At 36.7% G+C, this 55,815-nt stretch overlaps 2 protein-coding genes and 1 long non-coding RNA gene across 3 annotated transcripts; all 3 read right to left on the minus strand.

Moving 5' to 3' along the window:
* Nucleotides 1-12,438: 12,438 nt before the first annotated feature.
* LOC107009008 lies at nt 12,439-15,280 on the minus strand. Its single transcript, XR_001455344.2, has 2 exons — nt 14,975-15,280; nt 12,439-12,739 (listed from the first exon to the last, which is right to left on the minus strand). It is a non-coding gene; the product is annotated as an uncharacterized LOC107009008 (long non-coding RNA).
* Nucleotides 15,281-19,012: 3,732 nt separating this feature from the next.
* LOC107009751 lies at nt 19,013-19,534 on the minus strand. Its single transcript, XM_015209094.1, has one exon. It carries the CDS (start codon nt 19,532-19,534, stop codon nt 19,013-19,015), a length of 522 nt encoding a protein of 173 aa, XP_015064580.1.
* Nucleotides 19,535-42,080: 22,546 nt separating this feature from the next.
* LOC107009272 (putative receptor-like protein kinase At5g39000) lies at nt 42,081-45,948 on the minus strand. The gene is made up of 2 exons (XM_015208580.2): nt 42,527-45,948; nt 42,081-42,417 (listed from the first exon to the last, which is right to left on the minus strand). Exons 1-2 carry the CDS (start codon nt 45,734-45,736, stop codon nt 42,367-42,369), a joined length of 3,261 nt encoding a protein of 1,086 aa, XP_015064066.2. The 5' UTR covers nt 45,737-45,948; the 3' UTR covers nt 42,081-42,366.
* Between the last annotated feature and the right edge of the window lie 9,867 nt (nt 45,949-55,815).

A 55,815-nucleotide genomic window follows, 5' to 3' on the forward strand; every position in this document is an offset into this window, starting at 1 on the left:
TATATATATATATATATATATATATGAAGAGATGTTTCTAGCATACTATGTGCTATGAGAATTTTTAAATATTCTGTTAATTTACCTATACATTGTGATGAATGATAACTATGGGCTTGTATAAGACCTCAGAGAGGTCAAGTACGCCATGTTACTTCTGGGGAGGGGGGGCTCCCTGGTCGTGACACCATTCAGGTGCATTGTTCAAGAAGCTTCGCAGCTTCGGCGACACCAACGCATCTAAGAAGACCTAAATCTAGAGTCCTCCTATAAAGGATTTCTCCACTAAGAAAGAAATTAAGGGCCATACATCGTATCGACTTCTTCTGGTTGAACATTGCATTCTATAATTAAGTCCTGATCTATAAATACTTCTTAATATCAAAATACCACGGTAGACCATCTGGTTCCACTTCAACATGTGAACAATGGACTGGACACTCCTTTACTTCTATATCTCGGGGATCAATATAATCCGTATCTTGATGTTTAATCATTGAGGCGATGGTTGAAAGAGCATCAGCCAACTCATTCTATATTATGGAAGTGTGTCTGAACTCTGTTTTGCAAAATCTCTTGCACAACTTTTGTATATACTGCACGTACGATGTGATCTTTGGGTTCTTCACGGCCCATTCTCCTTGAACTTGATGAATCATCAATTCTGAATCTCCAATAACCAGAAGCAGGGAACATTCATGTCGATAGCCATTTTCCAACCAAAGGATACAAGCTTCGTATTCTGCCATATTATTTGTGCAATCAAATTGGACTTTAACTGCCATAGGGTAGTGTTGACGGGACTCTGATACTACATTTTTTTCGATAAGTCTCCCTTGGTGATTCACTGCTCCATCAAAGAATACTGTCCAACCCGGGTGTGCTTCAACAATATCTTCACCTACAAATGATACCTCTTTATAGGGGAAATAAGTCTTGAGCGGTTCGTACTCTTCATCGACTGAATTTTCCACAAGATTATCATCTAAGGCCTGTGATTTTATTTCCTTCTTGGTTACATACACAATATCAAATTCACTCAAAAGCATTTGCTATTTAACCAACTTTCCGATCGGCATGGCCTTTTGGAAAATATACTTCAACGGGTCCATTCTAGAAATGAGGTATGTGGTATAATAAGACAAATAATGTCTCAACTTGTGTGATACAAGTCAAAGCACAACATGTTCTCTCCAAAAGGGTATAACGAGCCTCGTATGGAGTGAATTTCTTGCTCAAGTAATAAATGACTTGCTTTTTCTTCCATGTCTCGTCATGTTGACCAATCATGCACCCAAATGAGCTATTCGAGACCGATAAATATAGAAACAATGGACTCCCTTCTTGTGGAAAAATCAACACTATGGATTGGACAAATAATTCTTGATGGCATCAAAAGAAGTCTGACACTCCTCGGTCCACTTTGTCAAAGCATCTTTCTTCAACAACTTGAAGATAGGTTTTCAATCCATGGTGGATTGAGCTATGAATCGACTAATGTAGTTCATTCTTCCCAAGAAGCTCATCATTTCTTTCTTCATTTTCGGAGGAGGTAATTCTTGAATTGCCTTGATCCTAGAAGGGTCAAGTTCAATTCCCCTTCTGCTGGCTATAAACCCCAACATCTTGCCAGCTGGCACCCCAAAAACACATTTGACGGGATTTAACTTCAGGTTTTATCGATGCAGACAAACAAAAAACTTTCATAAATGATATAAGTTGTCCAAAATCTCACAGTACTTAATTATGACGTCATGTACATACATCTCAATCGCTTTGTGAATCATGTCATGAAAGATGGTTGTCATAAACCTTGTATAAGTAGCACTGACTTTTTTGAGTCCAAATAGGATCACTCTGTAATGATATACACCCTAAGGCATAATGAAGGTTGTCTTCTCTACATCTTCTTCGTCCATCAGGATCTGATGATAACCCGCATAACAATCCACAAATGACACCATTTCATGCTTAGCACAATTATCAATTAGAATGTGAATGTTTGGCAACAAAAAATTATCTTTTGGTCTTGCTTTGTTGAGATATCTGTAGTAAACACAGATTTTGATCTTTCCATCATTCTTGGCAACAGGGAAAGCATTGGCTTATTAAGTCAGATCTTGCATTTCTTCCACTATTTGAGACTCGATCTGTTTGGTAATATCTTCTTTAATCTTTAAAATTAAATTTGGTTTGAACTTCCGACTCTTTTATTTTACTAGAACGAACCACGGATTATTCAACAACTTGTGGGACACCACATTTGTACTCAGCCCTTGAATATCGTTGTGTATCAAAAAAATACATCAATGTATTCTCTAAGCAAACGAATCAGGTCCCTTGTTTGAGCTTCAGTTAGATGTACACTAATTATGACTTCTTTGATGCACTCCTCGTATACAAGATTCATAGTCTCAATTCTTCCGAATTCGGCTGGTGTTGATTCTCAAACTATCGGAACTCTTCAGCAACATGTTTCGGTACCTCATTTTCTTCTTCATATTCTTCACCTTCGTCATCACCTGGCTCATTTTGTTCCTTTGGATCGTGACATGACATGACATTGAAAGTTTTTAATTTAATATTACTGAAATCATAAACAAATAAAGTTAGAATAATATATACAACAAATAAGCAAATGCAAAAATTTTCAACAAAAGAGGCTTTCTTTCAATTTGAAAAGCAAGTGAAAACTTTGGCCATGGCAGAGGGCCATTTTTCCTTTTAAACTTGAAGAGGGAATTTCAAAACTCAAACAACTAAAAACTGCAAAAATTATGGGTCTCGAGCCTCTTCCTGATTACCACTGATTTCCAAAATAAGCGCATATATATATATATATATATATATATATATATATATATGTCCTTTCTAACAAGATATTCGGTTCGGGGAATCTAAATTGTCATGGAGGTCCAATATTTCAATTTCTCCTATGGCTCAGCATCGCGAATACTGAATATATAAAACTCGTCCTCCATGAAAACATCAATTTCTTCAAAAGGCCCCAGAATCCTTCCCTAGGGATATCATTATCAACATACTCTAGAATTGGAAATGATTGGTATAGATGCAGAATTGGCCTAGCCAATGCTTTATCAACATTCTTGCTCTTCGTCTCTGGTTCCTCATTTGCGGGGATGTACCCCAAACAAAACTTTATTCCTTGGGTGTGAATTTTGATAGGCTCGACAATTTATTCAAAATTATTTCCCAATCCAAAACCTGCTTCTAAACCGCTTTGAAGCATCACAGTTGCAATCAATTTGTATACGGAAGGCATAGGGGGTGTTGAGCAAAATCATCCCCGGTTGCATTTACCAGCTCTACCGTGTAGAAATCATAGCCTCGAGAAACTTCATCAACAATCGGCGCATATTCATTTGAATGGCTTCCCTCACTGTGAATACACAACTCCTGTTCCTTCCAGACAAATTTCATTAGTAGGTTAAGGGTAGAAAGCACAACCCCAACCTGTGGATGAACGACCTTCCCAATAGTAGGTTGTAACTAGTTTCGATGTCCAATACCTGAAAATCCATACTGAACTCTGAAGGACCCATCTGAATATTCAAGTTTACTGCCCCCAATGTGTGTCTTTTCACCCCATTGAAAGCCCTCGACTCGGTTCTGGTGAAGCTTCCCCAAGTCCATTATTAGTTGCCACAAATTTGATAGTGTTAAATATTGAGACCGAATCCATCATCGACCAATACACGATTGATAATCTTTTCTTGACACGCAATGGTGACATGCAGAGCTTTGTTATGCATCTTCCCTTCAAAGGGCAACTCTTCGTCACAAAAATTGATTCGGTGTCCCCGGATGACCTGGTTATCATGAAGGCTACATTGTCACTACTAATGCCCACAGACATATATATGTCATCGAAAGCCTTCATCAGGGCTTGCCTGTGCGAACTCATAAACATAGCCCATACTGAGATCTAAGCCGGAGTCTTCTCTAGAAGCTTCACAATTAAATAATCTTTTGGCTGCATGTTCCTCCAAAAATTTTCAGCCTCGGCCTCACTTATTGGTCTCTTCATTTGATCCTCCTTTTTCCCCCTTGAGGCAACGTTTCTGGTGTGTAAAATTTACCGGACCTAGTTATACCTGGAGCAGCAGCAGTTTCAATCACAAACTTTGGTCGGACAGGAATTTCTCTTCGCACCAAGGCAACAACCTTCTCAGCTATCAGAATCACAAATCCTTCTTCTCTCTGATTCTTAATAAAGCTACAAACATTTCCAGTTCATCATGAGCGATCAGAACTATTGCCTTTGTCATGCACCAATCGTCATCTATCTTGGTCATATTGATAGTGACGCCCTTAATCCTCTGTATGATGTCCAATACTAATGGAGTGATACGCACATTTCTGATCAGGTCTGTAAAACTTTGAGTTAGTGTCAACCGGTTTGGTCCCCACTTGATGTATATATCGTGCCGCAGTTAATCGCTCGAACAGCTTTGTTCGGCTTTTGATGAACGGAGTGAAAATTTAGGCGGGTTTCTTCTCCAACCTTGGACGGGAGGAATCGTAGTTTCCTTGTTGAGAAGGAGGTATTTGAGGATAATTTGGAGCATTAGGACGAGGGGCTTGATATCTAAGATACGAGTTAATTTGGTAACTTGGCGATGGAGCTTTGTAGTTCGGGGGGTATTTTGGTAAAGTAGAGCTCGCATTTTATACATCACAAAGTTGCTTGAAAATTCATCTGAATGTTGGCACAGTTAGGGGGGCATTTCGATAGTGATGGGATGGATCTTGGTAAACTTGAGGGAAGTTTGGTGGAAGGGAGAGGGGGCCTAATAATTAGGAGAGGGAGTATTTTTGTACGTGGGGGAAGGGGCATTTTGATAACTGGGGGAGGGGTATTTTGGTAATAATCTTGTGCATAACAGGCTAGGTATGAACTCTGTGAAGGTCGAGAACAACTTTTGTATGACGAGGATCTTCTTGGGGTCTTCTTTCCCTCAAGAGATAGTGGACGACATCTTTTCTTTTCTTCTTCAACAAGCTCGAGGACCCGGGTGAGACAATAACCAGGGCAATTTTTCAGGTTCAAATCATCCACTTTGGTATCTTATTGAACAAAAATGGTGATATTGTTCCTCCATTGATCAAGAATTTCGATTTTTGGGAAGTATCATGATCGTCCAATAAGAAGGGTTTCAATTTTTTCAAATGAACAATTTGAAGACCTATTGATTCTAACAACTGATTGCAGAGTTGATCATTCGGACCTTTCAATTCTTCATAGATGTAGATCTCGGACCTATGAATGGGGATATTTTCGAAACACACACAGAAAAAAGGAAGTGAGTTAGACAAAAATAAAAGCAACTTGGACAAAAAAATAAGTGACTTGGACAAACGTCTTCGATAGTCTCACACACTTTAACTATCTTAGTAAACTTTGCTCCAACGAGCAACATGATTTGATCATAATCTTTGGGTTTCTGAACCCGTACAAATACTTAGATGATTTTTTTCTCTATTATAGGAGGTCGAACTGAGGCTGCCTCATTTCACCATCTATATGCAAACTCTTTGTAGCTTTCATTTGATTTATACTTCACCTTTTCCTGGGAATAATGATCAAGAACAATCTCCACATTATAAGAGAATCATTCTATGAAATACTTATCTAGGGAGTTCCAGCTAGGTCATTGTCTTGTTTCATGAGATGTAAACCACTCTAGAACCTCTTCACTCAGACTTCGGCTAAAGAGGTGCATCAATAAAGCTCATCTCTACGACTCCCACGAGCTTGTCACAGTAGGACCTTAGGTGCGCTAAGGGTTCCCTATTCCTAAAAAATGTCATATTTCGGCACTTTGAACCCTTCCAGGAGGTCCAAATTTGGGTGAATGCATAAATTATTGTAGCTCAGGTTGATGACCTTAGAAATACATTGCAAATCTTTCATTCACTTTCAAGTCTCTTCCTTTATATCTACCTTTACGGCCTCTTTCCTTAACCTCCACTCTCTTTCTTACTCTTCATAGTGATCAAGCTTAGAACCATTAGCGTATGCTCATTGGTGACCGGAATTTGGAAAGTGGTTTTTCGAGGTAGAGGTGGAGCAACGTGGGGACTTTTGGCATTTTGGGTGGTTTTGTAGTTTTCAGGGAATGTTTGGGGGTTGGTGTGTTGATTTTGGTGATGAAGGGAAGTTTGGAGATTGTATGAGTTTTTGTTTTGAGGGAGTGGACCAGCTTGGTGGTTGACATTTTGAAGGGGAGGTGGCATTTAAGGATCGCTATTTTGAGGAGGGGATGGGATTCGATGGGAGCGGAGGCATATTGAGGATTTTGGGTGGTTAGGTCGATAATTGAGGGATTATGAGCAGGAGAAGAAGGAGGGTTCCTAGCTTGTTCCATGTTTGAAGAAGGAAAGTGCAGCGAAGGCCTTCCCTCTGTTGAAGCATTGACATTAATAATCGAAGGAGACAAATCTTGCCTTCTCTGCATTTCAACCCTCATTTTGGTTATTTGTTGCATCAGCTGCATGATTAGTTCATTCTGGTCGGCGATGGCAGGTTGAGCCACCACAACGTCAGTAAGGTTGATTTCTTCGCTGTTATAACCCATTGCTGCCTTTTCCCTATGTGAACCTTGACTAGGAAAGGAATCTGTAGAGCCTTTAGATCTTGTGAAATATGGACTATCGACACAAACCTGTTTTCAGTACTTGGAAACATTTCAAAGCTTCGCTTCCAAGGGGAAATAATGCCTCCACGTCCAGAGAGGGACAAAGACCCCCTTTTGTACCAGCAACATGCATACCTCCAACATTGTTTTCTTGAAAGGTGTGAAGGAGCAGCGGTAAAGCACAGTCTTATCAGTGGTTGGTATGTCGATCTTTGGTTCATCACATACAAGGATAACAGTGTCACCATACATATACGTGATTTCGTCAGTCTTGAGAAGGTAGCGGACTGTGGTCTTAAACTCCACACACTCTTATATTGTGTTACCTTTCTAGTTGGGATGATACATACAGGCCTTATGGAGGTCCCCCTATCCAACTTGGGAAGTTGTTCTCCTGCTTGGTTTTATAATACGCTCAGCCTGAAGGCGCTCATAAATGAGAGCACATGGAATGACTTCCACTCCTATACAATGCTCTTGAATATATGCCTCGAGGGTGATTTTCTTGTTCCCTATACTACACGTCCTTGGAAAGGAGGTTTATAGACAATATCTTCCTCAGAATCCTCCTCAACACCTTCTAATTCAATGCCTTCAGGAGCGGGGATTGTGCTATCTAGAAGAGGGTCTTTTCCGCGCAACCTCCGTATGATATTCATCTCTTCATCCACGATAGCGCATCTCAACATCCTAGCTGCCAACTCCTCCTATAGTGTCGTGCTTGTGGCCTCAACGACTACAATTACGATCTCTACTTCAAACCTCTTTTCTATAGTTTCTTGGATCCCCTGTTCAAGCAACTGCAGTTTCCTATGTAAATTCTCTCTTGTTGATTCTATCTTGGTGTTCTTGCCTTTTTCCATAGCTGCGATTTTACCTTTCCTGAGACGATTGAGTAATGTTTTAGGATTTGATGTGGTACAGATTTTCAGGAAATTTTGAAATAGGATTGGAACAACATATCCTTATTCGAAGCAACAATATCACATAAGCATTTAAACACACAAGCGGCTAACGCGCATCCTAAACAAGTAGGGCGACCCTTTTGTGCCAAGGGTAGGCCTAGCACATTTGAAAGATGTACCTGTGGAATTAAATAATTTTCTCACCCCAAGAAAATTTTGCATATAAGATATAGTGGTCAAAAGGGGAAAATAAGCAGGGAAATAGGGAATAAACGAAAAAATACAAAAAGGGAAGGCCCACACAGGGGTCATTTGGAAAACGTACCAAAATACAAGAAAGGCAGGCCCATGCAGAGGCTAATAATGAAAGAAATACATATAAAAAACACATACAGGGGTGAAATCCACTACGCCATCCTTGATGGCCCTGCTTCTGTGTTGCTTCACTTTATCTTGTGTTGCTGAAATGTGTACCGTAGCATTAGTAGGTAAACCTCGCTCTGGCGTCCTTTTTCTTCCCAATCTTCGAATTGCATCCCATTTAACTTATCTTTCACCCATAAATCAAGTTCTTCAACATTGTTCCTCAATCTTTCCAATTCTCGAGTTGCATTCTCAAGAGAACATTGATATTGGAGAAATTTGTTGTGCGTTTCTTGCACTTCCCGCTATACCTCTATTAGCCCGATCACAAATTTGGATTCTTTGTCTTTCACGTTGCGGTAACTATTTGGGATTTAAAAGGAGAGACCTCGTATATTGCTTCTTAACCAATCCTTATAAGTTTCATCATATGCAGTGTTAAACCAATTTGAAACAATGGTGTCTTTGTTCATCCGCAGGGTCCTTTTCCACTCTCTTAGCATTTTGAAGTGTCGTCTACTCTATCATCCCCGACATAAAACATGTAGATATGATAGTATGCATCTTGAGGCGTGACTTATTTCTCCCAAACTATCTTAGGACTCGGAAGGGTGTGTAAGGATGGATTCCCTGAATACCTTGTAATAGAAGCACAAGTTGTCTACGGCCTTCCATAAAGACATCCTTTGAGATGAAGCAATCGAACATCTATTGGATATCTTCTTCCCTTAGCTCAAAAAAAATCTGAACCCATCTTCCTCTAGTCCTCCTGCTCCCCAAATTTTCCCAAAACAACATATCATTCAAATGCATAAGAGTTTTTTATTATTATTGAGGGTGTGCAGTTGTTAAGTCTCATGTCTTTTTGCAAAATGGCGTAGTATCCACCATTGGAGGATCATGTTACAACCTTGAAAGTAGTGATGCCCTTCTTTGCATTTCCCAAAAGCTCGATACATGTCTCACAGAATGACAGGAGCAATGGTATTATACTTTACTTTCCCTTGATTCAGGTGCCTATGGAACAGAGTGTGTGCAAGCATTATCACTCGAGTGTTGATACTGAGGCTCGAGCAGTGTGGAAAAATCATAGTACCCAATAGTGCGATGGTGAATGCCAAAGGTCTCACAACGTCCCATTCTCTGTAAGTAACTTGGAACTCTTGGTTATAGTTCACATAAAAGCTTGCATTCCCGAATCTAACATAGAGGTCCGTAAATAAATAATTAGACCCTTCGGCTCAATAGGCGGAATCCTTCCCAATCCAAGCCAATTTGTAATATCTTTGATAGAAGGCTTGTTAGGGATTAAAATGGCTTCTTATTTCCTCAGTCTTGTTTCAAATCCTGTACTTACAGTGTTAATATCGTCCCGAATTTCCTCAATCGTCGGGGTAATTTCCATGGTTCCAAATTGAATACCATTCTTTCGTTATCCCAATGGTATTTGAGGACTTCAATCAGCTCATCCCACCCAACCATATTGATGAGTTCAGTTAGGGCCCCTACATATTTGTTGAGAGTTCTATGTGATCCCCGTTGAGGTCGTTATATCATAACTTGAGCAAAACTGGAGCTTCTATTACCATGTCGAATTTGGGTAAATGATCTATACCTACAAAATAAAAGTCGGTTAAGATTCCCCACCCTAAATCAGGTTTCGACACATACATCTTTCAAATGTCAAATAACATGACATGTCGTTAGGCCGGGGACCTTGGACATGATTTTGGTTGTTTTACTAATGGACTTAATATATCTTTGATATTTAGCCGTTTTAGGCTAATACTTAGATTTAAATTTGATTTCGCTCTACTCTAAGTTGACTAGAATTAATTTATAGATGATGGTTACCCGAGTTGGACAAATAACAGGGTGAAGATTAATAAACGACGTTGGATGACCACAAGCCAATTATTCGTTTATTACTTTCAAAAATTAGACTTGTGTATTTTCTGAAGGACAGTCGTGGTAAGTCACATAACCGCCTTTGTCCTAACGCAATCTGTTTGCCGTTTGACAGAGTTGATGTCATGAGATGCAACAGTTTGTACAAAAAACAAGTAAGCAATTAAACACATATATCCAAACCAGTTAATTGTAAGGTTAGAACCATTCAAATCTCCCCAGCAGAGTCACCATTCTTTTTTATTTAAAAATATTTAGTTATACTGATTTTAGAGTTGCCATTGAAAAAATTTGAGAAAACTTATTCTCAAAAGATCAACATAGTAAACTGATTGAAATTATGTAAAGGGGTTCGTGGATTCTTGTTAGTATTTTAGGAAGGTATAAAAGGAACGTAAAATACCCACTAATGTGATTATCTGATAACTAATTTGTTTGGCTAAAATATGAATTTACTTGACTTGAAAAAAACCTGGTTGAATCATTTTTTATAGTTATAATCATTTTAAGAGAAAAAATGGAAATATTGACCTACTAAGAGAAATATTTGTTTAAAAAATTATTTTTAAGTTTATTTGGAGTTGACCGATTTTAGTTAAATTATTTAACGAAATAGACGACCTCCGGGATTTTGAACTTTTCAGCCTTAAGACTAACGACAAAATATCAACAAATAGATAAACGCAGTAAATAAAGAGGGAAAGAGTGTTGGGTTCAAATTTTGTTTCTGTCCGCCTAAACCAGTATTTGTATCAGGTTTTGTGGGTCTTTGGCCCATTACGAGTTGTACATGTCCTAAACTTCTAGCAAAATAATAAAAGTATAATGACAAGGGCTTAGACCCAAAAATAACAAAATACAAATTTTTGTAGAATAAATTTGGGCTTTTGGGCCCAATCTCTTCATATTCCGATCTTTTTTGAATTCTTTCAACTTTGGGACCTTTATGTTGGTTTTTATGGGCTTGATTCGAATAAAATAGAATTGGGCCTTCATGGCCAAAGGAAGATGCAAGGGTAAAGTCCGTGAGGATTCGGAGAGATTTCACATGCATAAAAAACATGTGAGAACCAATTGGATTCATTATAGATCACGATAATTCTATCACTGATAATTCAAACATGCGGGGCATAAAATTTGGCAGCCCCACAAAGAAATAAATGAACTCATAAAATTAGGGAACAACAAGGGGAAATAGCTCTGCGTTGTTAAAGGAATTACAGCCGTGTCATGCCAAGGAACAACTATATCAATGATCAAGTTATCACACAATCTACTCATATTAATTAAATACGATATTTTTAACAATTTAGACCCTTTAACAGTGTACAAATGAATACTAAGCCAACAATAATGTCAATTAAGATTTGAAACAGAATAATACCAATCAATGCAAAATTTCAAGAACCAAAACCATAACAACATGTGACTCAACTACTAAAATTAATCTTATATAGGAGAAAAAATAAATCGGCATGCTACACACACAATAGTCAATGCCGATAACCTCATATTTCAGATAATCTTAGGGAGGGGTGGGTGGGATTTCAAACATTTGCAAAAAAAGAATGAGACATGGGAAATAAGAAAAACTAGTTTCACTTTAAACGATCTTTAATACAAAATCTAGCAAATCTTAGAATATGACTGATGAGACAAGAAAGAACATATGTTTATTTGACTCTATGCACAAATTCAAGCATTTTTCGACTGAAAATTGAATGGCATAAAGATGAAACTTAATCCAAACGAGTCAAACGTAGTAAGACAAACAAGGACATTCAAGAAATAGTCAAAACTAAATAACTAGAACAAACACATGACCACACCATACATGCTTGAACATATGAATCGATTTTAAAAATTAACCTGTAAAAGAGCAAACTCAGATAGTGACGATCCTAAATATATCATAACTGATGCTTCAAGCAAGAACTAGTCTCAAGAAAAAGAAATATCAAACGCGTTTAAGCAAAGAAATACACAAAGAACCATACTAGATAAGATTTCCAGAAACTTAAAATAGAGTTACGACTAACCCATGGCAAAAAGAAAAGAAGACATATGCTTCATGTTGACACTATTAATAACCCAATGACGACTATTCAGCGTGCAACCAACAGAGTGTTTTAATTCGGAAAATATTGTTTTACAAGTTTTCGACGTTTTGAGAGTTGCCACTTAATTTTTGAGAAAAATCAAGAAAAACTTAATTTTCAAAGACTTAAACAGAAAATCAATTTGAAAACTTTAAAGGAGGTTCAGAAATTTTTACTTATCGAAGGTGTTTAAAGCACCTAAAAATATCTGTTAATACGGTTATCCAACAACTAACTTGTTTGGCCTAAAATAATCTAACTTGAGCTAAATTTGAATTTTGATTTGAAAACCTTTAGAAATATCATCCTGCTATCTAAGTGAGTTTTTGAACTTGCAAAATTATTTATTTATTGTTTTTTAAGTCTATTTTAAAGTCAATTAAATTAGTTTGATCGTTAAAATAAAATAGCAGCGTCTTGCTGGGGTTCGAAGTTTCGACCCTGAAACAAATGATAAATAATAACAATAACACATAAGCGATAAAGTAAAAGAGAGAGAGAGAGTTGAGTCCAAAGTCGATTTTTGCCCGCCTGAACCGGTATTTGAACCCATTTTCATTTTGTTTTGAGCCTTAGGCCCATTCTTCACCTGTCCTAAAATTTTAATTATACAATGATAAAAGAAAACAAGGGCTTAGGCCCAAAGATGATAACATACAAAAATTTAGGAAATAAATTTAGGCCTTTTAGCCCAAAATCTTCAACTTCTTGATCCGGTTTGTATTTTCTTTCAACCTCGGGATCTGTGCATCAGTTTAAAGTTGGTCAACTGACTCGAAAGGAGGAATCGAGCATTCATGGGTCTCTGGAGATGCAAAGAGGAAATCTCTAAGGAACTCAGGTAGGCAGCCCCGCAAACGATAAAAATAAAATAACAAAAAGGAAAAATGAATTAGGAATACTGCTAAAATCAAATGCAAGATTTAAATATATTTAATGAGCACTTTTTGGATGAATTAAAACATGAAAATAAAAGGAATCCCAATCAGTGAATGTTTATTACAACTAATGGAAATCACGGTCCTTGGGAGACACTAAAAAATGATGCCAAACCCATAAAAATAGCCCACCATAATAAGAAAATTTTCATTGTCAGCAACTTGCACGAGAACATACATGGCATCACTATTTCATGTAAACAGTAAGCTCGAACACCCTGATTCCCTAAACATCTACAACTCGTCAAAGAAAAGTAGTTTTCCCCCAATTTTATCAATCTAATTAATACTAACTAAGTTATAAAATAAGAATGTTCAAAACAATATCTATTTCAACACGATAAACTAAAAATCGTTTTAGAGTCTTTTCGGCAATAAGAAAATTGAAATAGATAGGTCAAGACTTATTCATTATACACAAAATCAAACATCTATTTTAAGTACAAATTATATATTGTATATTCTAGAAACAAAAGACATATCTTAATATTAAATACAACTCTAATTTTTTTAAAAAAAAAGTAATAATCATGATTTCAAGACATGAGTTAGTCTAGCTAAAAAAAACTGCTCAACATAAACAAAACAAGAATATTTTTTACTTGAGAGGTGAAGGGGTATGAGGCAAAACACATTTTCGCTCTCAAACAAAGCAATGACAAATGATGAGAGAAAAGAACATTGCATCACAAGATTAGCTGCTACATTCTCCTAAGTAAAACATTTCAGCACTAAGGGAGTTTGAACGGAAAGGAAACAAATGTAGATATACAACTACTTCATCAAACAGAGAACAGAATAACAAAAAATAATTTTAAAAAAATAAGATGAGAGAAGAAGGGTGGTTATGATGCAACTAAATGAAGATAAAAGGTCCAACTCAATAAGCGACATTATAATAGAACGAAACCTATCTCAAGTAGGCAGATGACTAAAGAGACCATGGCAAGTCCCAGTTTATACTAAGCCAAATATGCAACATCATTACATCCCACCAGGAAACACCAAGTTCTCCTACACTAGAATGCACATTGTTTCAAAAATGAAAGCATGCTTGATTTAGGGATAACAATTTGCAGATTGAGAGAAAATCAGTTTGCAAGACGAGTCATGAGAAGGGTTGAACTCAAAAGAAATTCCAGAAAAAAGCTCATTATTACTGCCTCAGATTAACCTGCAAGCACAACGCTTGGGTTTCTAGATGACGGGGAAGGATTTAAGGCAAGTCGATAACAATTTTCAGATTTTTATATCAAGCAAAGCTGGAAATTTAAGCCAAACAAATAACAAAATAAGCCAACATACCAACAGAAACTAAAATGACTTAATTTGATTAGGAACAATTTTATCAAGACGGTGGTAACATATGAACACCAACACAACACATTTTTTTTTGGAAAATGAAGAGTAGAGATCAATAGCAAGTCGTATGCCTCATTTTTTATTTTCTATTTTTATAACAGTGAACCTCCTCTCGATAGATCTAACAGCAACATGAATAAAGGTGGATTCAATGGACAACAAAACCAAAAATATTAAAGAAAGTTGAACCCAAATTCAAAGTATAATCAGACAAGCAACTCATTAATAGAAGGTAATAAGATTGGAGAGAGATTTTATCTCCGTTGCAGTAGTGACTGGACAGAACGAGTAGAGCAGCCGACTTTAACACTAGAAGACGACTCCAAAAGTTTTGACGAAGATAGATTGAAGCCGAACAAGAGCAAAAATAGGATTTTTACATCTCTACTTCCTCCAAGAGTTATATCTATATTTGTGTGTGGCTGTCCACAACTAATTCATTTCACTGTATTTATGTATTTGCTTCCTTCCTCTCTATATTTTCTAACAATTTTTCTCAACCAAAATCACAAAACGAAAAGAAGGCCCCTCTGTTTCGTTGAATCGAAGAGAACAAAAATAGGGTCGAGATTAGGGTTTCAAAAAAAAGGGGAGGGGGGCAAGGGTAAAGTCGAGATTTCAAAACCAAAATCAATTTCAAAATCTCAAGGACCAAAACCAGCTGGTTCTTTGTATGAATATTCAAACAAATCCCCGTAAAATCAGATGAGAATAAGAGACGGATGGATTGGATTGATTACCAATGTCCTTGTGCTCGACGTGGCGCCCATCGATGCAAGCCAAGGAAGGTTTCCGCGGCTGTATGGACTGAGCAGTAGCTGGAATCGCGGAAAAACCCTGCAGGAGACGAAAAAGGAAGAAGGCGACAAGGTTTGCAGCATACTGCCTGTCCTGGGCTGTTCTTCCGTGTATTTCGATGGAAAAGGGGCGCCATTTGGAACGTTATTGGAGAGAATTGCTGGTGCCGTCTTCACGCGGTCTGGGATTACTATTGATGTAGCTTGGCGCTTCTGCGCTTCTTTTAGTTGATGAAGAAATGGGCGGATCGGGTTTGGATAAAGAGGTGGGCTGGGGAGGCTGAATAGATATAGGGAGTTGATTTTGGGTTAGCTGAAAGGGGCTACTTGGAATAGAAGAAAGTTTTGGGCCTGGGGTTAGGGAGAAGGGAGTTGGGCCACTTAAAGGATTGGGAAAAGGCTCAAACTGTGGTCTTTTACAATTAGTTAAATTAGCCGAATTGAGCTACTTAATGAACTCTGCTAAAATAAATAATCAAAATTAATTAATTAATAAGCTTCTTAATTTCAAATGAACTAAAATAATCGACTTAATTATAAAGATAAAATAAGCTAATAAAAAATGTAAACTATCATATAACTAAATTAATTAGCCAAATATTTAAACGAAATAAAAATCTTCTTAAGATGGTCTCTGAGTAATCATAAAAAATACTAAATATGTATATAGATAATTGTGCATAACATATATATCATTTTAAAAAATGTCGGGAATAATCTTAAAATAACTTTAAAACATTTTGAATTTTCATAAATCTACTTATTTTAAGTCGTTTTGAATTGAAAAGCTCATCAATTGATTCATATCGAGGAGGTGAAGATTGGGTGTCAAAAATTGTCCCTCATTTTACTTGATGCAACAAATTTGAGGAAAATGAAGTAGGCTAATTCATTTTTGGCCGACCACACATTCATCTTTGGAAAATGGATTTGGTACGGACTTTAGGGGTTATGGCCGAACCCTGGAAATGGGTTTCCTACATATCTCAGGCTATATGAGAATTCAGGTAATTTGTAGTTCGATATGCTTGACTTAAAGCACTATTATGAAACAATTCAAGAGTCAACGCGACACCGAATTATGAAGGGACAAGGACGCTAATAAATTAGATTTAAGAATGAAATGTTGGAATATAGCTGAGTTATCAACATTGAGCCCGCCTACATATCCTTAAACCTTAGAATCATGTTGTTTGTAGTTCGACCCAATCAATTGAAAAGAAATCTATTTTATGCTAGATAACCTCCGATTTCGGAAGAGTGACAAATAAATTGAGTATGAAAAAGAGGCTTGCAACCTCTTAGCCACGAATGTGGTGCACTTCACACCCATAATAAAGTACTTACACAAACATAATTTCCAAAGCTCTTGGTGCACTATCACTCAGAATGGAAACTTGCTTCCGGCAGATACCAAAATCCGAATGCAAAATCGAAACTGTCAAAAGCCAAAGAAAAACCCACATGCCTTTGATAGGGGTGTGGTTTGATTGTGGTGGAAGTCATTCTTATGCTCGCATCCTAAGAGTTTGACACTCCTCTTTGGACTATGTTCCAATTTGCTGCTAAGAAAAAGTTTCACATTATGTTGCATCCTTTTTCATGTCTTTCGTACCTGTGGTTTGCTTTTGGAGAATTCATCCTTTCGGATGCTCTCGACAAAGGCTGAAATAAAACTCGTCATCATAAAAAATCAATTCAAATGGGAGGCAGTGTCTTTTATCGTGTTGACACTTAATTTCTCTCCTTCAAAATTTGATGTCAACTCAATTGGGTTTGAAGTAAAGCAAATAAAGCTTATGTCTTATGTTTGCAACGTAAACTTCTATTTACTCTTCATTTGATGTCAAAATAAATAAAAGTTAATGCACTGTGATGATATTTCTCCTGATGTTGTATTCGATGATTCTCTTGGTGTTTACTCTTTCCAAATAAAAGATGCAATTGTTGTTGATACATAAATATTTCTCTTGGAATGCACAATTTCCTTCTCTTGAAGTGCATGATTTCTCTTCCGCGATGCATGACATTTCTGCGATGCGTGAATTTCTTCTCTTGCAAAGCATGACTTTCCCGCGATGCATGAATTTTTGCTTGCAACACATGACTTCTCCGCAATGCATGAATTTTCCGCGATGCATGACATTTTCTCGTAATGCATGAATATCTTCTCGCGATGCATGATTTTCTGCGATGCACGCGTTGCATTTTTTTTTGGCGATGCATGAATATTAACTCGCGATGCATGATTTTCCACGATGCACGAATATTAACTCATGATGCATGATTTTCCGCGAGGCATGAATATCTTCCCGTGATGCATAATTTTTTATGAGACATGAATATCTTCTCGCGATGCATGAATATCAACTCGTGATGTATGATATTCCGTGATGCATGAATTTCTACGATTCATGAATATCTTCTTGCAGTGCATTAAATTTTCCGGGAGGCATGAATCTTCCCACATTGCATGAATATCAATTCGCGATGCATGAATATCTTCTCACGATGCATGAATTTCTGCGATACATGATTTTCTGCAAGGCATGAATATCTTCTCGCAGTGCATGATTTTCTGCGAGGTATGAATATCTTCTCGCGATACATGATTTTTCGTGATGCATGGTTTCTATGAGGCATGAATATCTTCTCGCGGTGCATGATTTTCTACGAGGCATGAATATCAATTCGCAATGCATGATTTTTTCGCGATGCATGCTTTTCTGCGTGTCATGAATATCTTCTCGTGGTGCATGATTTTCTGTGATGTATGAGTATTGACTTGCGATGAATGATTTTCTACGAGGCATGAATATCTTCTCGCGGTGCATGAATATTTACTCTTGATGCCATTCTTGGGTATCAAACAAAGACATTGCTTCAATCGAGCAACATAGTGTCTTTTGGGTGCATTCTGGATAGTGATATCGTCTCAATTGACACTACGGTAAAATGACTCTCCATGTAGCGTATCATTTTCGTCGATAACATGAATGAGACGACCCTCCGGGTAGCAATACTATCACGTCCGATAATATGATGCAGATGACATCCTTGATGGAAATCGCGTGTTTTTCTAGGGGTTTTCATTTGATTCATCTTTGAACATAGTTGTATTCTTTCTTATAGACTTCATATTGTTTAAAATTGGATGAAATAAAACCATTCATATTCCCAAGTTTTCGATACAAGTGGTATAAAATATTTCCTTAAACCTACGTCCATAGAAAAATCGTTAGTTTTAAAATGAACTGATCTGTGTCGATTTCTTCAATTGTCTTCTCCTTGTCCTGCTACCTCCGATTGATTTTCTGATCTTCCAACTCTTGATAGATAAGACAAAAAGATTTATTTTAAGAAAAATAAAAATTTTCGGAAAATCGTATTCTGAAAAAAGGTTACTGCCAAGTATCATGTCACATCAGACGTAGTGAGGTTCTTTGAGTCTAATGCTTGGAGATCTATCAGATTATTCACTAGGGAGTATTCATAGTCACTCTTGACTGTCGATAAATCCTAATTGAAATTTTGAGGTCGTCCTCTAAATTTCTGTCAAAGTTAACTGTCTCGACTCATCTTTAACTGCCGATGAGTAAATCACGAAAATTTTGAGATCCTTTAAAAAATTATGTCCAAGTTGCAAAATTCAAAGCAATTTCAGTCTTGACTTGTTGGGAAAAATCTTCTTCTCGAGAATTCTTGAGTCCTCTAAAAAATTCTGTCCGAGTTTCAATTGTAAAGAGGAAAAGAAATCTTATGGGAGATATGATCGAACCCTTGTGGTGCCTACATATCCCGTTGAGGCAGGAATCAGGTCAAACGTAGTTCCCCCCAAAGGTTAATAAGAATAATAAGTTTTACAAAGAAACTTATCGTGGCCGACATGGGCTGCCTACGTATCTCATTATTAAGAATTCAGGTCAAACTGAAGCTTCACATGTAATATGTTTTGACAACGTCTGAGTTGATTAATTTCGGTCATACAGTTCTATCCATCTCTGATAGGACCAAAGCACCTCCTAATAATATTTTGCGAACCATGTAGGGTTCTTGCCAATTTGGTGCAAATTTTCCTTTGTACTCATCTTGATGAGGAAAAATGCGATTAAGTACTAACTTACCAATTTCAAAAATTATGGCTCTAACTCTCTTGTGGAAAGCGCGAATCATTCTCTGTCGATATAGTTGACCATGACAAACGGCAACCATTCTATTCTCATCAATCAATGTTAATTGGTCAATCCGCTTGCCAACCCATTTGACATTACCTAAATCAGCTTCTTGAATGATTCTCAAAGACAGTATCTCGACTTCAGCAGGTATGACTGCTTCTGTTCCATATACTAGCAGATATGGAGTAACCCCAACCGATGTTCTGACATTTGTTTGGTAATCCAACAGAGCATATGGCAACAACTCATGCCAACCTCGGTGATTGTCGATCATTTTCCTCAGAATCTTCTTGATATTCTTGTTGGCAGCCTCTACAGCTCCATTCATTTGAGGACGATAAGCGGTTGAATTTCAGTGAGTAATCTTAAACTGCTCACATATATCTCTCATTTAAGTGACTGTTGAGATTTTCACCATTACCAGTAATGATGGATTCTGGTGCTGCAAACCTGCATATCAGATTATTGCGAACAAAATCAGCTATAATTTTCTTGGTCAGGGACTTGTAAGAAGCTGCTTCCACCCACTTGGTGAAATAATCAATGGCAACCAAAATGAATCTGTGTCCATTAGAAGCGGCTGGCTATATCAGACCCATGACATCCACGCCCTAAGCTAAAAACGTCCAAGGTTAATTCATAGCATTGAGTTCGCGAGGAGGCACTCAGATTATATCACCATGTGCTTGACATTTATGACATTTCTGCACAAATTTGCAACAATCATGCTCGATAGTCATCCAAAAATAATTGGCTCGAATGATCTTCCTTGCCAAAATAAGTCCGTTCATGTGCATGCCACAAATTCCAGCAAGTATCTGTTTATAACAGTGAACCTCCTCCCGATAGATCAAACAACAACATGAATAAAGGTGTCTTCAATGGACAACGCACCCAATATTAAAGAAAGTTGAACCCAAATTCGAAGTATAATCAAACAAGCAACTCATTAGCAGAAGGTAATAAGAGTGGAGAGAGATTTTACCTCCTTTGGAGCAGCGACTGGACAAAACGAGTAGAAGATGCCGACTTTAACACTAGAAGGAGACTCCGAAAGTTTAGACAAAGATAGAACGAAGTCGTTTTGAATTTTCAAAAAATAATTTTATAAATCCTACTTATTTCAAATCGTTTAGAATCAAGAAGCTCGTCAATTGATTCCTATCGGGGAGGTCAAAATTGGGTGTCAACACAGAGTAATGGTTTTTATCTTCAACATTAACTAATAAAATGGAGTGAAAGACAGAGAGGAAATCTAACGGAGAAAACATTATCTTTTTTTAGCAACGAATAGGGAAAAGGAAACTCGGGCAGAGCTTCTACCACCACAAAATCGGATATGGACAGCAACAGTGAGACCTTGGCGGCAACTCGAATTCAAATTAACTTGGGAATAAAGATAAACATGTAGGGACAATGGAACTTTGAAAACTAAATGTTCTCTTCCTTTTAGAATGTATCTTTTACGTATTTTTGTAACCACTTGCTTAAGCTATTTTCTACGCTAAAATATTTCCAACCCAAACGCAAACTAAAAAAATCCACCAGTGAATAGAGAGAAAGAGATGTTTTTAAAGAGGGAAAATTCTAAGATTTACGAATCTAAAGGGCGGGTGAATTTTGGAGAAGTTTTGGGGAAAATAAGGATTCCCCTTCATCCCAAATTTAGAAGTTTTTCCCCCAAAGGATGGGAGAGGTTGTGGTTTGTATGAAATTTTGTCCAAATCCCAGAAAATCTTAATGAGGCAGGGGCTTGGATGGCTTAGATTCATTGCTCATCCTCGAATGCTACGTGGATCTCATCCACGCCAGCCCAGGACGTTGGACGTAACTAGCAGGATTGAAAACCAATGCCTACTCTTTAGCTGAACATACTACCGAGGAAGATGAAGCGAATAAATCATTTGTTTTCTGTCTATCTCAGTCTGTTTGTGAACATTGGAGGAGAGCAAATCAATACCATTTCTCACGCCGTGTACCTTCTTTGTAAACTCGCTATTGCGTGAGGAAAATGGGGCGCGTATAGATCCATTTTGAGTTGCTCACGCGCTACTGCTTCTATATCACTATGAAAAGGAGAACATAACATTGCCAGGTTTCTTTTGAGAACAAGATTGGGTCGGGTTAGGGGCAAAAAGGTTGGATGTTGAAGAGAGGATGGAGATTGGGCCTGCTAAAAACTGGAATAGGATGGGGTGGGCTCAACCGAAAAGGTTGGAAAAGGGCCCAAAATTTGTTCTATTGATAGGTTGGAGGGTAAAATAGGAGTGGTTAGATTTTGAATTGATAAATTAGCCATTAGATTGCATTATAGTCAAATGGATTTAAAATGTAACCAAATTGAGTTTAATTAGCAAATTCGGCTAAAAAGGTTTTCTAAAAAAAATAAAAAATGAATTATCATTAATTAATTAACGAGCTTCTTAGTTTTAACAAGATAAAATAATTAACTTAATTATGAATTAAGGACTCAAAATATAGACTACTAATTTTAGACAAAATTAATTTAATAAAGCGTTAAGTAATACTAAAATCCTTTTGAGATGATTTTTGAATATTTTATAAAATAAGCTAATTATATAAAACATATATAAATATACATCACTTAAAAATTATAAAAATCGACGAAAACTACTTTAAAATGACTTTAAAAAAATATTTTGAATTTTATAAAGTCAGCTATTTCAACTCGTTTGGAATTTAAGAAGCTTGATGATTAATTTATATTATAGAGGTCCAAAATTGGGTGTCAACAAGTACTGTCACTTTAGGCGAGATCCTGCCAGTTGGACAATCCACCCTTTTGGTTTGGTGATCAACTGTGTGGAGTTTACGGTTCTTTTCATGTTTTTGGCCTTTCTTTTAAGTATTCATTTTTTCCTTGTCCCTTAGCCTTCATAGCAGAAATCATGAAAATATCATTAGAATAGAACATAATTAGGCATCGATGACACTAATTGTTGAACTAAGTAGGTCACAAATAAGTGTAAATCTACTACTAATTAATGACATCCTCCATGGTGGAAACCTTTTAAAAATATTCCAGCCAAGATATTAAGTATTCTAATTCCACTATATTATAGGCTATTTAGTTGTGTTGTATATCATATGAAGTGGCATGATTCAATCCTTGACTTATGAGATGATGAACATCGTTATATGAGAACCAATCCAAAAATGCATAATTAATAAAAAATAATATAAAATACAATCTTCTGCAATTTTTCCATTTCAGCATATATTCATTCTTGTCAATGACTCTCACTTCAGCTAGGACATAATTGTTTATGCAAAATGGAAAATTTAGTTTCCTCATGTTGAATGAAGGGTAAACCTTCCATATTCTCTTCCTCACTCACTATAACGTTAAAAGCTCTTCTTACTATCATAGTTTTTTTATTGATTTTCTACAATTTGTTCCATCTCATCCTAGAGCTCAAATTTCTCTATTGCATAGCATCTTTATGTATGGATGATATTATGACATATATTATTTTTGAAAATTGTTATTGACTCATGTTGGGTAAAGTAATACATAAACATGACCCTTAACTTGACTTCAGCGGACAACTATGCCCTCCAACTTTGTGTGTGCACAAGTAGACATTTGAATTTGTATAAAATTGAACAAGTAAACACAAGTATACTACATGGCATAATACACGTTGGACGTCACGTAGGACACAAAAATTGCAATGTAGGATTCCATGTAGGATGAATGTGTCCTTTTGTTTAGTTTTTATATAAGTTTAAGTACCTACTTGTGCACACACAAAGTTAAAGGTCATAGTTACCAACTAACTCCAAGTTAAGGTCATTTTTATGTATTATGCCTTTAATATAACCTGACTAACTCATTCCTTTGTCTAGAAAATATAAATCTTGGCAAAATAGTTTATCAGAGCGCATTTGTCTCCCCATTTCCTTCTATATCATTCTAGCTCCTGTGGATCCTGGAAAGATTTTATGACTGCTATAAATCAGTAATGTCTTCTATGTAACGAGAAAATTATTTTGCAGAAAGCTGTGTTTTTGTATATTACATTAACCATCTTCAAATACATAAATGGAAGTAGATATTGATATAATACAAAGGAAAATAAATAAAAAGAATAAGAAGATTACTTGACATAAGGGATACAAACAAGATATGGAAGATCTAAAAGATTGCAAAATCAAAAAGAGTAAAGAGAACATATGTTGAGCATATATTTCATTATTATTCCCCTACAAGATAGGTGGTGGTTCAACAACACCTATCTTGGACCGATGAGAGAGGAAACTGACAACAAGTACAATCTTCTTAAGAGAATGAACTAGTTGCAAAGAGGATGAAACATGACAAACAGTAAAAGACTTATCTTGAACTAGCTTCTGAACAAAGCGATAATCCAAGTCAAGATGCTTCATACGTGTGTAGAAAGCTGGATTTTTGTAGAGGAAAGTGGAACCAAGATTATCACAACAAATGGTTTGAGTGTTTGGAATGGAGAAGCAAAGATCTTTGAAAAGATTGACAATCCAAATTGTTTCAACATAAGCATTGGCAATGGCTTTGTATTCAGCTTCAGAAGGAGCGAGCTACTATTCATTGCTTTTTAGACGACCAGCTGATAGGAAAGCTGCCAACTAAGACAACATATGCACCATTAAAGCATCAGTCATCAGGATTCCCACCCCAATCAAAATCTGAATAAGTTTTTAGGTTTAAAGACGCAATTGGTCAATGAGTAAACATAGGTGATTGGTACCTTTTAGATACCGCATTACCCCTTTTGTAGCTTGCAAATGTTGATAGGAGGGTTTGTGCATGAATTTTTATAAGTGATTGATAGCAAAGGAAATGTCAGACCTTGTGATAGATAGATATTCAAAAGAGTGTCAATGAGATTCCTATAGATTTTACAATAAGTAGGCGGATATCCATCATCTAGTTCCAAAATGGTTGAGGAAGCAAGAGGAATACGAACCCTTGGCCTCCATCATGTTTAGGCGCTGGAGAAGATCAGTAATATACTTCTTTTGAGAGAGATACAAACTAGTGGATTGGTGACAAACATCAAAACCGAGGAAATATATCAAGGGAGATAAGTCCATGAGAGAAAAATGACAAGACAATGCATCATTAACATGGTAAAGCTTGGACATTTAAGATCCTGTGAGTATGATATCAGCCACATATAAGAGAAGAAATACAACATAGTCTATGCCATAGATAATGATTAGAGAAGGATCTGATTGTGAGCTTACAAAACCAATAGAATCAATAAAGTTCTTAAACACTGTATATTATGCACAAAGATCTTGACGGAGTCGATAAATTGCTTTGTCAATTTGCACACATGATCAGGATAGGTTTTATTAGTGAACCCATAAGGTTGATCCGTATAAACTTCTTCAGCTAGAAATCCTTGAAGGAAAGCATTATTTACATCGAGATAATAGAGAGGCCAAATAAAGTATACAACAAATGTCAATAGGAGACAAATTGTAGTTGGCTTGACCACTGGCCTGAAAATAGAAATAAAGTCAACACCTGGTCGTTGATGAAAACCTTTCGCTACCAATCTTTCTTTGTATCTGTCAATTGAGCCATCTTGTTCCAATTTAATTTGTAAAATCCACTTGCATCCAATTACATTTTGTGGTTTAGATTTAGGAATTAAACTCGAAGTATTGTCTTTAACAGTAGCGGCAATCTCCTCACACATTGCATCACGCCAAGGAGCATGTTAAACTTCCTGTTTGTAAGTTTGGAGAACCATGTTATATCAGTAGAAACAACCAAAGCAGAGTAGTCTATAGGCTTTTTAGGATTAAATATATTATGGTGAGAGTGGGTGGAAACACGAGTAGGTGGTTGAGGGGGAGTAGAAGTTACTTGTTGCAAAAGAGAGGTAGGAGCATATTCAGTCATGGCAGTAATAGTCGCAGAGGATAAGGGACTAGTCTCTTCATTCTGGGTACCAAAAGGAGATGTGGGAGGAGAATGTGTTTTCAATAGGGATGAAGAAGAATATGGTGGTGTGTTCTCTGTCGGTAAAACACGAGCTGACGTAGGCACTAATGGAACATCTATTGAAGACACGGGAGGAGATATGGTTTCAGGACCACATGGGTGGTTAGTGGTTTAGTTATCAAGCCATGAATGTATTCCTTGTGGTGTAACCTGAGGTAGACCATGAGCAATAGATTCAAAAGAAAAACTCTTTCCAAAATATTACATGACGAGAGAGAAATATTTTGAAAGTAGATGGATAAAAGCATTGGTAACAATGGTGGTTACAGAATAACTTAAAGACCCAAGGGCGAGATTTTGGTTTCAGTTTATGGTTATTATAGGGTTTTAACCACGGATAACATAAGCAACCAAAGGTACGAAGAGAGGAAAAATTGGGGTTGACATGAAAACGGGCTTCAATGGGAGACTTTCCTTGTAGGATAGGTGTGGTCATACGGTTGATGAGATACATGACAGTTTGACAAGAATAAGACCAGTATTAAAGAGGCATAAAGGCTTGATGTAGTAAAGTTAAAGTTGTCCCCATTATATGTCGATGGCGACGTTTAGCAGTACCAACTTTTTGGGGTGTATAAGGGGGTGAAATCAGATGTTGGATGCCCATGTTAGCCAGCGTCTTTGTTAAGCCTTCATACTCACCACAACCATATGAATATATTGAGAATGTTGAGTTAAAATACCTTACGACCAAGAGGTTAAAATTAAGGATTATGAAAGTTACATAAGAGTTGTGCTTGAGTGGGAAAAGTCATATATATTTTGTAAAATGGTCAACAAATATGAGATAAAAGCGAGTACCATTTTGAAAAGGAATGGAAGATGGTCCCCAGACATCAGTATATAAAAGTTCTAATGGATGAGAGCTGGTTAAGGTGGATATAGAAAAAAGTAAACGATGACTTTTATTACAAAGACAAGAATTATATCTCTTTTGAGAAAAGGAAGAAACAACCAACTTATATCTAGAAAAAATAAAATTAAGAACTTTATGATGTGGGTGATCAAGACGAAGATGCCAAAGTGTACGAGATGAGAGATGTGCAGCAATGGTGAATCAGGTAGCTGGAGTTGGTGAAGAGACAATCCACTCATAAATTTGCGTCTTATTTGGGCCTTGATTTAGAGGTGCTCGCGCTCTCAAATCCTTCACAACAAAAAAGTAGGGAATTATTCAATAGAAGTTTTATTTTGCTCACAAAATAGACAAACAAAAATAAGATTGCATGAATAGCTAGAGCGCATAAAACATCTTTTAGAGAAAATTTACGAGAGAAAGTGGAAAGAGTAGTATGGCTTGTATGGGTTATTTTAATACCGTTACCATCACCAACTATAACATCATCCATCCCTGTGTACTCAGAGTAAGGCTGCAGATTCTGAGTATTTGAGGTAATGTGATATAATGCACCAATATTCATGATCTAATCAGGATTGGTTGATCCAATAGTCGATGAAAAAATAGCTTGTGTCTCATTCATATTGAGATTGCGAGAGCGGCAAACACGAGCAAAATGTCCATATTTTTCATACATTTGGCACTGAACTCGATCTCTATTGTTGGAGTTCTAAGAGCGCCAATTATTATTATTGGAATTTCGCTAATTGTTGTTTCTATCTGAATTGGGGTTGTTTTGATGGCCGGACCAGGTACTTCTAGATTGGTTGGTACGATTTTTGTTCTGGTGTTGTCGACCACTTTGTGTCAAAAACTGATTAAACTGGGCAGTACGAGTACCAGTTAGAGGTGGCATATCAGGCTTGGGTGTGTGAAGAAGGAACAATTTACAGGTGCTGAGTTTTTCAAAAGCTCCTCATAAGTGATGGGGTTTTCACGAGCACAAATGGAAGAGCTAATGGCATCATATTCTGGTCCAAGGCCCCTAAGCACTTTGATGACAAGTTCTTCTGAGATGGCTCGAATCTTATTAAGATATTAAGCAGTGGACTTGGTTCACTTCATAAGGAGACTGTGAGAATCACGAAGATAGTAAATACGAGTTTGACTTTTGTTGGCATGTTTTTGTACTAATTTCGTCTAAGCGATGTGCGCAGAAGCTGTAGAGGCAAGCAGAGGGGCTATGGTACGATAAAAAAACTTCATAAGAGCATGAAAAAGAAGGTTTACTTATCGTCTCCATGGTTGATAGTTTGGATCAGTTTGAGATGGACAAGGAAAGGACCCCCAATGTAGGAAGTCAAATCATAGCCAAGGCAAAAAACATCGAATTGATCCTTCAAGGTGACATAGTTGGTGCTGCCAGCAAGCCATATAGGCAGTTGGGTGGGCTGATTCATGGAAACAAGTTGAATTCCTTGATTTAATGGATTCATGACTGTTTGAGAGGGGGAGATACCTGAGTTTTGGTTGTTGGTGGTGGGACTAGCTGGATTATGCACAACCGAAGTATAGTTGTTCAAGTTGTTAGGCATGGTGGGAAAAGATAAAAAATACAGGATCGGAAACTCGTTAGAACATGAACTGCTCTGATACCATAAAGAGAGAAGTATGTTGCAGAAAGTTGTGTTTTTTATAATTACATGAACCATATTTAAATACATAAGGGGGAGCAGTGATTAGTACAATACAAAGGAAACTAAATAAAAAAAATCATAAGATTACATGAAATAAGGAATACAAACAAGATATGGAAGATCTAAAAGATTGCACAATCTTAAAGAATAAAAAGAAAATATCATAAGATTATGTTTCCATATTACTATGTATTTCTATTAGTCTCTCAAAATAATCATGAGAGTTAACAAACATAATATTCTAGAGTGTGATTTTTTTCAATCATTGATCAATTGATAGGCACTTATCTTAATTGCGCCTTGCTCTAACCTAAAGAGGGGTCATGGATTTGCCTTTTATGATCCCACTCTTCAGGTTATGTATGTATTATAAGTCTTACTACTTGAGAGAAGTATATAATTTTATTAATATGTATGTGTATTCATACAAGAGAGAAAACTACAAATTAGGGAAAAAACAACTACTAAAGGATTATGAGATCAGCCACCTAATTGGGATGAAACATGAGAAACATGTAGCAGGCCTTGTTGGTAGAGATTGCTAACAAAATGACAATCAATCTTGATGTGCTTCATTTTGGAGTGGAAACTAGTTTAGCATAAACATAGGTAATACAAAGATTATCACAATAGATAATTGGCAGTTCCTTGAGAAAAATAGATAACTTCTGAAGCAAATTACGGACCCATTCATCTTATGTTGAAGCAATAGAACGATATTCAACATATGTGGACGAGTGAGCAATAACTCTTTGCTTCTTAGAGATCAAAGAGATCGGATTGGAGTCTAAAAACACAATGTATGTTGTAGTAGAAGAGCGATCATCACGATTACCTGCCCATTCTGAGTTTGAGAAGGTGTGCATATTTACTGACTTGCCTTTGCAAGGAAACAGGCTATTGTAAGATGTGCCAGCAAGATAGCGAAGAACTCGTTTGACCATAGCCCAATGTGTAGTTGTTGGAGCATTTGTAAATTGAGACAATTTTCTTACAACAAAGGTAATATCCAATCTGGTAAGGTGAAGATATTGTAAACTTCCAACTATACTCTGATATTGATTAGGATCATCAAGTAAATATCCATCACTACTCATTAGACAAGATCCACTTGCCATTGGTGTGGGCATAGAATTTACGTCAACCATGTTAGCTCGGTCTAATATCTCATAGATATACTTTTGTTGGCTTAAGAAAATTCCGGAAGGTGAGTGAATAATTTGAACACCCAAGAATAAATTCAAATCACCAAGATCTTTACTAGAAAAGAGATTAGCAAGACACCAAATAAAATCTTACATTGAACTTGATGATTACCCATGATAATTAGATCATCAACATAGACAATGCGATAGAGCATAACTCCAGATTTAGCATGTATAAACAAGAAGTGATATGACTGAGAGTGGCAAAATGCATGTAAAATAAGATAAGATTTGAGTTCCTCATACCATGCTCGCGGATCTTGTTTAAGTCCATAATTTATTGTGAAGCCGACAAACATGAGTGGGATATGTCTCATTGACAAACCTAGGAGGTTGAGACATATAAACTTCTTCAGCTAGAGTACTGTCAAGAAGGTGTCGTTAACATCCAATTGAGGAAGTGGCCAGTCAAATGTGGCAGCCAGAATAAAACTCATTATGGTATGCTTTGCTAATTGAGAATATGTTTCACCATAATCAACACCTGCACGTTGTAAGAAACTTTTAGCAACAATTCGGGCTTTATAGCGACTAATACTTCCATCTGAGTTGTATTTATCTCGGAAAACCCACTTAGACCCTACAGGTTTAGCTCGAGGATTTTCAGGTAGAAGAGACCATGTGCCTTGACTCTTAAGAGTTGTTAACTCTTCATTCATGGCAACACGCCACTTAGGATCTTTTAATGCTTGGCTAACACTCCCAGGTTCAATAGGTTTTGGGTATTAAAGTGAAAGAAATCAAGGATCTTGTAGGCTTAAATTTATAATGGGAATTTGAGGAAGTGTCTTGGAATTTAGAAGGTTGTGCAGTAAGGGATGATTAATCTTTAGAAGATAAAGTAGCATTAAGACAGTCTTTGAATTGGCTTACTAATATTGTTTTTAGAACGGGTAACCATGGAGTGATTTGGTATAGGGGCAGAAGAAGGAATGGATGAAGTGTAATGGATTGGTACTGATAATGAAGATGAGGAAGCAGAGGTAAATTATAATGTGGAAGAAGACATACCTTGGAAAGATGTGATGGAATTCTCAGGCTCATCGTATGAAGACCGATTGCTGGTGGCAACCTTATGAGAGGTACTTCCCAAATTTATTATTGTAGATATAGCTTGGGATGAGTTACCACATGGGCTTGAAGTAAAAGGAATAATGTGATGAGAGGGAATCCATACATCAACAGTGTTAGACTCAGGTTGATTGGATTTAATTTTAATAGATGAGTATGGAAAATGATGCTCCACAAAGTCCACGTGTCTGGATACATATAACCTAGACTTCACAGGATCAAAACAAAGATATGAACTTTGATTTTGTGAGAATCCAAGAAATACATGGGCTAGAACGAGGTTGCAATTTATTTGGTTGTAAGGCCTTAATCAGGGGTAACACAAACAACCAAGGACCCGAAGCTTGAAATAGTTTGGTAGTTTTCCATACAATCGAAAATAGGGGGACTGGTTCTCTAAAATTTTGATAGGTAAAGGATTGATCAAGTAGGATGCATTAGTAAAGGCATATGACCAAAATATTAAAGGGAGACTCACTGATGCCTGTTTCAACAATATGGCGATGACGACATTCGGCTGTTGTATTATGTTTAGAGGTATGTGGAGGAGTGAGAAGGTGAGAAATCCCATTGTCTTAAAAGAAGGACCAAAGATGGATAAATTCGCCACCATTGTCAGAATAAAACGAGATGATGGTCGTTTGAAAGAGTTTTTCTAGAACTTTCTTAGATTTAGGAAATATAATGGATACATCATATTGTCATTTTATGGGAAAGAATCAGATGTATTTCGTGTAATTATCAACAAATATTAAATAATATTGAAAGTCATCTATTGAAATTTTTGGTGAAGAGTCCCAAACATCCAAAAAAATGTATTCAAAAGAAGCATTGCTCTTTATTGTAGAGGTGCAGAAAGGAAACTTGTGCATTTTACTGAATTTACACGAACTGCAAAACAAAGATTTTTCTAAAGAAGATTAAATATCTAAAAGCTTGAAAACATGACGAAGAGTGGGAGAAGAAGGGTGGCGGAGACGTCGATGCCAATTGGAAGCACTTGCAGTTGTGGGGGTGGTGAGCGCTTGAGGAGAGGTTGGCGATTGAATAGATGAAGTCCTTGGATAAATACCATTTTCAGGCTTCCTGCTAGTAGAGGCGCCCTCATGCAAAAGTACTTCATAACAAATGAATAAGGTGATATTGCGATAGAGACATCATTATCATTACAAAGTTGATGAACAAAAATAAGCTTTTTTTCCATCTTAGGCACACATGAAACATTGGATAAAGTTAAAGGTCGAGAATAAGGTAAAGAAGCAGATCTTGTATGGGTGATTTTGTGTTTTTTACCATCATTGCGTATAATGTCTTCAGTGTCATCATAATCTGAGTGAAGGAATAGATTGTGGAGATCCTGTGTGACGTGGTACATGGCACCAGAATCAACAAGCCAATTTCCAGCACTGCTAGTGTTGTGAGTTGCATAGTAATCACTTGGTTGTTGTGTTTGAGACGGAGCATATCTCTTGTATGTCCATCTGATCTAGATCCATTTATTACAGAGAGAATTGCCAATAATTTTTGGCACTACTTCACGTGATGACCAGGCTTGTCACAAAGTTGGCAAGTAACACGAGAACGGTTACTATTGGTGTTTTGACCAGCAAATTGAGCACCAAAATTGTTATAAGTGGGTCTATTCGTCGGATTCAAGATGTTTCCAGGACGCGAAGCATGATTGGGACAAAAGCGGTTATTTGGTTTACTAGCAAATTTTGTTGTGATCGGAACTGTGGTAAAGGAGGATGAGTGAATGAGATTCTGCTCAAAATCAAGAAGCATCTCATGAAGTTCTTCACTGGAGCTTCTCGAGCACGTGGAGCAATAGTGATAATGTCATCTTCGGCCATGAAGAGCATGAAGAAACAACTATCTATTGAAATCTAAATTCCAGCACAAGCTAAGTACTGCAGATTTTTATAATCTTCTGCAGATATGAATTTATAGAGAGGTTACTCTTTTTCATGTTTCTTAGTGACTCTCTAAGGCTCATTATACGAGCACATGATGACTTTGCATATGTTGCTGCCAGATTTTTCCATAGAGCATAGGAAGATTTGTCATCAATGACAAAGGGAAAAATATCAGAAGATAAAGAGGCAACAATGTCACTCCGAATAAGATGGTCTTTTTTCTGATGAAAATGAATGGCTGTTGAACTTGGTGGTTGTTCAATAAAATCGAGAAAATCATCTGCAGTGACTAGTGAGTATGGTTTCCCACATGTATCTCCATGAGTGGTTCTAATACCTCAAAAATAACTTAGGTGAATCTAAAGCCTAACATGGTTGTCATAATGGCCTAAGGTCCTAAAATGGTCTATAATATGGTTTTGACGCGGTGTCTAGAGTTTTAGGTGATTTAGAAGTGAAATGTCAAGGGATGACCAAGACGTTCGACGACTAAGTTACCTATGTGCCTCATATGTGGTGATGTTCCTAATTTGTGTTTCATGAGTTAATGAGGTAATCATATGAGTTATTATAGTGTTTATAGGCAGTGTGTCAAGTTTCGCGAAGTTTGGGGGTAAAACATCAAAGAACGTCCAAGACGTTCGAAAACTTTGCCTTGAAACAACCTTGTGTGTCTTGACATGTTACGTCGAGTTTTACGTGTTTGTTTTAGATGAAATTCATGTGAAAGGTCCTTAACTCATTACGAACATATTTGGGTTGTAAACGTCCGGGTGAAAGTCCCCAAGGACCAGCCAAGGGTCCTTGAGAAAGGACCCTTCTCAAGAGTCAAGGTTGTCTAGACTAGGCCCAAACAACTGAGGCAAACGACGGATCGTGGGCCATTCGATAGGTGTCGTGGGTTAATACTTAGCCTAGGGATATCAATCTCCCAAATTCAAGTCTCTGAACCAAACGACGGGAGGATAGGACGGTCCGTTTATGGACAAATGGTCCGTCGACTGCCAACCGTAGATGGTACTAGTTTTCCTACGTAAGCCACTGTTAAGTTAGGGGGTAATTGGTAAATTCACCCCAAATCCAAATAAGATAAAGAGAGGTTTTATAAGGGTCTTTTAGGTATTTTAAATGTATTTATAAGTCTTTAACACTTAGAAGATTTCATTCTTTAAAATAAAAACCCAAATTCTCTTAGAAATTCCCTAGAACTCCATTGGAGCCAAAACTCAAGGAAGGGCTTGGATTGGAGAATTGAGTGTAGATTCTTCATCAAATTTGAGGATTAACTTTATTGAGGTATGTTTTTTGATGCTTGAAACTCCCTTCATCAAGGATCCCAACTTTCAAAAAAGTTTTCTAAAGTTTTCAAAGATGAACTTGTCCAATTTCATGATTTATACATGGGTTCTTGCAATAAAGGTTTTCAAACATTGAATATTGATTGAATTTTCATTAATTAGATGATTTAAGTCAATTAACCTATGAACCCATGTAACTGATAAACCCTAGTTTTTTACTACTTTATGTGTTAAGTGATTTGGACTTAATGCTTATGAATTCTTGTATAGTTTTCTATAGGCTATTGAATGATGTAATAAATATATTAAATTGATATCTAGGTTGTCTTATATTGTTAAATCTATATTGAATTGACCTAGTTTCATTGAATATCATAGTTTATGTATTGAATTATTGATTATGGCCACGGGTAAGGGCCTTATGGTATTGAATTGGATGATTTGACATTGGATTCAAGTGTTGAGAATGTATTGATGGTACGCTGCCCTAATTATCTTTAATTTATGTTAATTAGACTTTAATTATGTTGTGATTGGTATGGTCCACTTATAGTGGCGGTGTTATGTGCTTCACTTCCAATTGATGTGGCCTTGTCGGCGTTATTTTATGTATTATGATGACCGTGGCCTTGTCGGCACTACTTGAAGTATTATGATGATTTGTGTAGTTTAGTTATGTGAAGTATGAGTGTATCGATCTACATATGATTAAGTGAAAGCATGTGTTCTTTCTATGTTTATTAGGAGATCATGTTAGACTATGACTATGTGCTTATATGTGTAGTCTTAGAGTTGATGCATGATTTTTCCTATATGACTATATGAGTTGTGATGGTTGTATTTATGATTATATAGTAATATATAGGATGACATAAAAATGATAAGGGTCATTCCTAAGTGCTTCAAATGATATGCTATATGTGATAAAGTAGAGAATGTTGTGTCTTGTTTTGGTAGACTTGTGTCCCTTACTTGATACGTGTATGAATGATATGTGAATATGAGATGTCTTGACTAGGTATGCTTAGTGGACCCTTGTCATGTATGAATATATGAAATATGAGTCCTTAGATGATGTTAAGAAGGTCATGTACGTGGAACCTTAAACCTAGTGGTAAGGTTATGAATGTTGAAGTTGAAGAGCCATAATGATATACTTCATGTAACGAAATGGTGGACTTAGGGTTGATTGGCTGGAATAACGTCATATCATCCTTAGGAAAGTCATAATTAGCTATCTATGTTGCCATTATAAGGTAGCCCTAGTGGACCTCTTTGGTAGGGTGAATGTGATTGGGTTATGAACTTGATATGGAACCCCTTTGTATGAACCTTTAATGTCAATTACTCTATGAGAACGAAGGCTAAAACCTAGTGATTATGTTACGGGAAGTAGCTCTACTTAAGAAGGAGACTAGAGTACAATGTAGCTCTACTTGAGAATGAGACTAGAGTGCATAAAAGCCCGTCATATTTCTTAACCATGTGCCTACATTGGATGTGTCTTAGTTCTGCCCTTGGCAAGTACAACACCCTCATCGGATTAAGTTAGAACTCCGGATTTCATGTCTAGCTATCATGATCTATGTCGGTTATTTCCTATTCTTATCATGTGGGATACCTACCAACATTAGAGAAATTCTATGAAGTTTAGGTGGTGGTATGGGACACTATCTAAACATTGCACAATAGGCTTTGAAAGTGTTAGTTAGAGTCTCTAGGTCTTGTCCAAGACCATTATTTGAATGTCTTTATGTGATAAATGAGTCTTAAATGAACTAATGAATGTAATGACTTATGTAAGAAAGTATGTTAAATGAATAAGTACTTATCTAGAGTAGTTAAGGGTTGTCTAGTTAAGGTGTGAAGGGTGCATAGGAATAGTCACTTCGTATCTTACCAAGATAAGTCTTAAGAATGACTCTAGTTAAGGAATATGGTCTATTATGTGGACATGATCTAAGCCTTAGGTAGTCTTAAGGATTACTTAGGTAATCTTGAAGAGGTCAATCATGACCTTATCTTCTTGATTTACTTAAGTAAGTCTTTTGATAGCCTTTGGAAGGAGTATGTCATATCATTTATATGATGTTGTGTTAACTGAGAATCATTATATCTTAGGTATTCTAAAATATCTCTTAAGTATGTGTTTAAGGGATTTTATGGGTGGTCGCTTCACAACTCATTCAAGTGAGACTTAAAATTACCTGTGTAGAAGAATCTCACATCCATATGTTTGATGTCTTGTAAGTGTGTGTTGATCTCATTATATGTGGTCTTAATGATCATTTAGGTGTGCCTAGAAAGGTATGGGTGGTCTCTCTTTGTCTTGCTTAAGTGAGTCTTAGGATAGCTTTTAGTTAGAAGATTACATGCTAGAAGGTCTCTAAAGTGAAGCTAAGAGAACTTCATTGTAACAGCGAAGAAGTTCACTGTACAGTGAAGTGAGTTACTGTAATGTTGCTTCTAAAAATATGATAAATGGTCTAAGTCATTTCTTATGTGTTTTAAGGTGTTAAATGTTATTATTATGATTATATTATGATGTTTAAATAAAAAATATGCATATTTCAAATGAATGTCCGTTTTCGTGATTTTATGCATCATGGCATACTTAGTACATGTGGTTGTACTAATTCCATGCTTTTATCTATCTCTATAGTGGTTGGTAGGTGAGGAGCATTTGGGAAGCAAGACTTGGATCGTAAAATCATTCAAGTGAAGTTGGAGTATGTCCTCATTTGACTCGAGGGCATAGATGTCTTTTATGTCTCTTATCGAAGTATTATAATAGACTTAGTAGTACTATATTTCTATTTGGTATGGGTCGTGTTCCAAAGTTTTGTCGCGTCCAAGAATTGATAAAATGAGACTTAGTATTTCCTATGATTTTATATGAAAGAGTTTTTAAAGACTTATAGAATGTTTATGAAAAGTTTTAATTCCGCACTACTTTTCATATGTTTTATATGTGATGAATGATACAAAAGGGTTTGTACAAGATCTCCGAGATGTCAAGTACGCCGGTTGCACTCCGAGAGTGTAAAATCTTCTAGGGTGTGGTCTTGGGATGTGACATTGTTAGTTTGTAGAGTCGAGCTTTAGAGGTGCCTAAGCAACAACAGTGATGTTGATCAACTGCCCATCGCTATTCATGGTGAGAATTGTCGGAGAATTTGGTACATATACAGGAGATGTGGTTGAGGTGTTCTCAGTGGAGGCATTGGTTGAAACCACTCTCAGAAAGATGCAAATTCTCATGAAAAAATTGTTGTTAAGCTTTTAAGCTCTGGATACCATATAAGTTCTACTGCTTGAGAGAAGTATATAATTATTTAATCTGCATGTGTATTTGTACAAGAGATCAAACTACAAATAAGGAAAGAATCAACTACTAAAGGATTGTGATCTTAACCCAATTATATTAGAAAATAAATCACTAATAAGATACTAAGATATGGTATATCAATAAACAAATATCCTAATGTTAATCGGGAGATATCACAAATATGTGTCTAGGTTACAAGTCCCAAGACTTCTTCTACCCATTGCTTTGATGATTGTACTTGTTGTGTGCATGGATTTTCAGTACTCCCTTCAATTTTTCACTTTCTTTCTCATCATCATGTAAGGCTGCAAACTGATTTGTTATAAACATTCCAACTTTGTTACACACTTGGTGTTTCCTTGTTTTTCCTGCATATCTTTTGTTCCTTTGTTTCCTAAATTCCTCTTTTTCCTTTTGTACCTCCTTGTTTATTTATTCTCCTGCTTCCTATTGTGTTCTGTAGGTATCTTGTTTATTCTCTCTCCTTCTTTTAGTTTGGTCTGCCTCTCTATTGCTTATTACTTTTGTGGTATCGATCTCCTCTTGAAGTTTAGTTCTTCCGTGTCCTTCAGATATAGTTGTGGGTGTTCAACATAACATTCCTCCTAGTTATGTTTCTAAATAATACATGTTTCACAATATTTGGGACATAGTCAACATGATTCAGATACACTAGTCAACTATCTCTCTGTTTTGTTTTTTCATATTATGTTGATGTGCATAGGAATCTCGCCCACTAGATCTACTTCAACTTTCATCCTTACATAGCTTGGTGTCACGGACTTAGAGTATTTTCTAAGACTCTGTGCGACACTTGACAACTTACTCACGAATCTTTCACGTTCTTGTAAGCTCAAGTAAGCCCTTTTATACTAAGACCGCTAAGAGAATGAAAGGAAGACTTAGAGAATTTTGGAAGAAGGCTTGTATTGCTTTGGAAGATTGCTTACAACTTTGCTTGGTTGGATTACAAATGAGAGCCCCCCTATTTATACTACTACCTAGGGGCTAATGTGTAAATAAAAATTACTTTATAAGTCCTTCTAATAATTACACTTTGGTTTGTATTGTAGAAAAGTCTACACTTTCTAGGATCATCCAAAGCCTTTCTTGAAATGTCTAAGTTATTCTAGAGAATTCTAAGGAATTCTCTAGCCTTCTTGATTAATCTAGAAGGTTCTATAGTTTTCCGCAAATCTCTCCACAACTCTAGACCCTTCCACCTCTATTCGGCCGTAAAATTTAACTAGGATGTGGCAAGACATGACACTCTCCCCCACCTATTGATGCGACGACCGCGTCACATCATCACTTCATGGGCGACCGAGTCTTGTCTTCTCATACGCGCGACCAATAGTTCATTGACTCGATCAATGCCCTCGCATAACTCCTTCAATTGCTTCTTCATCTCTACTATCTCGGCATCACAATCTACCTCCTTCTTGGAGGCAAGCGCCTCGACAACTTCCATGGCATCACTGTATTATTATCCTTCTTCGTGCGTGGTGGCCAGGCCCCTTTGGTACCATTGTCTTATTTAGAACTTGCAATATAGGTTGGGAATGTCATCCACTTTTTCTTATTGCTTCTCTTGAGCTTCATGGTCGTTAGTCGCATTTGTCCTTCCGTCTTCGGCACCTTGACTAAAGGTACCATCATGACCCTTCCCGCTCCATGACCATGAGTCTTTGGAGGTAGGGATCGATCACAACGTGACATTCCTGGAAGAAATCCTGCCCAAGAATTATATCAAAGATATCTAAAGGAGAGACAGTGAAGTTGGTTTTACCTTGCCACTCGCCTAGTGTGATGCTTACTCAATGCGCGACTCCACTCATGGGAGTCGGTGGTGCATTGACCGTCCTAAGTTGGGTGTTACTTGGACTGTAACGCAGCCCCAACCTTGTCATTGTCGTCTTGGTCATGATATTGACCTCTGTACCTGTGTCGGCCATAGCACGAGCGGGTCTTCCATTGATCGTGATGTCGACATACTACGCGCTGCATACTCTCGGCTTCTCTAGTTTCTTTGTTATAGCTCCGCATAGTCCTATCAAGCCTAACTGCGTCATCTTCTCACCTTGTTCTTGCTCATGTGCTTCCTTCTCTTTCCGCTCTCAAAGGATAGCACCAAAGCTCTTCAGTTCAGGGCACCTCGCATAGTCATGTGGCCCACCACATATGTAGCAACCATCTCTTTTGGCAACCTCTGTCTTTCTCTTTGCGTTTCCATGACATCCAGACTTATTGCCATCGGACTTATAGGTATCATGCTTCTTAGGATATGGCCGTTGCTCCTTGCCTTTGCCACGATCTCCCCCACCGTTGTCATGACTACCTCTCGTCTCATATCATTTGTCTCTGTTGGGCTTATCGTGCCTGAAGTCTGTCAAAGCTTCGGCCTGCGTGATGGCTTCATCAATCGTCATAACCTGTCGGCGTTCCAACTCCGTCCTAGCCCAACTTTGCAGCCCATCCATAAAGTGGAACAACATATCTTCATTCGTGAGGTTGGAAATATGAAGCATAAGGGTGGTGAACTCCTTCACATATGCGCGTATGCTGCCCGTTTGCTTCAGTTCCCTAAACTTGCGCTTCACCTTATAGATGACGTTGTTAGGGAAGAATTCCTTCTTGAACTCCTCTTGGAATCACTCCCAAGTTTTGATGGTGCAACGCCCCTTCCTATTTCCAACTCTTTACGCATCAACCATAGCATGGCCATCTCCGAAATATACAACACAGTTGTGTTGATCTTATTTTCGTCGTTCTTTACTCGATTATACTTGAAGTAATTCTCCAAGTGCCACAAGAAGTTCTCTACCTCCTACGCATCACGGATGCCTTTGAATATAGGTGGCTTGGGAGCCTCAACCCTGGCCTCCCTATCACGGTCAGGTGATGCAGATCCTCCAACCTCTATGCCTTACTTGAGTGCTTTCACTTCGGCCTTTAGGGTCTCGATCATGCTAAGCGCTTTCGTAAGCTGACGCTCCAAGGAAGTGATTGTCTCCTTCGCGTTAAACACACCCACAAGCCGACACTCCAAGGAAGTGATGACCTCCTTCATCTTGAACTCGGTCCACTGGCGACCCTCCAACTCCTTTTGGATGCGCTCAGTCTCCTCAAGGGTGAAGTCCTCAAGGGTCTTGAACTTGTCGTCGGCCACATTCATGCGTCGGCCTAATATCTCTACGGCCTGCCTTGCCACTTCCATCCTTTCGACCCATTCTTCTCAAGTGGTGACGTCTATGGCGTCTTCGCCCATTTCTTCGTCACTTGCTTCGGTAGTCGACGGTGGATGAGATGTTAGCGCCTCGTTAGGTGTGAAATTGGGAAGCACTTCCTCATTGGCCTTTTGATGTTTCTTCCCCTTGCGATTCTTCTTTCCACCCTCCATACGGACGTTGGTGGTGCTAGCACCATTTACGTCTCCTTCGGTAGCCATTCCCTTAGTATCAAACCTCGCTCTGGTACCACTTTGTCACGGACTTAGAGTATTTGCTAAGACTCTGTGCGGTACTTGACAACTTACTCACGAATCTTTAACGATCTTGTAAGCTCAAGTAAACCCTTTTGTACTAAGATCGCTAAGAGAATGGAAGGAAGACTTAGAGAATTTTGGAAGAAGGCTTGTATATCTTTGGAAGATTGCTTACAACTTTGCTTGGTTGGATTACAAATGAGAGTCCCCCTATTTATACTACTACCTAGAGGCTAAAGTGTAAATAAAAATTACTTTACAAGTCCTTCTAATAATTATACTTTGGTCCCTATTCTAGAAAAGTCTACACTTTCTAGGATCATCCAAAGCCTTTCTTGAAATGTCTAAGTTATTCTAGAGAATTTAAGGAATTCTCTAGCCTTCTTGATTAATCTAGAAGGTTCTAGAGTTTTTCGCAAATCTCTCCACAATTCTAGACCATTTCGCCTCTATCTAGATGCAAAATTTAACTAGGATGTGGTGGGACATGACATTGGTTTGTTTTGATTCTTGAAGGTCATATTGACTTTTTTTTCTTCTTAATTAAAGTCATAGGCTTGACCCTTACCATGTCTACAACATCCAAAAAGTCACAATGTCTATAACATCCATAAAGTCACAAAAGCAAAGGCGGACATGGACCTAACCTCTAGAGGATAAACTAAACAATCTATAGAAATCGTTTACATATATGTAACGAATTATGAATCGTTGTTGCTAGAGAAAACATTGTTTCCCTCCCAAAAAAATTTGGTGGAAAATAAATTGAGGCTATTGTTGTTGAGGTATCGTCCACGGATTGAATAGTGGATCCCACTTAAAAGTTCTCATTAGGTATGAACAATTTCATTGTGTGATGTAGAATGCAAGTTTGTATAAAAAGTTGACATAGTCCTTTAATAACGTGGACCTAATTAAAACATATCTATCTATTATTGGTTAGCAAAATAATGTTGTGCTCCTCCAATTTCACATTAAATAGTATCAATTTTCAAAGAGATTGAAAATTGAAAATTTCTCAATTACAGTACATTGTAGATTTTCATTCGATATAATTTGTACTTTTGTTCACATAGTACTCAAGGTTCCCCATGTAGATATTAGATTGGGTTTAATTGAATAGGTTTAAAGATAGTGGGTGTTGGTTTCAATGTGGATGCATACGAGGGTTGTGATGGCTGACTTACCTCTGTAGCAGACTGGCCAGCGGCCATGGCAGCTGAAAACTCTATTAGGGTTTGACTAGGTGTGTCGTGTTTACTATTTACAGATCAAAAAAGGAGGAGTATTATTTTAAATATAAATATTTGACCCATATATTTATATATTACCAAAAAAATAAGACCTATAATTTTATATTAACACAAAAGAGACTCTTGCTCAATGTGAAAAGATTGTTGTACCATGTGGGAGAATTTTATCAAAAAGTTATTACTTACTACTATATTGATTTATTGGATTATTGATTTTTTTGTAAAATTATGTGTATTTGAAAATTCATAGTAACACGTAACTGCGAATATTTATTTATAATAGCAATAATAAACTATGTGATATGTTAATCATGTCTCCTTAATATATTTAGATAACTTATATATAAACTATAATTTCCTAAACTTGTACAACAAAATGCCAAACTTTTGATGATTTAAGAAGGGGAAAAGGGTTGAAAAATTCCCTTAACGTATTTCAAATGGTTCAAAAATGTCCTCCTTACACCTTTTGATTTAAAAATATTCTCAACGTTTTTTAAGGTTTAAAACTGCCCTTTTTTAAAAGTTGGCTGACATGACAAATGTGATGTGAATTTTCTTTACTCATTTTAAAATATATGACCCACTTAGGTCTAAAAACTCATTTCAAAAAAATTGACTAGATAAGCTGATTGCTTTTCGGGTCTTTTTTCCCATTAGCTCTAGTTCTCTTCTTTCTTCTCCTTCAATTCACCTGTGCAAGTGATGTATAAACCTGCTTCTCTGGGAAGAATCTACCTCACGTGAATGAAAAAGGCTGCATAATTAGCTGTAAATCATCATAACAATAACTAATTGGTTCTACCTAGCTAAACTTTTCCTTTAGCTAATTGGATGCACTTGTTGTTATGCACCTTTCCGTCTTTGTTATATGCATTTTCTAATACATCCTCCGCCCCTGACCTCAAGAGTGAAATAAGAAAAACATGCATTATTTCCAATTGGTACAACACAAAATCTGAAAGACATTAGTACTAAAACAACAGTGCCTAAGTAATTTTAGCCGCCTCTTGCAGCTTGAGTGCTTCCTTGAGATTTGTGATTATATCATTCATTGATGGACGTTTGTTACCCTCATCGTGCAGGCAGTTGATTGCAGTATCTACAAACAGCTCAAAGCAGTCAGGTGATATTCTTCCAACCAAGCATGGGTGAATCGAACGGGAAGTCACAGTCATAAAACATGTTTTAATCCATTGGGCTAGACTAACCTGTCCCTGATTTAGCCAATGCTCCAATGCTTCATTGGTGCATAGCATCTCAAATAACACCAAGCCAAATGAGTATACATATGATTTTTCTGTGAATTTTGCATCTCGTAAGTAGTCTGAATCCAAATATCCCCCTTCATGAATTACCCCCGCTGTACTGATCCCTTTTGTTTTTGACCAGCTAACTTCTGAAACTTTGGCAACCAAATTCTCATCCAAAAAAATATAGGAGGAGTTGAAAATGCAATGGAGAACTGTTATCTTCAGTATGGACCGAAGATAGTTCAAACCCTCTGCAGCACCAATGCAGATCTCAAGTCTCTTTTTCCATGAGAGAGGATTCCTATCAGGGTTACGGAGAAAATCATGTAGAGTCCCTCCAGCTGCATAATCATACACAAGGATCATCTCTTTAATATTTCTGCAAAACCCAATCGATGACACCATATTAATGTGGCTAGGCAAGGTACTCATTTCGCTTTTAGCTTGCAACTCACTCAACATGTGAAGTCTTGACTCTGCAGTATGTGATCGTCTGATGGAAACACGTCGACCATTTATGAAGCCAACATATGCATTGTCAGATCCTAGAAAACCTATTTTCAGGCTCTCATGGAAATCTTTTGTAGCCTTTAGCATATCATTGAGGGTGAAGCGGTAAAGTACTTGTGGTGGTGTTGGTAAAGCTATTGGCTTTGGTGGTGTTTTTGGAAAAAGACCCAAAAAATTCCACCATCTCCGTGAAATGACACTCCTTTTTGCTATATCATTGCCATTACAACCCTCTTTGATGGATGACCTTTCTGCTTCAGCCTTTGACTGAGATGTTGATATGTCATCAAATGGTATGATGCCTGCATCTGCACTCTGCTGAAATACTAATGCTGATTCCAGACTTTTCACCACTTTAGACATCGGATGCCGTTCACGTGGATTATCATCCAAGCATTTTCCTGCAGTTCCTACAAACACCTTTAAACAAGTTGATGAGATAGGCCCTGTCAGATTCAGGTCTATAAGCTTATTAACTTCTCCTTCCCTGATGCATTGCTTGGCCCATGCTACAAGTCCATGTTTCTCCTCAGGCAGGCTCATATCGACTGCAGGTCTTCCTGAGAGCAATTCAAATAGTACTACTCCAAAAGCATACACATCAGTTTTCCATGTCAATCTATTAGTCTGAAAGTACTCAGGATCGAGGTAACCAAATGTGCCTTTGACTTGTGTACTAACATGAGTAGCTGATTCATTTCCAGGCCCCATTTTGGACAACCCAAAATCTGAAATCTTACTTTCCCAGTTTTCATCCAACAAAATGTTTGAGGTTTTGATATCACGATGTATCACCCTATTTTGAGATGTATGAAGGAAATCCAGTCCACGTGCAGCACCTATAGCAATCTTAAGTCTCCGTTCCCAAGAGAGAGATGAGCAATTTCTGTCCATTTTGTACAGGTTGTCAGCAAGTGATCCCCGAGGCATATAATCGTAAACTAATAACATCTCATGACCTTCAATGCAGTAACCAATAAGGGAGAGAAGGTTGTCATGGCGGTGCGTAGATAACATATTGATTTCCATCCAAAACTCTCTCTCCCCCTGGCTAGATCCTCGTTTCAATCGCTTAACTGCTACAGTGGTTTCTCCACCATCAATTTCCCCTTTATATACTGGGCCATATCCACCGCTACCAATGATAAGCTGAGGATCAAAATTGTTCGTTGATCTTTCCATCTCATCCAATGAGAATTGACGACACTGATGCTCTCCTGAAGATATTCTATTGTTCGTCTTTCCAGAGTTCATCTCTGAGATACACCTAATGTAATAAACAGCAACATTGACCAAAGTGACCATAAATGTCAGTACAGTTGCAATTTGATTCTTTGTATAGAACAGCACAGATTCCTCTGATTTTTCTGGTGTCGAACTTGTAACAAGATGCACAGGGCTCACACTACCAAGATTGTTGTCGGGGTTGCTTATCTTGAAGACTTCTATCCCATTTAAGATGGCGTTAGTATGTTTACTAATTGTAGAAAACTTTGGCTGCAAAACTATAGAAATGTTATGCTTCCCTTCCCTTCTATCACCTTCCATAATGGCAACATAGTCCCTGTATACAGAAATTCCATTCCCCCCACTCCATTTGATCACATCAGCTTCATCTTCAGCATTCTGATTGTTTATAACAATACTGAAATTCCTTTGGCCTTCATATGTGATCATAGGTTCAATTTCACAAAAGTGGAGCCTAACAAGGTATCTGAATCCCAAATCAAGTGGAATGTTCCATGTGAGATTACAGAAATTCGAATGGCAGTGCGCACCCACTGACCTGGCTGTCAGGTAAACTTCTTTTGGTGCAACCTGAGTTGCTGAGGATGCATATCTGATATCAACGGCTCTGTTGACCGAAAAGGCACCAACTTGAATCAGGTAATTAGTGTCATCTTCCCAGTCCCGGAACATGATTGCATCTTCCAAGGATAAAATAGAGTTTCCGCCAACATTTATTCGCTGAATTGTCTCCAGTGCAGTGCTGTTGTCAATGTAGAATCTGTAATTTCTTCCAACAACAGGGACTCCCTGATCGCCATCTGGTGTGAAATACAGACCAGAGGGCATGGAAACAATCTCGATTGCATTAACAAAAGCATAAGTGTCTTCTGATTTTCGAGATGGTATGAATGTTATGCTTAATGTTTCACTTTCTTTTACATTGATACAAAATTCCTTTTTGAAATAGTTGATGCCTGCAGCATGGGTAGGCATGAAGTCACTGAGCAGGGTATGCTGATTAGTTTTCACAGTAAAAATGGGTTTTGACTTGATGAAACCTTTGTATAAAGCTGGTTTGAAGTGCAGGCGTATGAACTTGTGTCCCGGCTTCACTGAAAATTGGTAGGTAAACTGATGGCGGGACATTCGAGCAGACTTATAAGGATCTGGAGCTTGGTGAGGTACTGTTGAATGAATAGATTTTCCAGTCAAGTGTAGAAATGAGGAAGTGAAAGTTGAATCTCCGATCCATAGTCGTCCATCAGATGCAGGGAAATTGCCAGAGGCACCACATGATATGGCAACGTTTTCATGAATGTTAGTGGCAGCAAATATGATGATTGATTGAATACAGAATAAGAGAATGAATAACTGAGAGAGAAACATGTTCAACTGATTGTTAGAATTACAAGTGCGATAAACAAACATTTTGAAGGGAATAGTTTGTCTACCATCAAAGAAATTGCAGCGAAACTGAACAACAAATGCCCAATAAGACTGAGTCTTGTAGTAGGCCAATGTGCAGTTACTGTTGGAGTTCAGAGTTGAAAGAGAAAAAAAAAAAAGTTGAAATCAAAAGAGTAACATCCAGACAGGAGAGGAAAATTGAGTCTTAGACTAGTGAAGTCTTGGAGTAGGCCAATGTGCAATTATTTCCTCAAAGAAGCTCTATATTCCATCATTTCCTTGGAATAATAATGTTTATTTCACAAATCCTAAGTAATAATTATTTTTAATAAAGACGATAACGTATAAAGATGCAAAGAATCATGTCAAAAAGTCACTGGTAAGACCAAATTGGGGCGTTTAAAGTTATCATGTAATGATCATTTTAAAAATAAAATTTATTCATTAAGTTGCATTAAGAAGTAAACTGTAAATTATTTATTCATATCTATAGTATACATGTATGTGATGTCAAGTCATTGCGTGTGATAATTCATCTGCAGATTTATATGAGTAGTCCACCAATAAAAATACCTAAGAACAATGTAATTATTTCTATCACAAATTTGACATAACTCAAAATTATTCCTTCCTTATTTTTACTTTGGAAATTTCTATTGTTCAGAGGACAAATAGAAAACATTAGCTGAAATAGTCTACCGCCAAGTTTGACTGTCTTTATGTAAGTCACTCTCTGCTCATCTTTCCTTGTATTATTTTGGAGTCACACAGTTGAAAAGTAAACGCACAAAGAGACTCCTCAAACTCCACACGCACCCGCACCGACACTAACACCAACACCCGAATATAGATAATACTCTATTGATTTCTATTTATATGTCATTATTTTCAATTTTATATTGCTTAAGAAATTATCTAAGTTTAGCATTTTATTCTTATTTAGTGTTATATAATTATATTGAAGTCAAGTTTTCAATAAATGAAGAGATAAGTTTCAAAAAACAAGCCTAAGCTCTACCATTTTTTTGAGTTTCATACCAAAACTATTGAGAGCGCAAGTTTCATTGTTACATAAACTAGCACTTAATAGTTTGAGAAACACACATCTTTTTTATACTACTCTCATCATGGTGTGTGTAATACAATCTCTCTTTTATTTTAAAATAGAAAAGGGTCTAAAATACCCTCAAACTATTAGAAATAGTGTAAAATTACCCTCGTTCCACCTATTAGCCATCAAATACCCCTCACATCTACCTTTAGGCTCTATATTGCTCTTATTTTTAACGGTCCTGAATTTAAATTTAATTAATACATTCATTAATGACGTGTCAATCATCTATTGCTCCCCTATAATTAACCTAAACTAATTTAAAAAACATTCCACCCATTCAAGTCAAATAAACCTGCCCCAAATCAAATAAAAACCGCCTCGAAGACAACCCAAATGAAGAATTTCAGACCCATTTGGGGATCATCACATTTCTCTAATACTTCATCAAAACATTAAGCATCAGTTCTCTCCTTACCAGAATTCTTCGACTGATATTTGAAGACGTGCTGAATAAATGTATCATGCATCTTGAGTTAAACAGTTAACTTATTGGCGACATTACTATCTGTAAATTTGCGAGAAATTGATGGAAGAAACATAATTTTCTCATAAAAAATTGAATTTTAGATATGTTGTATTTGGAATTTCAATGAAATTAGTTGTTTGAATAATTCGATAGATATGGTAAACTCGAAAACTTTGATTCCAACAATCGAAAATTCACAAAATTCCATGGTAAAAATCTCATCTTTGTGGACTTTATACATTCCTGTTTCATACTTAAAAATTGGACAAGTACACCATTTGAAAATTCTGAGCGATAATTATAAGAAATAAGAAATCAAAAAATCAATTGATTTGTTTAGTAAGCAAAAAGCACAAAGAATTACAATATTCAAAGTATGAAATTACCAAACAAGAAAAAAGAAGACAACAAAACTAGGGGTTTTAGGATAGAAAATAGAAAGAGATGAAATGATAAAGCAAAAGAATTAAAGAATGGAGCCAATACTTGAATTTCTGCCACAGAAAAAGGCAGTTATAACACAGTCAGTTGCACTTGAAGAAAGAGATGGAAAAGGCATAAGTTGGCAGTTAATTTGGGCCGATGGGTAAAATAGATTGGGACGGGTCAATTTTATTTGGGAATGATTGGATTATAAAATTATATTAGGTTAATTATAGAGTGACCAATAGATGATTGTCATGTCATTAATGAATTTATTGTTTAGATTTAAATTGACGACTGTTTAAAAATAAGGGCAATATGGAGTCAAAGGTAGATGTGAGGGTTATTTGAGGGCTAATATGTCACGACCAGAAAGCACTCCCTAGAAGTCAGGGAGGATCCTTGGGTTATGACCGGGTGCACTTGACCCTTTGGGGTCTTGTACAAGCCCTTTAACTATCGTTCATCACATAAAACATGAAAAATAGTGCGGAATTCAAACTTTTTACGATGTTTAATATAAAAGGAACTCTTTCATAAATACTTAGAGAATCTCATCATCACAAGCCAACTTAAAGACACGAAATAATATCTTAGGGACATGACCCTTTACATTGAAAGAAAATACAAAATAAGTCTTAATAACAAAGGTAAGAAACATAGTCTATGTCCTTGAATATATGAGGACATACCAAATCTTGAGAGAGTAGATTTCCCAAGCTTCGCCTTCAAATCTTCAAAACCTCCAACCTATACTTATAGAATATAGAAAAGTATGGTGTTAGTACAAAACAACGTACTAAGTATGACTTATGCAAAAACATGCAAAAAGGGACATTTTAGTAAAAACACATTTTCATGCCAACTAAGCAAAACATTCATGAATATAGAAGTAAAACAACATAATAATAATCATTTAACAATTAGAGAAGAATTTCCATAATTTTAACAAAAGGACCAACCTACAGTGAATTACCTAACCTTTACAGTAAACCAATTTACCCTTATAGTGAACCCATTTGACTCCCAAACAGTGAACCCCTAAGGTGTTGCCAAGAGGAAGTGAACTCATTTCCGTAGGAGTTTCTCCAACTAAGGTTATCCTAAGACTCACCAAGGTAAGACATGAAAGAAGTCCACATACACCTCCTTCAATACACACCAAAGTGATCCTCAAGATTATCTGTTTCGGCTTACTCACCTCGGGGAAACAAGCAACCACTCAATAGCACGACATTAGAAGAACACTCAAGCAACACACCAAGACATCCTTTTCGGAATGCCTACTTAGTTCAATGAGTAGATGGTGTCCCATACCACCACCTACCCTAAGTAGTGCACTCTTTTAGAAGGCTTGGCACCAAGACTCCTCTTTCTGAAGGTTTACTTAGTGCAATGGATAGATAGCGTCCCATTATACTACCTACCCTAAGTAGTATGTTCTTTTAGGAGACTTAGTTCATTCAAATCATATAAGGCTCACCAAGACTCGCCTTTTTCGGAATGCCTACCTAGTGCAATGGATAAATAGCTTCACATTCCACTACCTACCATAAGTAGTACACTTTTTTAGAAGACTTGTCACTTTCATTGCTTTTGAGAGACATTAGCTTAACCGACATAGACCATGAGAGATAGACATGGAATCCCAATATTAACCCCTATTGGATGAGGGATCCTCAATTGCCTAGAGCAAGGTCATTCTCTTATCTTTTACATGGCTTACCCAATAGCTACACCTATGCGGTCGCATAATTAAGAGATAAGGAGATTGCTACTAAGTAACTCATTCTCTACTAACGAGGAGTACTCATATCAATAGGTACATTGGAATACAATATCTCAACTCACGATGTGTAACCACCCCTTCTTCATATCCTCTCAGTGCTAGACATAACTCCCCACGGATTCTAGACATTATATACTATGGGTTAAGGATAACTAGTGATCACGAAGGGCATTCATACTCTGACCTATCTTAGAAATCTCTTAGGATGTAGTGAGGTTGCTACTAAACACTTCATCTCAAATCACAAATAGTGTTCACCCCAAAACTTCCCTTTTGACTTAACTTAGCTTTATTCATTCATTTAACGGTAAGTGTGTGTGTACATGTAATCACACCTTGCACATAAGCATCATTTCAATTACATTCAATTCTAAACATTTTAAGACCTTCATTCATCACAATACACACTTAAACATGCTCAACATATACATTATTTCATTTAGGCATAAACTAAGCAAAACTTGCAACTCTAACTTCATAATACACATTACAAGAACCATCTTCAGTATCACTTCATTTCACATATTAGGGCGTCAAGATGTAATCACAATACATACCAAATATATCCTAATACGTTAAGTAAATACCGCTACCAAAAAGGTGGACCATACCACTCAAGAGCATTTCATAATAAGAGTGAAGCAACATAACCAACTTACCCTTTAATCCAAGCTCCCATCACTAATTTACCGTGGTTTCACGGTACTTTCAATGTTTTTTCCTTAAGTTTTACTTTCAATGTTTTTTCCTTAAGTTTAGTGTGTCCCTAAGGCTTTTTTGTATTGGTTTTAATGTAGTTTTTCTTTGTTTGCAGGAAATCTATCCAGAAGGAAAACGTGGGAGAATTGTGCTGAAAATTGTAGAAGTGACGACCTACGGAGCTATCGATGGTCCGTAGGTGGCCACCGTCATACAAAGAAAAAGGATGCTAAAAAAAGTTGTGGAATTATGAATAACTGTGGGTTACGTAGGCTCTCGACGGACCTTCATAGCCACGACGGACCTTCCTGCACATCCGTCAATGTTAACAGAAAGTAGCCCTAGTACCCATATTCAAAAGATTCTAAATATGGAGGAACGGAAGCCATTGACGGACCGTTGTGCATGTAACGGATTGTCATCCATGTTCGTCGATGGTAACAGAAAGTTGGTGAAGAAAGCAGTAGAAAAAGAAGTTAAGTATGGAACAAAGGAGGGCCTCGACGGTCCATCGCGACCTCGATGGTCCGCTGTTGACACCCAATTTTGGCCTTACATTTTAAAAATTCGTGATTTTGGAGCTTTATTTATTTAATAGCAAATTTTGGTCCGATGATTTTAAAATTCATACATTTAGAGTCAAATACAAAAAAAAATAAAATATTGCCTTTCCCACATTGTCACTCAAACAATTTTCAATTTTGCAATAGTCCCACATCGGTATTTTATCCTTTTTGAGGATTTTTGGGTTTCTATATAAACCCACTTCATTCAATATTTTAAAGGAGGATTTAGAGGGGAAAACAAAAGAATACTCATAAAATTTTGAGAATTCTTGTTTCCCATAGTTCAAAATTTTTAAAGTGTTTTTGTGGTTTTTCAAGTTGAGGAGGTGGAGTCGTCTCTTTCAAACTCGGAGTTCCGGTTCGCTGTCCAGAACCAGGTAAATTTTTTTCTTAGCTTTGTTTAATTAATTCCCAGCTCTTTTATGTTTTCTGTTTATTATATGTAGCTTGTTTTGTTTTTTAGTTTAATGTAGTTCTAAAAGTCAATTAATATTTGTGTTTATTGTAGTTTTAATATTAGCATTATTTTACGATTCGATGTTTATTTATTTATTATTACTATTATTTTAAAATTGTTAGTCAACTATTTGCTATCTTAACTTTTCAGGGTTTTGTTATTATTCTATTTTAATGTTATTTTTAATTTTTATATATTACGTTATTGTTGTTTCCATTTCTAATTATGTTATTTTAGTTTGGTTGTTGTTTTCCATATTCTCTTGGGATAAGTTTGTTATGTTTTGTTGATGTTCAGTTTATATATTCTATATGTTGAAAAGGGCCGATGAAAAATCTATCCGTCGGGTTTAGAGGCCTCCCCATTTTAAAAACACGGAATTTTAATTCAAGTTTATATATTTTATATGTTGAAAAGGGCCGATGAAGAAATTACCGTCGATTTCCAAGGCCTCCCATGTCAATAAGACGGATTTTTATTCTTAAGTTATTATTTGAGTTATTCATTTTTAGTTATATTTATTTGGCACTAACTCTTTTACTAAGTGTCTTTACAGGTACACCGAGGTGTTTCTCCTTGAAATTATTCGAAAAAGTTCGAATTATATTTCATTCATTATTTTGTGAATATTGACGTTAGGCAAACTTTAGGCCGATAATTATTGCTTTATTGTGTATATTGTGTGTTTATTATATGTGTTTATTTTATATTCTTCCTCAATTTGAAAAAAAAATGAATTCAGTCGGGAACCACATTTGTGGATTCCGAAGGGTGCCTAACCCCTTCCCTTCGGAATAACTTGAACCCCTTACCTAGAATCGAATTGGTTTCGTAGATTAATAATTGGTTTCCTAGTTTCCCTAAAATTAGGGGGCGACTCTTTTTAAAACTCGTTTATTTTTAAAACTTTATTAAAATTGAATCAATTAATTTATTTTCGAGTTGCCGCGACGTTTCGCCCTATTTTGTCAGAGTAGGGATGTAAACAGAATGGCGACTCCGCTGGGGAGTTTTAGAGGTTTTAACCAATATGAATTTATTTATTTTTTCAAATTGAGGAAATTTTTGCTTTATTATTATGTTATACCTTGTATTTTTATATTTCGCTGATTATTTGTATATTTTATTTATTCATTATTTATCTTGTTGTATGTATATTATCATTGCATTCATGGCATAATATTTTCCGTCAAACGATAATTATTTCATTTCCACTAAAGGACGATTATGCGGGTTCGCAGTCGTTCATTAACCAAAGATTTTCTCGGGGCACCCTGACGAGTGTAGTTGGCTACTTGATAGTCAACGATCGTTAACTGTCCCAGCCCAAGTAGTCCGCTTGGGTTACCTTTTCCACTCTAAATACAACCCACTCCTAGTCAACTAGTGTAGAGCCGAGCCAATTTCCGAAAATAGCGCATTTGAACTAAGATGAATCAATACCCAAGGCGTGTTTGGCCCATTAGAAGACCACCTTGAGTCCAAAACGGCCCACGGCCTAAATGGACGTTTATACTTATGTGTTTAAATTTGAAGGATGTATACGTTGTTTGAGAAAATTATTGTCTCATAGGGTAAGGATTAAGTTATAGTTTGCTTAGGTTAAAGAAAGAACTTCACCAGCTACTAGCCTATTCGAAGATTTTGGCACCCGGGGATGACAACAAATCAAGAAAGCAGAAGGATCTTTCGTGGAGGCATAGTTTAGGGTCATACCCCTGTGTGGGACTGATTATTTTGTATACATTTCCCCTATTATGTATCCCCATTAAGTTTTATTTATAAAATTTGTATAAATTTGAGATTTGAGGCAATGAAATATTTCAAATGACGTATACATCCTTCGAATCGATAGGCCTACCCTAGGCATAAAAGGGTCACATATTTGTATAGGATGCGCAATAATTGTTCTATGCTATGTGATATATTCAGTTTGTCTTTAATTAAAACAGTTCTTATGTGTTTTATTCATTATTTGTGTGATATTTTGCATTATTCATTATATACAGGAACTAACACTTTTACATTTTGAGTTGTTCTTCTTTACAGCGAAAAATTAATTTATGTTCAAATTCATGAAATCATTATTTGTCTGAAATCGCAAGAGACAAGAGGATTAGAGAAATTCAAGTCCTTGTATTTCACAAGACGTTAATATCAAGTCAAAACGATAAATCAGGGGAGTATTTGACTATGAAGTGGCACCCACTTATTTTATTATTATTTTGCATGATGGTCCTGCTCTCACATATTTCTCATATTTTTGTAGGGATACCGTCCCCGACATCAGTCGGGGATGGTCATAACAATGTCTGGATCTCGTGAAAATTGGAAGGAGACAAAGATCCAAAAAAAACATCCAAAAAGAGTACAATAAATTATTACTGTAGAAATTCGTAAGTTACATTCAACAGACAGTATAAATATTAACGATTAAGAGGTTATAAAACATATTGGTGCGGAAAAAAAAATCAAAAAAAAAACTTCATGACTACAGATTTTAGTGGCGCTAGACTTAGGAATTTCTTTGAGTTGTCTAAATCTTTAAATTATTATATGTCATATCTGGCCGAACTACGCGTACCTGATTCTCATTTCGGTGAGATACGTAGGCAACCCTTCTTGGGTTCGGTATTATCTTCTAAAAAAAAATAGTTTGTGCATATTTTCCAAGTCATATCTGCACGAACTACGCGTACCTGATTCTCATGTTAATGAGATACGTAGGCAGCCCTTCTTGGGTTCGGTATTATTTTTGTCAAAAAAATAAAAAAATTAAATTATTTGTGCATATTTTCCAAGTCATATCTACATGAACTACGCACACCTGATTCTCATGTTAATGAGATACTTAGGCAGCCCTTCTCGGGTTCGGTAATCATTCATTCAAAAAAAAAATTTTGCTTGTACATACTGTAAGAGTCATGTCTTCAGCTCGGTTGGGACCTATGTGGTTAAGAGCATGTAAATATATTCGATATGACTGAAAAGACTGACTTTGCGGTAAACTACAGACTCTCGTGGTACCTCTTATCTGTACTTTTGTGATGCTTGAAAATTCTCTTGCATGCAATCAAGATAAGAATAAAACTAACCTTATGTTTCATGTGCATTGTGTGGTGAGATTTTGATCAAAGTTCAATTGTGTTACACTGTTGATCTACAACTTGACCTGAATGTTTTTCGAGGCAAAATCATGAGTAATGTTTGGTTTGAGAAAGGATTGTAGGCCTTTTTTGACCCGATTGTGCCTTTCAAAGCCTACCAAATTACATTAATCCCTAGTTTTCCCATTTTGAGCCTGAAACCTTCATTTGGACAACCACATCTTAACCACTACCCTTTTGAGTGCTTACGAGCACTATCCTCTCTTGGCCCAACCTTCTTGAATGCACCAAGAATGTGCGAATTATAAGAGGAGATCTATGTTTGAAATTTCCAAAAGCAAAATATTGAGTCTCCCAAAAAAAAAAAGAGGAAGCAAAGACCTCTAGAGAAAAGAGAGAAAGGAAGAAAGAAAGTGGAAGAAATAAAGAAAGGTAAAGAATACCCTTACAGGGTCAGTGAAAGGAGGGAAGGAAAATACTCCAACAAAAAAGGGGAAAATTATTATAATAAAGAAGTGAATAAAGAAAAGCTCCAACGAATAAGGAATCAAAAGAAGAAGAAAAAAGAGAAGAACAGAAAAGCTCAAAAAATGAGAAATGAAAAAAGAAAAAAAAAGGGGAAAGCGTTCAAAATGAGAATTCAAAAGAATTTGAAAGGTGGGAGAACAATGAAGAGGATCTAACGCCAAAGGCGTACCAATCATTAAGAGCACAAATTCTGTGTAACACTCAAGGAGGAATTAAGTCACTTTTATCTCAAATAAATATCTTACCCATCCCTAAACCCACGTTACAAGCCAATGACAAGCCCTACATGATCTCATTCCAAATGTTCTCACATTAGTGGAGATTTACATAAGGGTCAAGCATATGGTATCACAGTTGTGTACATTGAACATTCTTGTGAGTGTGAGTGCACTTTGAAAATGTCCTATAATCAAATGTTTCAAATATGTGTGAAAAAGGACTAGCCTTTGTCGTGAGGGCACTTGAAATATGAGGATTGATACAATTCAAAATCTTTGTTTGAAACAAGATGAACGGATCTTGTTGATCCTTAAGTATATTTGAGGAACCACTTGAAGCTGTAGGAATTACCTTAATTCAATCTTTAAAAAAAAAAAAGTAAAAGGAAAAAAAGAGATTTACTTGCAATCTTAACTGTTGGTACCAATCGAGGTGAAGATTTGACTATCTCATCATTTTTTATTATTTTTGAAAAAAAAAAGAAATTGTCTTTTGAGTTGTTCATTATAAAAGGTGTCATTAAGTTAATCTTATATGTGTGAGGTGCCTATTTTACTTCATTGGATTGTCCATCCCCAAAATGTGGTATGTCTTGTTTTAGGCTTTGAATATAGCAAAGGATACCATTTGCATATTCCATCATGTTCATATTGTGAATTTTCTACTGATAATCTTTCAGATTCTTTGCAGCACTCATCATCCACAAGAGGGGAACTACGTTTGACCTGATTC

This window comes from Solanum pennellii, chromosome 2 (genome assembly GCF_001406875.1).
Source record: "Solanum pennellii chromosome 2, SPENNV200".
NCBI lineage: Eukaryota > Viridiplantae > Streptophyta > Magnoliopsida > Solanales > Solanaceae > Solanum > Solanum pennellii.

Coding starts and splice junctions, on each gene's coding strand:
- LOC107009751 (XM_015209094.1), bottom strand. CDS start 19,534: ATGAATGGAGCTGTAGAGGCTGCCAACAAGAATATCAAGAAGATTCTG.
- LOC107009272 (XM_015208580.2), bottom strand. CDS start 45,736: ATGTTTGTTTATCGCACTTGTAATTCTAACAATCAGTTGAACATGTTT. Junction 42,418..42,526: donor ATTGGCTAAATCAGGGACAG/GTTAGTCTAGCC, acceptor AGCTGTTTGTAG/ATACTGCAATCAACTGCCTG.